General features: G+C 31.4%; 1 protein-coding gene and 1 long non-coding RNA gene across 2 annotated transcripts; both read left to right on the top strand.

The window, feature by feature from the left end:
- The first annotated feature begins 8,153 nt into the window (after nucleotides 1–8,153).
- LOC134705368 (uncharacterized) lies at nucleotides 8,154–11,428 on the top strand. The gene is made up of 4 exons (XR_010105543.1): nucleotides 8,154–8,269; nucleotides 9,652–9,710; nucleotides 10,671–10,689; nucleotides 11,362–11,428. It is a non-coding gene; the product is annotated as an uncharacterized LOC134705368 (long non-coding RNA).
- A 1,291-nt stretch (nucleotides 11,429–12,719) lies between these two features.
- LOC134705367 (neuroendocrine convertase 2-like) lies at nucleotides 12,720–51,641 on the top strand. The gene is made up of 19 exons (XM_063564112.1): nucleotides 12,720–12,839; nucleotides 14,965–15,020; nucleotides 15,280–15,298; nucleotides 15,910–15,962; nucleotides 18,374–18,459; nucleotides 19,670–19,842; nucleotides 22,756–22,885; nucleotides 25,409–25,518; nucleotides 25,953–26,056; nucleotides 27,933–28,045; nucleotides 28,463–28,580; nucleotides 29,221–29,501; nucleotides 31,017–31,100; nucleotides 37,425–37,595; nucleotides 38,472–38,612; nucleotides 40,303–40,449; nucleotides 40,915–41,034; nucleotides 42,562–42,676; nucleotides 51,313–51,641. Exons 1-19 carry the CDS (start codon nucleotides 12,741–12,743, stop codon nucleotides 51,470–51,472), a joined length of 2,280 nt encoding a protein of 759 aa, XP_063420182.1. The 5' UTR covers nucleotides 12,720–12,740; the 3' UTR covers nucleotides 51,473–51,641.
- The last annotated feature ends 433 nt before the right edge of the window (nucleotides 51,642–52,074 follow it).

Here is a 52,074-nt window from a genome sequence, read left to right as displayed (position 1 = left end):
TGAAAATATGCACGAATCAGATGGACTAAAAAGAGTAGAATCAATAAGCAATAAGACTTTGTGTAAGAAAATATGCAATCAACCATGAAGCATGTTGGGATTCTTATGCTAATACATACATTCTCGCTTTTATTTTGTTATAAAGAGAATAAGGAAATACAACGGACGGGTCTTTTTTTTAACTACAGTATTCATTCTTCATGAAATTTCACTTGCCGTTTTGCATTTTGTTTTAAATCTTTTATTTTTCCTGAATAAGACAACCACATTTTTCTACGTTTTAGGTTTCAATAGAAAATATCATAACACAACTGTTCGAAAAAAAACCACAGCCACATAAAATACCTTTTTAGGTTGGAAATATAATTTAGACAATTGAAACTTAGTTAAAATATAAGAGGAGGTGCATGCAAATAGTTAAAACTTTGCTATGTGTGTTTACAGTAACAAACAACAAAGCACAAACGAGTTTAAGATGGATTTCTTTTATCATAGAACAGCTCTTGGGGATCATCAAGGTAGAACTTTTTGTTTCGTCGTATCGATAATTATCTCCCATGAACAGGAAAGGGACTGTTATGCTCGAAACATGAGCTCTAACCCCCCTGTTATGCGACTGGAACTATTTTCGTGGGATTGTTATATAGAGTTGCGACACAGCATTTTTCTATAGGGGACTCTAATTTTGGATAAAAAGGGGGTTCTTACCATATGTTTCGATTCGAAAGAATTTATCGTCAAAAAGGATGTTTTTCAACCTCCGGAACAGTCCGGAATCACTCACTGCGAGGTTGTACATTTAAAACACAAAGTTTATAAACAAATCTATTCCGTGTTAGGGATACAAAATGCGAAAGTGTATCAGACGAGAAGAAATCGTTAAAAAATCACAATCTATTTAAGTCTACAAGACAACAGTTTCGCATACAAAGTTGAAATCATGCTTACCGCATTTCCCGACGCTTTTAACAGTTTGTATAGTACCATTTGAACGATACGTTTGCTAATTTTTGTATACTAACTATTACATAAAAAGTACCCTGTTTCGCGGGGAAAGTGTATTTCTCCTGCTGATATTATGTTTGAACATGAATCTATTTTCACCATGTACACCTTCCACGTTTTCAGTCTTTATAAATCCTGGTTTTCTAATATTTGGACCTGAGTGTGAATCCAGCAAAGCGTCTCGGACACATGACATTTCAACGTGTTCATTTTTTTTAAAGAAGACACCAGTTAATTTTTGTTGTTGTTGCTATTCGTCTGTTTTGTTTTGTTTTATTTTGAGATGACCCTTTGTTTTTGTCACCTGTAATCGTAAGTATAAAGTTTAATCCTACGTAAAGACTTAGTTTCCGCAAATGCTTATTAAGATGAATGAAGGACTCACTTCTGACACTAATTTGAAAATATATCTCTCGATGGTCTTGCTAAACGTAATATAAGAATTATGATTTAAATTCAACTCATATTACTTTAAAATGTGTTTTGAACTTTATGCCACTGCTGGTGGACGTTTCATCCCCGTGGATATCACCGGCCTTGTAGTTTTTGTTTCTTATAAATTTCCTGTTAAAAAAATTTGGATTTTTCAAAAAACCGAGGATTTTCTAATTCCAGGAATAGATTATCTTAGCCGTATTTTGCACAACGTTTTGGAACTTTGAGTCCTCAATGCTATTTAACTGAGAGCTTTAAAAATATTTTGATCTGAGCGTCACTGATTAGTCTACACGAGACGAAACGCGCATCTGGCGTATTAAATTATAATTCTGGTACCTATTCATATAATGTAGCGGGTTTTATCAAATTAATGTTTGTTAGACGGAAATATACAGTTATTGTAATCCGTTTTTCTTTTAAGTATTTCTTTTTAAGACGGGCATACACTGTTGTTGTTATTCATTTCTGTAAAATACATTTAAATCATACAACTTATAAGTTATTTATAAATCTATACGATGTTATCTTAATTTCAGATTATGAAGAATCTATAATAATCATAATAATTGTAATTAACAGCATTGAAATAATTCATATTAGTTTATAACATTTGAATATATTTATTAAAACTCAGTTTGTAAACATAATTTGATTGAATGACTGCATCTCAGTAACATATATATTATAGATAATCTCATACTATTTCATGCTGTAATTGTGCATGTAGTCTAGACAAAAATCCATGGGATATCGCATTATATAATTTTTTCAAGAACCTACCCTTTCCCATGTAAAGTAAATTTAACAAAACTTTTTTACTTTGCTTTTATTGTTTACGAAATCAAATTTACCAGGAATCAATTTTATCAAGTGTGCCTACTTCATAAAAACCAAAACGATCGACGTTCGGAAATGTGTTTATCCCGCTGACGTCCGCCTCTTAATACTAGAGGATTGACATGTTTAACCCTCCCATTTAAACTTATTTACGTGTCTGATAAAAATCACCAGGCTGTTATAAACTGGTTGTCGTTTGTTGCTGCATAATTTTTTTGTTTATTGTTTTTTTGTGCATTAATCAGACAATTAGTTCTCGGAAATTTTTTGTTTTTGTTTTCCAATTTGTCAGGTTGTGGACTTTTGTTGATTGGAATTCGGTTATTTATTTTGTGACTGAAAAACGTTCATTGACCTGTAGTTACTCATATCTGTATTCGTCATTTAGTTGCTGATAGATAGTTGTTCCTATGGCAATCAGACTACACCTTCTTATTTCAGGTCATGACATAAATGTTTGTATAAGACATTTAAAGACAAAATGGCTGGTTGTACCAGGTTTTTGGCTAGCCAGAACTGCCGCTTTGATTGCAATGTTAAATATAACAATAAAATGAAAACATTGGATGACAGGACTACAAAACAAATAAAAGAAAGAACATACAGGACAAAGAAACACACAAATAAACAATTCATTAGAACATTATGACAAGCTAATAATTGTTTAAGTTACAAGTTATAATTTAATACGCCAGAAACGTGTATCGTCTACATAAGACTCATCAGTGAGTCATAATATATTGGTCTACCAATAGTGCTGTAGATTTCAAAACTGAAAATTGATATGTACGAATAATGACCTTTAAGCTAGCAATAGTTAAATTTTTTATGAATACTTTTTTTCAAACCAGTTTTTATTTAATTTCTTTTCAGGAAAACATTGTAATAGTGATATATGTTTTCGACAAGTTACATATTCTTAAGTAAGACATCATAGTACTCGGTCAAGTAAGAACATCCAAACAGAAGTAGAACCACGCATCTAATTTTAGCGAATCATTTACGTTTTCCAAATAGTTTTGTGAACAATTCAAAACAAAATACAAAAACAAAACACAACAACAAAAAAGACCGCACAAAAAACACCATCAATTGATTGAGATTAATTACTGTTACGATACCATTTAACTAGTATTTGGCCTGGGGTCAACCACTATATAGACTTGACATTGTTTGTCAACTTCTCCTAGGCTTTTGAATCTCTCAACACAATTGTATTAGTTATAACTTTAATGTAAGTTTTATACCAAATGTAATGAAATGGAAATGTAACGTACTACAAGATACACTATTCTAAAGAATACAATGCAAATTTATGTTATATATACATTGACTTTGCTTTGTTTCAAAATATGATAAGTCATTATTTTATTAGTAAAAATTAGGTCCTATGTCGAAAGTTAATGGATGTTAATACCTAAGATTAATTCCCAATTTCAAAATAAATTGCTTTCTGAGTATAATCTTGATCTCGCTATCCCATCGAATTTGGAAAAGTAACATGTTCTTTTATTTTATCATACTGTGACATTCAATTTCAACCTTTGTTTTAAATTCAGATTTGTATTTCCCTGAAAATTGAGGAAATAAAATAGAATCTACCTGTTTATGTTCCGCACATGTGGATAACGTTAAAAACTTAGAGTTGAATTATATGGTTTTCACTTATTCATAGAGATCGGAGAGTTAGAGTGTTCAGCTCTTTGCGTCTATATTATGCTTTGACTGATCTGATAATTTTTGTTGTTGTCTTTGTTTTTAGCTTGTTAGTTTTGCACTAGTGGTGGACGAACCCTTTGCTTCTAACCTTTTTATGATAAAAGCACTGTAAGCACTGTAGGCAGTTAACCAAAAAAACAAGGCAAAACAAATTATGAAAATTTGCAATGATTGAAGTTCTTCTAGTTGATAGTAATTGTTCGTTTTAGTTTACTGTTAGTAGTTCAAATTGACTTTAGTACGAGCTTGTAAAAGTATGAATGGTCTTGCTTTCCTGGAAAGAAAACTGAGTTTGTGTTGTACAGTACAAAAGTTATGAGACACAAATCAGACAAATGTTTACTACAACAGGAATCAATGGTGAGGTCTAACTGACCTGTCCATAGTAACTGTAAATGACTCCCACCTTCACCCCAAGTACATGATGTCTATGTTTGGAATAAAATGACAGGTGTTATGATTTGTTATATTGTCCCATACATGAATATATATGCTTGACCGTTACCAAGTTCTCAAACAGGAGGGGTGGGGTGACCCCATGGAGTCCCCCTACGTTTCATTTGATTTATATAGTCCCATACATGAATGACCATAGGGACCCCCTTATTATTCCTTTGATTTGTAATATTGTCCCATACATGAATATATATGGTTTACGTTTGAGGATCTCAACCGTTCATAAATTCTTAATGGTGAGGTCTGACTGACCTGTTCATAGTAAATGTAAATGACTCCCACCTATACCCCAAGTACATGATGTCTAAGTTTGGAATAAAATGACAGGTGTTAAGGTCTAACAAAGTGATATGCATATGAGTCGCCTATGAGATTGACCTTGTATGTCATTCAATCTTTTTTGAAATGACAAACAGGAATGAATATGGTTTAGGCGTTAGTATCTCAATCTTTTACAAGTTCCCAAAGCACACACAAGAGGGTGTGGGTGACCCTAGGGACTCCCCCTTTTTTCATTTGATTTTTTATATTGTCCCATACATGAATATATATATGGTTTATGGGTTGGGATCCCGACCGGTATCAAGTTTTCAAACAGGAGGGGGTGGGGGACCCCAGTGACTTCTGCTATATTTCATTTGATATGTTATATTGTCCAATACATGCATATATATGGTTGAGGGGTGGGGATCTCATCTGTTACTATTTTATCAAACAGGAGTGGGTAGAGGGTGACCCTAAGGACTCTCCCTATATTTCATTTGATTAGTTCTCATACATGAATATATATGGTTTAATTTAAAGGTGGGGATCTCGACTGTTTCCAATTTCTCAATCAGGAGGGGTGGGGAGACTATATGGACTCCCCCTATATTTCATTTCATTTACAGTTTGGGATCCTAACTGTTTCTACGTTCTTAAACATGAGGAGTAGGGTGACCACAGGGACTTCCCCTATATTTCGTTTGATTTGTTATATAGTCTTATACATGTCAAAAAAAAACATGGATTTATTTTCCCGTTTCATTTTTAGAAGTTTCAACTGATTTTAAGAACACTTGACAGATAATCCATTTGAAGTATTCGTAGTATAATTCATTCAATCGTATTGGCCCTTAAGAAGACTTAAAACATTTCCGATCTCTCGATTGGAATGTTAAACTTAATATTCAGTAGTTGTTGTATATCACATCATAAGGGAGGGAGCTTAAACAACACCGAGTATCGAACTTTAGGAATGAAAAGGGGGCCTTAGTGAATTAAAACAATTTTATATACTATCTTCATACCAATATTTGTATTGATATTTATAGGCATATAGGAACACATTGCCTTTTCCCGTTTAACAGTTGCAAAGACCAGTGGAAATGTCCTAAAAATATGATATATTGATTTAAATAGCAATTTTTATGGTGTTATTTGATTCCTCAATGAAGAGAATATTATAATCATACAAAAGGTTGCAACTACCGAACTGAAAGAATATGATTTATTGATTTTAGTAGCAATTCATATGGCGTAATTTGACTCGTCAAGAAGAGAATATTATAATCATACAAAGGTGTATCATTTACATTAAGCAGTAGAGAATTATAAGTGTAAATAACAAGTAGTGTGAAACAATTTATAAAAAAGTCAATTTGTATGTATACTCCATATATTAGAAGTTTGATTTAATAATTATAATAAAGTAATAGATAATTTTATACCGTTTTGGTCTGCAATAGTGACACATAATTCAAACTAACGACAAGATGGGATCGAACAAATTATTCTCTTCCACGAACTAACCGTACTACGTGTACATTTAAAATATTAAAGTCAAAATAGAAAGAAAGATATATGACGCAATGTTTTAGTTATTCATGAAAATCAAACTTCATACCAGGAATCATTTTGTGAAGTGTGCCCAAGGACAAATTTATCCTGTAAACTTCCGTTTCTACCATATCTACGACAAAAAGATACTCCTCTTCATAATACTAGTCATAAGATATTAGACATGGTATTTATTCAATGTAAAACTTGAATTATTTCTTTCTTTCATTTGAACATCACCGAACAATAATGCACATAAATACATCGTTCACAATGAATTGTTTTCAACTGGTACAATTACATCTTATATTTTTTCTTCATAAACGATTATTCATGAACATGAAAATAAAACAATCTTGATTTTGTTCAAGATACGTTTACATTGTCAGGGAAAGCAAGGACCACTTACGATCAACTGACGTTACGGTAGATGTTAGCAACAATGTGTATGGCACGGAATCCAGATATAAGAACAAAATTCATACTGCACAAAAGCTGCATCTTCGCTATCCAAGGATTTTGATCTACTCCTCTCCCATCCATCTCTGGCGAATTGAGATAGAATTTCGGAGACACAAGTAATGATTTTCATTGCTTGCAGTCTTAACAGATTGCATCCAATCAAAATGATTACGTGCGAATGTAGAAAATATAGGAAAACAATTGCCACGTGCTAATTGTGCAACAAGTCTTTACACCCCAAGACATACGACAATGTTAAGCGACAGTTTAAATGTTTTTTTAATCAACTAATATAAGTTTCTGTGTATGTTCCTTGCACAAATGTTGGAATGTCAATGTTTTTTTTCCATATCTGCCTCCTCAAGTTTGTAAATTGAAAACGCCACCGTGTTTGCACCTTCACATTGAAGAGCGTTCAAGTGCTACCATTGGTCAAGCATAATTTATTTCTGAATGAGCGTGACTTTAATCAACCGAAAGATCGCACAACATTGTTGTCACAAATGTTTGCTACATCTGCCAGGGATGGAAAGTAGGGGAGTGGATGTAACATTAGTAAAAAAAAACCAGTCTGGTTAATGTAAATCAAATAAATCAAAACCCACAGTATTGGCTCCTGACAATGCATGCAGATGCATAACCATCCATGGCACCTTGCACTGTAGTGAAACAGTTCAACATAAGAACAAACAGTAAGAAACCAATTAAAACGGGCACTTAACATCGATTCAAAGGACAAACACATATAGTACAACAACAGTTTAACACAGTGTGACTTATATCTTGACACTATTTCGTCGACTTATAGTGTTTTATTGTCCTCTTGGTTTACCATGTTGGATTTTTTGTCGTGATAATTTATGAAACAATTTCATTTTAACTTCGTTAAATGGTTTAACTAATTTCAATGTGGAGAGCTATGATTTCGCGGTTCAGAATGTTGTCTATCGACACTTTTGAAATGTATGAATTGATTTATATTGCAACACAAAAGCCAACGTTCTATGGAAATAGAAAAAAGCTGTAGACATCTCTCATAGAGATCCCTAATTTGATCTTTCTTTTGAACCGATTCAATAATGTTTTAAAACGTACCTTTAACTGTTACATGTTAATTGTTTTTTACCGATGACATTTATCAGAACTTATAAATAAAACTTATTTGTATTTCCTAAAAAAAAATAGCAAACGATATTACATGTATTAAGAAAACATTTTGAAACCAAATTGTTTAAAAAAATGATAATTCATTTGATAATTTCTCAACGATCTTATCCCAATCTACAATAATTCTAAAATTTAAAACAAATTACACAATATTCTTAAGGTATTTTTTAGGTTAAACATATTATTAAAGGAAGCAAATGGGATTGATCAAAAGTAATAACAGTATTATAAAATTCACTTGATAACTTAATTTTGTTTATAATGTTGAAGTAGTTAAAGCGAAATAGATCATTTTATTCCCGGAACACTTATGGTGTGATACAAAATCAGTATCGTAAATTTGTTTATTTGAACTGTCTGCTGATAAGTAAGTACGTTTATCATTAACTATTTAACTTTACTTTCTATGCACTAATTGTATTTAATTATTGAATTCTACAAATTGTTTTATCTCATATCATATCACATTCTTTACTATGATTTTTTTTTAAATGTATGCCTTGTCATCGTAACACCGTAATCATGGTAATCACATGTTATACTAATCAGAGTCAGGACATAACAGTTGTAATTCATTCGTTTGAGGTGTTTGAGTTTATTATTTTTTCATTCAATTACTTTCTTTCCGTTTTGAATTTTCTTCGTAGTTCGATATTTTATGTTATTTTGTTGATGTTTTATGAAAGAGTATGTCACTCGTTTAAGATGACACCTCAATTATACATCAACCAGAATAATACTTGTATGAGCTATTACTTTTCTATCTCAGCTTTCAGATTAGTGTTTTATACCACAATCACAACAGTTGTCCGCTGGACTACGATTGGTTATATACACCAACTAATAGTTGAACTCATAAAACGTGAATCAATGACTTTTGTCAAAACATATACATATGAAGTGATGCACCTGTCTCATGGACATTGAGCTTTTTTCCTTTGTATCTAACGCGTTTGGTCGCTGGTGTTGTGTTTATTTTAGTATTTTGTTTTATGTAGAGAAGTTTAAACTCTAGAACTATGTCGTTTTACATTTTTCATTTCTCAAACAGAAAGGGTTAGAAAAATGTCATGATTTTCATTCGTTTTGTATAAATGTGTTCAACCGAACCGTTATACTATAGTGTTTATCATAGCAAAGTTCTAAACAGGGGGTATAATTAACATTTCTTATACCAGTAAGATACTGATCACGTTTTTCGTGAAAAAAACATTAACTTATGGTTTGGTGGATAATATTATGTTTTAACCAACTGGTTTTTGTTTCTTTGCTTGCATAACATATCAACACCACGTCAGCATTTAATTGACTCTACATGAAATAAAACATGAAATGATCATTAAAAAGGAATTATTTTAATCTGGAATAATGTTAAATTCTGTAAAATTCATGAAAAATTCATTATGTAAACTGACCGAACTAAATAGGATTAGCAATGCATGCATGGCTTAGTGGGGTTAGAAAGTTCAGCATGCAATGCTAGTTAAAGTAAAAATAACCATAGCCATAGTATATTTTTATCATTCATTTCTAATAAATGTTCCAGAATTTAAAATATTTCAGATTCAAATAATTCCTTGTTATCATACAATATTATAGAAATGTTATAAAAGAAGCAGAAGATCGGAAAAGATAATTAACTTCCTAATATTGTCCAATAAAAAATCTAAATCTAAACCCATTAAGGATCTATGCAAACAAAAATCAAACATTTAACCATAGTATATAAATGATCCTTGTTACTTTTAGATACTGTTCCTTTCTTTAACAATGAACTGCAAACAATTGTTTGGAATCACTTTGATTTGGTAAGTTTTGGAAATAGTTATTTGTGCTGGTATCAAACAAACTACCAAAATATATTACAGACACAAGGCTTAAAAATTCAGAACGCCATAGAGCATTTTTCTACACAAGACACATCAGTGGCGCACAAATCTAAACTAATCGAGAGGATAGTTGTAGAGCTGTAAAAAACAAAAAAAATAATAAAGCGTTTACTCATATAACATTAACCTGTTTATGCATGAAGATATGACATTCTTTGAAAGGCTGGTGAAGAAACAAAAAACACGAGGGAACTATAAACCCGATTTATGTGATCTCATTTGCATTCATACCACATCTCCTTATATCCTTATAACACTAAAATGTAAAAGAAAACAAGATATGAAGGAAACGACCACCACTGAATAGCAGACTCTGAATCTAGACTGAACCTACAAAATTCCGCAGGATTTAATAAGTTTGCTGGCGCTCAACCATCCTCTTACCTGTGGCAGTGGTGTAAAGGCAAAACATGAGAACAAACTTATAAAAATCGGTAAAAAAAGTGGTTATTTCATCGGATAAGATCACAAAGACAAGAAAAGAAACAGTACAGATTTGAGAGAACTAGACTGTTAACACTGATGTCGGAATTTGGAATATCTGTAATATGTGATTTATGTGATACTCACTTTAAAACATATTTCTTGTTAATGTGTTTTTTTAAATCAAAAGTTTTCACGTGTTTGAAATTTTGATTTTATCGTTGCTAAATCGAAACGTTCGAATTTTTTTAACAATTAGTGATATTTTGGAAAGTAGTTTATCGGTTTAAAATGCATTTAAACGATGTCTCCGACGTGTAAAGAAGGCTTTTGGGTTGATTACTACTTTTATAATGCATTTGCTTACCATTTAACATGTTTAAAGTTCTAGTACTATTATTTTTCATAATAATATGGTTTTATTGTCGTAGTAGTATACTGTCAAATATTTTTCAGGGTCTTCAAGTTTGGGTCGGTAAGAAATTATAACACTTATACCAGATGAAACGGAATGCAAATTCAACCAAAAAAAGGTTTTGTACATGTTCGAATCTCATTATTAAACATTGGATACAAGAATTCGAGGATATTATGACGCCTCTTTCCAAACCCGAGTACTGTATCCTAACAATACATAAAACGTACACACAACAACACAAGACAGTTGTATGACACAGTTTTATGAATTCTTACTGATCTGCCAAAATCGATTGTTTGACGATTAATCAACACAACAGAGCGTAAGATAAATTCGATTTGCCATTTTTCATTCAAAACCTAGTAAATACTTTGATAGCTGCACACTCCTTATAGAACTAAAAAAAAATGTAAACCTAAAGTAATATTTGACTCTTAGAAATCAATGATTTCTATTTAAAAAAAAACATTAAAATGTATTATATGCAGTTTACATAAGGAAATAGGACAGTGTGTCTTAATGCGAACCAGTTTTATTGAATGTATCAATCCCTCCCCCCAATAAAAAAAAAAGAAAAACCTCTGGGCAATTATGTCGTCATTTTGATTTATATTATCAGATGTAATATATACATGATATAAGTCTCTTAGTTAAAAATCATATTAATTCTTCATTACACAAACTGTCAACTGCAGTTTGCATTACACATTTTTTGATTTTGTTTTTAAGTTTGCAGAATGTCAACACTGCACCTTCAACATTACCGATCCTGAATGGCAGAATATGTGGTATCTTGTAAGTAAAACAGAAAGAAAATCATCATTTGATAGAATGAATGAATTCTTTATTTGCAAAGCAGTAGTTACATGCTATAGCAACACAAACATATTTACATTGTGACACACAATAAACAACAGAGAACAATTTCATAAGATAGTACAATAGAAAAATGATCAACTTATTAAATGTGATCTAATCTGCCAGGCAGATTTCAAATAATTACATAATTTTCCAACTAAAGATCTAGATTAGGTTTGATACAAATACATAAGTTTTGTCACATTTGGCCATGAACAGTAATAATTTGGTAAAAACTGCAGTCGTTCATGCCTATACGCAGGACACACTAGAGTAAAATGGTACTCATCTTCAACACTTTTCATACTTTTTTTTATTATTTACAATGCTTAACTCAGTTGTTCTATGTTTGAAATTTAATACTTGACGAAATCCCTGAATTTATCAATTTAATATTATAACTTAAGGCGGTAGACCTAGGTTAAGGGAAATAACTCTTAAAATCATCAGTACGTTTGTGTCAACCATTTTCATAACTATATTCTTAGCTTCTAGGTTACATAGATTATTTCCAATCTGTTTCAGGTAAATGCTTAAAATACATTGATGATACTTGACGTTTACAAACGCATAACTGATTTAAAGAGTTATCTCCCTGAACCAAGGTCTACCCCCTTAAGCACAAACAAAAAGCTTCTCATTTTATCAAAATGTGTACGGTAGCTTTCATTTATTTTTATTGATGATATATGTGTAACAATTATCTTTAAACATACAGGTCTTTTTAAACATTATTTCTGAGGCATGAATTTGTTTTTGTCAATTGTGTAAGATTCTAAGATCATGTTTATAATTCAGGATTTTGGTCATTTCATACGATTCCTTGCCGCTCGATGTTTAAACATGCTTTTTCATATATCTTTTTTTTTAAATTTAAATTATATGTTAAGGCAATTGATTGTACAAAACGTAACACAAGCTTTACGGGTTGAAATGGAAATTCGATTATTGGTTCAAATTATGAAAAAAGCTTACAACATTTGAAGAATACAAATTGGTATATATCTTTTCATTCCTGATTGTTTTATTTCTTGACGACAGTGTCACTAAAACATAAATGGGGTACACATCAAACTTCGACTTAAACTAATAGATAATTTATATTTTGAAAAACTGTGTCATAATTTTTTAATTTCTAAATGTTTTGGCTTAAGCGTTAAAAGAAATTCAGAGGAATTTGTTACTTATATATGTCTTTCTAACGGCTTACCACTATCTTTTAGGACAATTCTTATACTAATAAATATGACATGAACGTATTAACAGCTTGGGAAAGCTGTGTAAACGGTACTGGCGTGACCGTGGGTGTAGTAGACAATGGTATACAGGACCACGCTGACCTTAATATTGTGAGTAGATTTACCTGTTATCGATTTACTGCTGAAGTTATTGTTTATGTCGTTTTATTAGTATGACATGAAATTATCATATCATTAAGAGCACATTTTGTCCTCTTTTTTGTAATTATTCCACAAATTTGAGATGCATAAAAAGTAAAATCGATAAAAAAAACTGAACTCAGAAGAAACATCAAACCGGAAAGTCTTTAATCAAATGTGAAAATCTAAAGATAAAACATATCAAACGAATGGTTAGCAACTGTCATATTTGTGAATTTGTACAGACATTCTTTTATGAAGAACATGATGGATTAAAACTTGTTTTAAAGTTAGCTAAACCTCTCACTTGTATGACTTGTCGCATCAAATTCCATTACATAAACAACGATGGGTAAACATAACAAACTGACAAATTAGGTAAAACTTCCAAATAAGGGTACAGCAGTCATAAGTAAAATCACAAAAATACTGAACTTAGAGGAAAATCAATTCGGAAAGTCCATAATCACATGGCTAAATCAAATTACTAAACGCATCAAAACGAATGGACAAGAACCGTCAAATTCCTGACTTCCTTTCAAATGTAGAACTATACCTGGTTCTATATCGTTAACCCTCTCACTTTAATGACAGTCTCACCAATTCCGTTATATTTACATTGATGCGTTAAATAAACAGACACAATGAATAAAATATTCAAAATACGGGTACATCAGTCATCATCGTATAACAATTTAAAAAGAGACATTTTAACAGAACACAAAAACATCTACTATCTACGAACACATTCATTGATTTGAGTGTCTGACGTCAGCAAATTTTATACGTCACATAAATTTGTCGTTCAATGTGCATACAAACAGTTTTAAAATTTACATAGGCAATGTTAGCATACAGGAGTAAAAAAGTCAAAAATATGTAAGAATAAATTTCAGAAATAGACCGAGATGGGAACTTGTCCAAAAGTTATATATAGAATTTATAACATTGTGTTATAATCTTAATCACTATAAAACAATCAAATATGTAAAAAAGAAGCACAAAATGTCATATAGACCAAACCTATTATCAACAATTAAAGACAAGAATACACATATTTACGATAGAACAATTACACATTGACAGGATGTATTCATTTACAATAGCACAAGAACGGCAAGTATAAGTACAAAGCCACATATGTATCGAAGTAACACCAAAGGCATATAGATAAACATGAAAGGAAAGAGTACGATAATATCATACACAATATTATAATGATAGGATGTACAAAAATAACAGGTTCCTAAATCACAGTAAAAAAACCACAAAGAAGCACAAAAGGTCACATTCAATAACCTCATTCAGTGCTTCCTTATTCTTCAATTGTATTTATGAATGTTATATCCATCCATAAACGATTGAGAGATTTTAAGTTCTGGGACCAAATGGTCAGACCAACACTGACTCTGACGCAAATCCGGGAGTTTGACGTCAGAATGTCAGAGGTGGAGATATAGAATAATTTTGTCGTTCAAAGTATAAAAGAATATAGTCTATAGTTCTTTTTAGGCTTTCCTTCTGCAGAATGTAGATTGAAGATTAGAAGTATACCTTTCCTACTTGCCGTTTTCTTTATGCTAATTGAGTATTTCTTAAAAAAAATAGTCACGTGATTATGTATAAAAGAAATACAAAAGGGCATATTGACAAAATCAGTGTCACTCTGTTGGTATTTTGAATAAAGCCGACACGTATATGTCTATTGATTCATTACCATTTGGGTAACAGCTAGAGCAAAATATATCATAGTCATTCAGAACGAGACTACAATTTTACAAATAATCTAATACTAAAGTTATCCGTAGCCAGTCGACTTTAATAATAACAGGGAGGTTGACATTTCCACGCGAAATTTAAAAAAAAATTGATATGTGTCACTGTGAAAGTCTTATTGATGGCAGTATACCTTGCCCAATAAAAGAAGCAGACACAACAATAATGGCATCTTATAACATATAGTAAATATATGAAGAATATACTATTTTGATCATAAGCATACTTTCTGAAGAATTATTCTTATATTATACCATCTGATACAATCTATATAGCTGGTTCCGTTTATATCACTTTCACACGATAATTCCTTTTTTAGGATAGGAATCTGGATGCTGGTTATACAAACAAAAGTAAACAAGGGAATCCAACTCGGTAAGTCAACAGGCATATCAGCTAGTTTAGACAGGATTGCTGCTACAGTCAAAACGGCGAATAGTTGATAAGAAAGTTCGTGACTACGTTTTATTTGTTTGAATAAGAAATAGTAAGATATGAGACGTTTGAAATTTTGTGAGTAAAACGATAAATATTAAAAGTAAATGGTACTGGTTTTAATATGATAAAAGGTAGATAACAAGTTAATAAAATGCGTCCTTTGTGACTAATCATAAGATGTTTGCATTTGTTTCAGGTCACGACAGTCATTTTGGGTAAGCATTCAAAGTTTATCTCAAGTAATTTAATTTGTTGAAGAATTTGAACGGTCTCATTAATATAACCTCTACCAATTCCATAAAAATCTTGAAACGTCTAATTAGTATCTAGAAAACATATATGTACATAAACATATATGTTCAAATTCACTGAAACAGATAAAACTGAAAAAAACAGATCAATATTGCATGCACCTCGTTTGGTTCCAACCTTTTTTCGAGTCAGACTAAAAAGTCTGCGATTAATTACAGTTTGCATTTATTTACGCACCATGATGGTATGATGGTGAGTTCTCAAATATCAAACTAATGTAGACAATGATACAATATATCTAGATGCAGTAGTTGTCAATCTGCAACTGATCATTTATTTTTTATTTCACTCTTTGTTTAACCGACTCTTCGTGTTGCTCATTCTTTCGTGGTCTGTGTTGTATTTTGTTTACTGTTGTTTGTCTGTTTGTCTTTTTCGTTTTTATCCATGGCGATGTCAATTTACTTTCGACTTTTGAGATTAAATATCCCTTTGTTATCTTTAGGCTCTCATATCCATGATAACTAATTGTCGTTTAGTTGAGTATCAATACATAATTATTTGCTTCTTTAAGACTAGACCAATGTCTGCTGCTACACGGAGAAGACAACATCAAGCATCACTTAAGTAAGTAAATACGTTATTTATATCATTTCGAACATACATTTTAGTTTGTTATATATTGTCACGTAGCTTTTGATTTTCAAAATTTATACAGCCAAAATATACCAGTGTTGAGTAATTATTTATTATACAATATCCAATTTGTTTTCTTCAAATTTGATACCAATATCTATCATATACCGCGTTATTAATTATAAAGGTATACTGTTTGTTTAAGATAACCAATGCCAATCGGGTTGTATCAGCTATCCATGATGATATCGATATCATTTACGGCCACAAAGGATTTACTAGACTTTTTAATATATATGGCGTCTTGCGATCGATATCAGCCACTGTTTATCAAACCTTTCATCTGCCTAACGTTCTATCACATAAATCATCTACTGAAATTTATACATCAGTGCATATGATATTTTTTTTTTTTAATATCACACATCCTCTCAATTAATATTGTTGTTATAGTCGATCGAGCAGAGCCTTTGGGATTATATTAGTGTGTTAGATTTATACGAATGTTATATTGAAAAAAGTCATTTGATAGTCTATAGGGAAAACGGTACTATTTATTCTGCCATAGGCGACAATAATAACATTTTCTAAATTTACCACTTTTTATAATAAAAACCTGGATAAAACAGTTATGCGTGGTGTTAGTACTTTATTATTCTATTTTAAAAATGGAAGCCATATAGTATCATGACCAATTTCCAACGGAGCTGGTTTATGTTAATCATGTCCACCGTCATTTTACCACAAATGTATGAAATTTTGGAAGCCTTTTCGAATATTCTCTAGAATATATTTCAATAGGTTTTAAAATTTATATTGTAAATCTACACACTGCAGTTATTCATAGATAAATAAAAAATATATTGTGCTCTTACATCCAATCACAGCGCTCTTAAGTTGACTTCCTACGCCCTATCTTGGGTACACAAAAGGCCAACTTAATTCTAAGTAAATGTTATACTACCGTTTTCCCTTTATTACGATATTATGATGTCTAACTTACCCTGATGGGAAACACTATCTTGCCACTATTAAACGTCCTTCATACTTTGTTTGTTACACTGATTTGACACCTGAATAGAATTTTGTTTTTGATCTGTAGACAACACACGTTATCTTACAGATATCATATAAAATTACAGTTACTGTAGATTTTAATCAAACTGAAAACAGTACAAAAGTTATTTGTACCTGCATCTTTTATAAACAGTTAACTTTAAAAATTATTTTGCTCATAGAAATTTACATCCAGTTAAATCCTGCTAATTTCCGATATTACATCTTTTTATCATCTAATTTCCGAATTTTTATAAAAGGAGACGCGAAACACAGAAAGAAGTCAGTCTGTCTGTTTAAAAAACGTCCCTATCAGATGTGTCTAAACTAACCAGTTGCTGAAATGTACATGCATATCAAATATATATTTAAATAATTATTAAAACTCTAAAACCAATTACATCAGAAACTACTAGTCTTGACATGCTTCCTACACTTATGCAAATGGTAACAGAAAACCTCACGAGGTATTTATCAAGAGGTTATCCTCTCCATATGGGCCAATAATATTTCTTTGAAATGTAAAAACAATATGGAAAAAGTAAACAGTATTACCTTCGAAAAAGATTTCGATTTAGTTTAAGTCAGAAAAGAGTTGAAATGCTGCACCGTGTGTAGATGTTCATTTTAGTTATAATGGTTTTGTAGCCCTGGAAAATAGAAATTAAATTAAACAAGCAAAATCTCATCGCTCTTGTTTGTAATTTAATTTCAAGAGATTCAGACCAAAAGTTACATGTCCAACTTTTTTGATTAGTCGAAAAACTGCTGATAGAAGGATTTTAGGTAGTCTGAATTGCATTGAAAATCATTTGAAGATATCTTCTGCTTACATTTTCCTTACACATCAGTAGTATTTATGTGGCAGGTTGACATTATCAGCAGCACAGAACAATTTTAAAGTCAAACTCGTAAATATAAAAAAGGTAGTACAGACTTGGAATTATTTTTTTTACAATACTTTATTCATGGTACATTGTTAAACAATTACATGGTTTTTAGGGATGATTTTGAATGTATCAAGCAATTTACTTCTATGTAAATGATTCCATAAACAGATATAATAAACCAATTGCTTTGGCACTGAAATTTTTTATCAAATATAAAAAAGAAGATGTGTTATGATTGCCAATGAGACAACCATCCACAAAATACCAAACAATGACACAAACATTACCAACTATAGGTCACCGTACGGCCTTTAACAATGAGCAAAGCCCATACCGTATAGTCAGCTATAAAAGGCCCCAATAAGACAATGTAAAACAATTCAAACGAGAAAACTAACGGCCTTATTTATGTAAAAAAATGAAACTAAGCTAACCTATTTCCGGTATTTTTTTAAGACATGGCACACGAGTAGCCGGCATTGTGGCAGCAAAGAAGAATGGCCAGGGCACTATTGGAATTGCATTTGGAGCTACACTTGTTGGCAAGTTGATGTTTTTTATTATTTTCTGGCATGAGAATCACATAGAGTGTCAAAATGTCGGACTACATATGTACAGTTTTTCAATTCTTACAAGATATTCCCGTCGTTTTAAATCCTTTTCGTGCCATCCTTTCAACATTTTGTCCTTAACCACTGTGATTTTATTCTTTAAAAGATGTAAATGTTACTGAATAATTAGAAAGATATACTTTTTAAGTTACATAAACTAATATACTTTATTCCATATTGATGAAATTTTAGTAGATTTTTCAATATGAATGGGATTTAGCGGAAAAAAGTATATTCACCGCGCAAATCGTCGCGTGCTTTTACGTGCATAATTTTGGTAAAAAAACCGTTGTACAATTAGTTGAGGTAAATAATTGCCATTACATACATTTCTTTCGGAATATGGAATAAAACAATGACTGTCTTTTGTTTCGGTCAATATGTGGTTTAATTGACTTTTGAAAAACTGATATTCACTTCGACCGTTGGCCTCGGTGGGATAGACCCGATCAACAGTCACCAAACTTTGCATTATCTAGTAAAATGACGGAATGTAAAGTTAAAGGATAATATTTGCTTCTTGAAGTATTTCTTTATGACATCAACAAATATGTTATCGATTAATCAATCAATCATAATGATATTCGTCTTTTATTCGTTTAATTTAATTAATACTTTTCAAATATCTGACTCATTTTGATTCGTAATAGCATTAGGGGAAGAGTAAAGAGGGTTAAAAATATATTCGGGTTTTAAAGTTTATTACGATTTAAAAATTATTTGAGGTAAAGAAAAATCGTTCAAGATAAAACCATCATATTTTACGAATCTATTTCCATTTTATTGCAAGCTAGCTATAAAACCAGGTTTTTAATCCCTCATATTGAAAATATGGAAATACCTGTAACCAAGTTATTAAAAGTACAGAAGCTTTCGTTTGATGTGCATGTTTGTGCTTTTAATTTTACCATTTGTTCAGATACATGTTCTTTCCATTTTGAATTTACCTTTGAGTTCGCTGTTTGTGGTTTTTTTTAATGCTCTCATGAAGACGGTAAGTGTGTCATCATGACAACAAAAAGCAAATGTTTAGCTACAACTTTATATCCGTACATTTTGTTTTCGTGGAACTATGGTACAGGTATAGTTTATGATACATAACCAAGAAGCTAATAATTTATGTTTTATTTATTTTTGATAGATGTAAGAATAGCATCAACCTCTGTTATTAAGACATTCAATGCGAGTCTGCTGAAACATAAATCTGATGTAATAGATGTATACAGCTGTAATTTGGCCAATTTCCATACTGGGAAAAAAACATATCCGTTGACAGCAAATCAAGAAAAAGCTTTCCAAGAAGGAACAACTTATGTAATTATGTAGTCACCTATCTTTTGATTGTTGTATATCACCATTCACTGTTTTCTGCAAGTGATTTTTTAAGCAACATTGAATAAAGTAGACGCAACAAAACAGTGTGTTTATGTGAGAATAGAGTTTCGCTGTTATTAAAATAAATTCAAGGTCATTATTTTTTTGATGAATCGCAGATTTTATTTCTTTTTATCAAACGGGTCACTCTGATTCAAACAAAAATTTCTCTGAAACTGATATTATCAAGACGCTTGATTTCTTGATTGACAACATATTTGTTACGTTCGGAGGACGTGTTTTTCAACAGACTGTCGGCATTCCGATGGGAACAAACTGTGCCCCTCTACTTGCCGACTTGTTTCTTTATTATTATGAGACTGAATTCATGCAGGAAATTTTTAGGAAGAAAAATAAGAAGTTAGCAATATCCTTTAACTCTACTAAACGCTATATAGATGATGTTCTTTCACTAAATAATTCAAAATTAAGTGACTATGCGAAACGCATCTATCCCATCGAACCAGAGATAAAGGATACTATCACCTGAGACCACCCCTAGTTTTTTTATTGGGTTCGTGTTGTTTATTCTTTAGTTTTTCTATGTTGTGTGATGTGTACTATTGTTTGTCTGTTTGTCTTTTTTTATTTTTAGCCTTGGCGTTGTCAGTTTATTTTAGATTTTTGAGTTTGATTGTCACCTTGGTATCTTTTGTCCCTCGTTTTTAGTTTTTACTTTATTTGTGTCACTCTTAGTAAAAATTCAAAATTGGAAAATGATACTAGTATACATCTTTAATTTGATGAAATTAAAATAGACAATTAAAAACAAAACAACTGTTGTGTTTATTTTTTGGCTAATAAGGGGGTATCATAATGCATTATTTTGATATTCTTTTATGAAAATAAACCGCTCTCACGCGTCCGGTGGTCTATATGTGCATTTTATCAAACCTTTGTAGGTCACTCAACAGACTTTGTACAATATAATTTGATAAATGTCATGAAAAAAAGGGATCTTATAAAAATCACAAAAACTGAAGATTATCTTTCTTATTCACATAAAGAATTCCTTTTCTTTTTGAAAAATTACAGACAAATACCATTGTCAACTGTCGATACAAAGCTAATTGCATAATCACGGAATTGAAATACTTTACCATTTATTGTATAGTACGGGTCGGAATGAACATATTGCAAATCGATATATTGGCTTTTTCTCAAGACAAATTCAGGATATCATAAATCATGCTGTATCGTTTAAAATAGCGGTATTCGGTCATTTTAGACTTCCCAAAAGTTTTCAAAATATTTGAATATAATTTTATGCACTATATTTTGAAACGGTTTTAAATAACAGATCAGACTTTTAACCTTCAATATACATATATTTAAGAGGCATAAGACACGAATGCCCGTACATATTTTTATTTATAGCTGTTGAAATATCGGCCTTAAAAATTGGACAAGATTTTTATATAAAAGGATTAAAAAAAGAAATTAAAAGTCCTATAGTAAAACATATTAACACAATAAGCGCTTGTTCAACCTTATTTTTCAAAAATAAAACTTTAAATTTGAATTGATAGTAAATAACAAATATAAAAAAAAAAGTAAAATCACAAAAATACTGAACTTCGAGGAAAATTCAAAAAGAAAAGTCCCTAACCAAATGACAAAATCAAAATCTCAAACACCTCAAACAGAAGGACAACAACTGTCATATTCCTGACTTGGTTCAGGCATTTTTTAAATGATATATGAGGCAATTTTGGAAGTATTAGAATAGGAACCTTACATATCTAAAATTTGGACTTAAATCAAAAATAATCCTAGAAACGAATTTTGTATCAAAAACGGGCAGGTTGAATAATAAAGCTCATATCTTTTCAAATTAATTATATTTCAGAAATAATAGAATAATTAGTTGACCAACTTCCCTATATTCCTTAGACATTGGGATAACATACCAAATGAACACAAATAACTTCTAGACCATCGTGCAGAATGACGATCTTGATGATGCTCGAAACGTTAAAAGAGGTGCAGTGATACAAACACCTTTTCCATCTTTTTTAAATGATGCCATATTAGAGTGCTTGATTAACAAATTTTCTTGTAGAACTTCTAGAAAAAGACATTTGGCGTTGAACGTCGTCGTCTATCGTCCATACAATTGTATAAAAAAGAAGATGTGGTATTATTGCCAATGAGACAACTATCCACAAAAAGAACAAAATTTCACAAACATTAACAACTATAGGAAACCGTATGGCCTTCAACAATGAACAAAGGTCATACCGCATAGTCAGCTATAAAAGGCCCCGATAAGACAATGTAAAACAATTCGAACGAGAAAACTAACGGCCTAATTTATGTAAAAAAATGAACGAAAAACAAATATGTAACACATAAACAAACGACAACCACTGAATTACAAGCTCATATAGACTTTTAACTTGTTTAACACACCTGGTTAATTTTTTGGGGTACTATATATGGAAGATTGGAAGTAAACATATTTGTTAAGATCTGCTACAGCAAGTTCTCGTCTTCCCGTCAGTTAACCACTACCCACCAAAAATTCTCTTCATATGATGCTGAAATCATATATAAAGATGTTGGAATCGCCATCATATATTTCCTGTTAGAAAATATTATAGTTAATTGTCTTATTTGGGGACCATCTACAATTGCAAGCTGTGTGGTAATTTTTATATATATTTTTTTTTAACTAAAAATAATCTATACTAGATACGAAAGCTTCTTTTAGATTATTTATTATATGTTTAAGATTTATTGATTACATGTTGGTTTAGGTATTGTCTTTGGTTTGTTTATTATCTATTATATTTTTCACATCAAGCTATTTTGGCGATTATTATCAATGCTTTACTTTATTTTTATTAACAGGGTAGGCAAGGTCGTGGTTCTGTGTATGTTTCTACTACAGGAAATAGTGGTGCAAAGAGAAAGAACCTTTTCCGTGATAGCTGTGCTTATGACAGATTAGTAACCAATAGATACGTTATTTCAGTGGCAGGTACTCGTTCATATAGTTTCTACATATATTGTTTCATCCATGTGATAGCTTAATAATATTCTACGAAAGGGAGAAACAAATTTGAATTTTATGCCCCACCTACAATAAAAGAGGGGCATTATGTTTTCTGGTATGTGCGTCCGTTCGTTCGTCGTACCGTCTGTTCGTTCGTTCGTTCATTCGTTCGTTCGTCCGTCCGTCCGTTCGTTCGTTCGTCTGTCCTGATTCAGGTCAAAGTTTTTGGTCGAGGTAGTTTTTGATGAAGTTGAAGCAAAGCAAAATATTGTCCTATGGAATATTGTACCACAAGACAATATTTACTACCTATGCATCATCAAATATTGTCCTCTTCTATGGAAAAATGTCCAGAGAAGGACAGATTTTCATAGAGAAATTTTGTCAGTATATCGATAATATTTCACAAATGAATACTATGGAATTTTGTCTTGTTAAAGGGAGGTTATAATTTGTGTGAATTGAGACAATATTTCACAGATGAATACTAGGAAATTTTGTCCTGTTAAAGGGAGGTAATATTTTAGATATATTTTTAAATTTCTGAGTATTGAGACAATATTTCATAGGTTTTCAAGGAATTTTGTCTCATGAAGTAGAGGTTATCAACTCAAATTCATGTTAGAGAATGTCTATAGGAATTCATGTGTATATATTTACAAAATAAGTCATTGTCAGTACATTACTTATATTTTTTACGGTATAATGAAAAACAATGAAACATACAATGGAGAGTTTTTTCATTGGCACTCATACCACGTCTTCCTATATCTATTTGACAATTCTTCACTCTGTAATAAACCTTTTGTAAAGTATCTATGCAAATTTGAATATTACTATTAATAATAATATAAATTCCTTACTATACAACGGCATTTTAGTTATTAATCTCGAAATTTGTATGATGCATGCCAGCTTGTGTACTATTTCTAATTGTGTAAAAAAAATCGATTAAGAAAGATTTTCAAAGCCAATATTCATCATGTTTATCAGTATTTCATAGTGAAATATTGTCATGAACAGAATTTCATAGTGAAATATTGCCATGAACAGAATTTCATAGTGAAATATTGTCCAGAAGGAGGTGACAAAATTTCATGGACAAGGACATTATTTCATTATAAAATATTGTCAATGGCAATATTTCATTATGGAATACTGTCAGTGGACAATATTTCATTATAAATACTGTCAGCGGACAATATTTCATGGAGGACAATATTTTATTTTATGTTACACTGAAACTTAGTATATATGTTCCTTATGGTATGATCTTTCTAATTTTAATGCCAAATTAAAGTTATGACCCCAATTTCAAGGTTCACTGAACGAAGAAAAAGATAGTGGGAGTGGGGCATGCGTTTACTGGGGATACATCCTGTTTTTTTTGGGTGGGGGAAAGCTATAGTGTAATATTTTGTTCTGGATTTTTTTTATTGCAATCTCTGTCCTGCCTTTTTTTACTAGTTTATTCTGCATTTTTTTAAGATAGTGCTCATCCTGCCCTTATTATAAATCAAAACTTCTGTACTGCCATTTTTTAAATTTTATCCTAGCTCCCCTCCCCTTCCAAATACCAATCAAATAGTAGCTTCCTAAGGGAGATAAAATGCTACATCCTATTCATATGATATACAACTTCACACTGAGTAAAAAGTATACAGTATGCCGGTAATTTTACATAAAATCATACAAATGGCTTCTTCCGGTTTTTAATTGAATGTTTAATACAAAATAAATTCGAAATGAATCATTTTTTATTTAGCAAAGGTTAAATATCTAGAACGTCCTGTTTAGGTAGCAATACACAGTTAGGAAAAAAAACTTAAAATTGACACTCATAATTTTTAAACACCCTCTTCCTCCTTCTGTCTTACAAATAAGGCTTTATATGTGTATTATGCATGTATTAACCTATAGAAAGAGAATCTTCCATAGATTTGATTTCGAATGGTCATAAGGGTGCAATATAATCCCTTTTGGGTGTAACCATGGCAACAATCTGCATTTCTTAGATACCAAATATAGCAAAAAAGGGGGTGAACATGTCACAAAAGTCTCCAAAATTTGTTCTAAAGGAAAATTGATATCTTTCCTGAATCCATAGGTTTATATCTATCAAGTGGTCCAAAAAAAGCATATGCATTTTTGCTCGTTTTCTTTAAAATTGAACTGAAAAGATCGAGCGGAAAATATTTGTTGATAAACACTTAAATAATGTATGAACCTATGGACGGTACGGGTAGGAAAATACGGACTGTCAATCATATAAATGGCCTATAAATCATGTTAAAACAATCTAAATGTTCATATAAACCCAATAAGAAGGTTATATCTGTCTTCGATTATCTAAAAATCTATTTTATTGTACAAAAACATTCATATTTAAAAAATTCATAGGGGCCATAATGCGAAACTTAACATCTAGCTGTGTGTTGCTACCTTAAGTATTGATTTGAACTGAACGTATGTCTTGAGAACAGAAACTTTGATATCTATATTTGGTAGGTATTCAGCACAATCTTAGAAAAGTTCCTAACGGAAAAGCTTGCAGTGCTATGATGGTTGCAGCTTTTACCACAAAACCAGGTGTAAAGAAAAATCCTAGAGTTAAAGTGGTTCGTAACTTTTAAAATCCCTTATGCTTGGTAAATTATCGATGAAGTAATAATTTGTATATTTGGTTTTCAGTATAGATATAAAGTTTAGGATAAATAAACTCTTGTTGGTTTTACCTTGACTTTTACTATATAGGTGCTTAACCTGGTGATAAAAACTTAAGCAAAAGTCTACTTAAGATAAAGCATATGTCAGTTAAAATAGTCCTATTTTTTTAATGAAATTGTGTCTTCAAAACGGAAATTGAATTTTATCCACACTGTTGTTTTTCTTAGAAAGAAATGCTGCACGATTGTCGTTAGTTGGTTAGAAAATAAATTTTGATTTAATAAACACGACTAACAAAGAACTAGCTTCTAAACATCAAAATCTACCTGAGCAATCATACCTTTAAAGAAATTGAATTCATTGTCATAGAAATTGTATTTTTCAGATAACAACAACAGATATTGTCAACAAAACGACAAGGCATTTTAACCAGAATTCCGCAGCAGCACCTATGGTATCCGGTGCAGTAGCTCTTGCTCTAAGTGCAAAGTAATAAGTTAATAACAAAAGGTCTTTTCTATGTACAACGAGTACCACGTTCACATCTTAAGCATTGTAAACTAATATAGTGTTGATAATACACAAGGGCAAGAAGTTTTTTCATATATCAATCCAATTTGAACTGATACAGTCAAACAATTGATTTTAACAGTTCTTGAACGAAACAGTAATGTATCATTTTTCATTATCGTAGGTATAGACAATTTTCTGAAGTATTCACTAGGTCAAAAAACAAATACAGTTGAAAATTGAGAAAGCATTTGCGGGCTTTTGATTTAGGTGTGTTATCAGACTGGCCATTAGTTTTTACTTGTATGTATTAACATTGACATTTTCTGAAAACCTACTGAACAATATAGGTACTAGTATTTACATAATGTGTATCGATTTATATGAATACATTATAAGTGATGTCCTAAAATACCGAAATAGAATCAATTTTAGAAGAAGGCTAAGAATACTAATAAATTTATCTATAGGACACTAGTTTGAAAACTAACATTAAAGATATTTTAAAAGGTAAAATACATGCATGAACCCTATTATATGTATACTGATTGAATATCTCACTGTTTATGCATTATGTTTAAGCTTGCATTTACCATCACGATAGAAATTATCAAATCAAGGTTTCTAAATGAAGTTGAAATTATTCTGTCGACGCCTCAAAGGGTTGTTTAAACGTTGGGAAATATCTGTTCCACACTTGACAACGGATATGCTCCGATGTAAAGATGATAACACAATCGATATAAAATCAGCGTCCACTAAATGAAACTTATTCTTACCAGTATACGACGATTGGTGTTAACGGGCCCGTTATAGATACGTTACGCTCGTGCATTTGTCTATTATAAGGACTTCAGAATTGAAATTAAACGACTGAAAATGACACTGCCCATGTTTAACGGTCAAAATAAAAAAAAAAGTTTACCGATACTGAACTCAACACGTTTTCGCGGAGATAGGACTTAATATACCCGTATAATTGTACTACTCTGAGCTGTTCCATCAATGATTATATCATTATATCCTATTCCCGACTTAGTTAAATTAACAAGGTTCATAAATCCCCAGCAAGAGTCGATCTCGAGTATATGCAAACAGCAGTGTTTGTATTTAACATTGATTAGTCTCTTAATGTATAGATTAGCAAAATTTGAACATCGATATAAAATAAATAAGCAAAAGCACTGAATTCCAATGAATATTCAACGTAAACATCCTAATTATCAAATGACATAATCAAAAGCTTAAACTACTATCGTTTTAATCTGTAAATTACCGTACCATTAATTTATCCGTCATTTTTTAAAAATTCATTTTCAAAACATGATATGATGTTTATTCTTTTCGTGTGAATAACTGATGAAAAATGGGCAAAGTATGATTAATGATTAGAACAAAATTTAACATTCAAAATACGCCCAAATGGAATAAATAACAGCGAAAAAAAGTGTTTCACACTGAAATACACCACATTTTTAATGTTATTTTGAATAGACATAAAAAAAAAAATTGACAGTCGTTCCTAATGATTTAATTCTAAATCCATTTACAGTTGGAGTAAATAATATAAAAACTATAATGACAAAATTATGTTTTTGAGCCAATAGACATAACACTCGCAGACAATCAAAACTTTAATAGTTAAGGTATTTTATTATTTATACTTGATAAGTGTTCAAAACCCTGAATTATTACCATTCGAAATCATGACAAAGCAAGTTTGAATAAATAAACAAATCGACGATCTTCAATAACAAATATTAAACCAGACCTACTAATATACTTCTGCCTTGTCATAATTATTTACATCTTAATTCATATTTGATTTAGATTAATTATATTATATTTTTTTCAGTTCATTTTTAACATATCGGGACATTATGCATTTGCTGGTAAACACTGCAAGAAGTGATCTCGTAAACAATAAAAACAAAAACAAGTTCCTTACAAATGCTGCTGGATTTAACGGTAAGCCTTAAGAAAATGAAAATAGTTGATAAACATAATGGATCAAAAATAAAAAATGAAATATAAGTGCATTTCATTTTATATCCAATACATTTGTGCCATTTTACAAGTGTTTATAACATGTGGAGCAGGATCTGATTCATTTCCGGAGCACCTGCAATAATCCTCAGTTATGATTGGTTTTGTGTTGCTTAGACCTTTTCTATTTTGTGTTTTATGTTTATCTTTTTGTTTAGGCATGGTGGTGTCAGTTTATTTCGATTTACGAGTTTGAATGTCCCTCTGGTATATTTGTCCCTCATTTGCAACGTAGAACATTTGAACAACAATTATTGATCAATATTGAAAATGTAACTTGTTACGGGCATAAACAAGTTGAAAGCTTTTAACATCAATTTAGAATGAATTTTTATTCAGTATCATCATACTTTGGATTTGGTTTACTTGATATTGGCGCCCTCGTCGAAAGAAGTAAAACCTGGGAACTAGTACCTGACAGACAAAGTTGTCATTCAACAGAAGTTGTTGACAATCCGTAAGTTACAGTATACATATTTAGAATATCTTACAATAATATAAATCAGAAAAGAACATAAAGGCAATGACAATACATTCGTCATCTTGTGTATAGACATATACCATTAACAAACTTCTGAATAACATTAAAGATCAGCTATAGCCATATAACGGGTATCAAAAATGAACAACAATACCACCGAGAACAAAAACTTTAATAAAAGTCATAATTCTTGTGAAAATGACAATCACATTTTATTATTATAAACTATACATAAGGAATTCCTTACATTTTATTTTCTCCTTTCTACCCTTATTGCGTTGTATGAGTGTAATGTAATATTATAAATGGCATATGTTTATCTGGGTAAATTGCCTAAAATTTAATGCATGTTTTTGTTTTATCAAAAACGTTCTCTGACAAAAAATCTGGTTTATGTTTTTTTTTATAAATCTACTATTTCAAGTAAAAAAAGCTTCAGTTTCAAGACAAAACATAACAAATCCATGCCGTTCAATCTGAATCAAGCCTAGACTCATTTATGTAAATGTGTATAGGTGTTATGTATGATGATCTATGCGAACTGAAAGTATATAAACATACACATGTAATTCAATTTGATGCAAATAGTGGTCAATATTTTTTTTTTCTCTTTTAGAATGAGCGACGACGACAATTATTTGGTGGTTAAGGTCAGTGGATGCAATGTTACTTATGTAGAACATGTTGAAGTATCATTAATTGTCACCCATCAACATGTAGGACATATACAGTGGACTCTGGTATCGCCGAATAGAACAAAATCAATTATCCTTCCGGGCAGATTTCTCGATCAGACGACAACAATGAACTTAACTGTTTTAACCGTTCAAATGTGGGGAGAAAATCCTGAAGGATACTGGAAATTAAAACCCAAACCTATGTTTGGTAAAACTCTAAGTAAATTTAAGCTATTTGAATAACAATATATAATGAATGTTTCGTCTGAAAGATCAATATCTTAAACTTATTTATTTTAAGATACTACAAAAAACGGGACAATTATGTATCCAAAACCAGAAATCTTTATGTATTGTCCAAAAATTTGGGTTACCAGTTCACCATTCACCAAATTGCTACGCACATTTCCTACCCCGAAAACAAATAATTATAGTTTCATTCTTACCAATACTGCTCAATATATCATTGTAATTTTTCACTTTATACTAATTGTTTGATCACGGAATTAGGAATTGACCACTTACTTGAAATCTTAACATATACCCTAAACGTCCTCTTTTTACTAATTTGAATTGCTGCATAAGAACTATCATTAGATATGCACTATATTTACACGTTATGTAATAATCATGGATTTTGATTGTTTGATAGCCAGTGTGTTTGTCACCAATTTACTGTTATCAAATTAATATCGTTCATTGTTTAACTCCGCCGGGGTATTTGCAAAAAGGGTATGCCTTTTTTACCCTCTCTGTCGTTGTACTTGCAAACAAATACGCTACCCGACTAGACGCTTGTAACGTCACAATCATCAATGCGTTTTTGAACCTTAACATTTGGTGTAATTAAACAGATATAGCATGTGCTTGAGGGGTATTTGCGAAAAATACCAGTCTTGATAATGAATTTCCTTGACTTACGGCTCGTGAAATTTTACATTCATCAATTTTATCAGTATTGTTTTGTTTATCTTTTTACAAAAAGTCTATATCGAGAACTCCTCTAGTTCATTCCTTTAGGAATATAATATTTTTTTTATTCCTATGATAAAGACATAATCTTTCAATGAGTTTAATTGAAGTCTAGAGCTGGCATGTCAGTTAACTGCTAGTAGTCTGTTGTTATTCATGTATTATTGTCGTTTTGTTTATTTTCTTCTGTTACATTCTCTGATATCAGACTTGGTCTTCTCGTGAACTGAATTTTAATGTGCGTATTGTTATGCGTTTACTTCTCTACATGTTTAACCCCGTCGTATGTTTGCGCCTGTCCTAAGTCAGAAGCCACTTGCCTTTGTTCTTCTTGTATTATTTTTAATTTTAGTTTCTTGTGTATGATTTAGTGTCTAGTATGGCGTGTATTATCACTGAACTAGTATGTATATTTGTTTATGATCCAGCTGAATGACGCCTCCGGGTTCGAGAACTTCGTGCTGCAATGAAGACCTATTGGTGACCCTCTGTTGTTGTCTGTTCTATGGTCGGGTTTTTGTCTTTTTGACACATTCCCCATTTCCATTCTCAATCGAATATAGTTACGAAACTGCAGTTAGTCAGAAAAAAAAACATTACAATAATGTTAAGAACACTTTCAAATTAATGTAAAATACTAAGTAAAATAATATCAATCGTTTTGCCAAACAATTGCAATGGTTTTCCAAATACACCTTCCTTCAAGTCAGTTCACTATAAATTATAGATTTTAGTACATTTTCTGATGTTTAATACATTTTAGATAAAGGTACTGTAAGATCAGTGAAACTTTTGATTCATGGATATAATTGTGGAAATAAATGCAAATTACAACCTGCACAACAAGGTAAAATATCTTTATTAACTTAGTTAATGGCAGCAGACATGTGTTTATGGTTTTGTTGTGAAGTTAATTAGAACCTGTGCAGATTGAGATAAAAGTCATTATATTAAGCTAAATCATACGTAAAGACTTTTTGCAACAGAATTATTAGCCAAAATGAAGATTTTACTATGCTTTTTTTAAACATATAATAAACAGTATGGGTCACCCTGCTATTTTTCAAGCTATGAGTCGTTGAAATTTGCCCAAATATGGTTAGTTTGTTCATGAAAAACCGATTATGTGTTCATTAAAACAATTGAGGTAGAATTTTGATATATATCATGAGAAGTAAGGTTTGGTTATATTTTTTAAGAAAACAAAAGAAAAATTGGTGTCATCGAACTTGTTTTCTTGCTACAAGTAAAAATAAAAAAATCCTTATAAGTCTAGTTTAATTTTTTAACTGAAAGAGTTATCTCCCCTTAAAAAAATTATTTCAGAAAATGATTCTTAAAACAAACAAAAAATAATATTTGTTTCAATATTATGTATAATACAATACATTACCAAGTTTTCTTCACAAAAATAAACAGTTAGCCATTAAATTGCAACTATATCTAATTTTGGCAAATAAATAGACCGATTTTGTACTGTTATTGAACAATCCAAGATGGCGGTATACCTTGAATCTACCTTAATAGTTCATTAATGTAAATAACAATTCATACATATTGTACGAATTGCAGTTCAGTTTTGTTAGTTTCACATTTTTGTTTATAATCAGATAACATTGTATATTAATTTTTTTATTATACTGAGCAACAAAAGAAAAGATAGACTTATTTATTATCATATTTTCAAGAATAAGGTTTTTACAATAAAACAAACAATAACAAATGTATGAATGACTAACGAGGAATTAAGCATACTAAAAAAAATGAAGTACAGTGTTGGCACAATGTATATATATACATGTATGAATAATTCTATGGAATTCAAAATAACTTTTGATATTTTAAAACTAGATCTAGCATGCATGCATTGTTTAGCTAACCAGGGCTTTCAATCATTGCAATTATGTTTTCTAACCTATCATAATACGGTACATTAGTCAATAGCTGAAAAAAAAATAGCAAAAAATTAAAAACTGCATTGATCTCTATCATATATAGAGACGCAAAGGTCATTATGTGAACCTATATTGTTTATTAGTTCTGTCAATTTATGTAAGCTAGAAACAATTTGCATACAAGTTAGTGTTTAAGGTAGATAGAATGTCATCCACCATCTTGGATTTGGAAATACCGGAAAACAAGGGCTATTTCTTCAATAAAATGTGCAAACTTTTAGAGTGGTGGATAATTCATGTGTAAGAACCTTTATTTCAATATAGAAAATGAAATGTTATATTATATTTATGGTTGTATTTTACAAAACACACAACACTATGGTTTGATTAATTTTTTTTCCAACTTTGCCATATGAGAGGAGGCAACTCAAATGCAAGGCCAGATAATTCTGATTAAGGTTCTTTTACAATAGAATATGTAGGGAATTTACCTATTTTATAATGTAGCAAGACAACAGGTCAGGTGACCCATTTTTTTTTCTTTTTCTAAACTGAAAGCATACATTAAAAGCTATATTCTCATATATGATCTCAAAATTTTATGGTAAAGTTTACGCTTTATTGCCGAAAAAATGGTTTTCCATGCATTACCTATACAAATTCTGTCAATTTGGAACACCGTGTAGCATAAAAATAAGCCCCGTTACCCATTCTTTTTATTTAGATTTTTAAAAGCATGATAAAAACTGCATTTAAGCTTATTATTAAAAAAATATATATTGATTATATATATGACACCCCATATACCTTTAGCTAGCTATATAACAAGGTTAAGCCCGTTCAGTTTGTTGATATGGACATTTTTTGTGGACCCTTTTTAATGTTTTATTTTGATTTATAAAATGCATTCTTATAAAATTCGGTTTCAACTAAATGTAGGTACAATTAGAATTCATACATATAGTCTCATTTTGATTCGATTCAAATTATTTGTAATTAAGATAAACGATCAAGTCTTTGGAAAAGGCAATAATTCTTTTAAAACAGTATCCAATTTGTCGAGTGTAAGATATACATTACGTTTCTATGTTTCACATTACAATCACAGGTAGAAACAACATAAACGGTATCAAATTTACTGCGTCAGATGCAGATGTCGACAATAAGTGATACCCAGTCCACAATATGTAGCTTCGTGTGAAACAAGAAAATTGTAATAATAAAATTTTATCTAAGGATTTTTTTATGCTATATATGAGCCGCGTCGGATAGAAATCGACCTTATGCAAAAAAAAATCTCAATTTGAGTTTTGTTCATATTAATTTTGCTGAAAGTCATACAATTTGAATACAAAAAACCGTTTTACTCTAACTTTCTTTTTTTTTAAAAATCGCCATTTCAAAGTTTTGACGGATACATATATTTAACATCAGATCTCACGACAACGTCATGAAATTAACGTTATCGTGCATTAATTTTTATTCTGTGTCGGTCCTTTTCTCTTATTAAAAAAGAGAGACATGAAAACATACATTTGTATACAATATTTAATTTAATTTATAAGATTGTTACAATGATTCTAAAGTTTTCAATCTAACTTTAACCAGTATATGTAAATTGTTACTCCGTCCGCGCAGACTGTATATGGCCAATTAATTTTTGAGTTGTCACTAATTTCGCGTTTTCTGAAATAGATCCGGAATATCCTCCCTAAACTGAAAGAACGTTTCACACAGATCCGTCTTCATAAATTAAATATGAGGGACACATGCATTCCAAACTTCTTTAAATACGGTTAGTTGAACATATTGTTGTTCTGAGTTAACGTATGAACTAACAAATTTGGAGTGTACATATTTCTTGCACTCGCTACAAAGTAGAAGAATGGGAGGGGTATTGTCGGTTGCCCGAGGCGCAGCCGGGAGAGGGAGACCAAATTCATCAGCACACAGCTTGATAAATTTTATCGTATTTTCAATCACTTCAAATGAATGTCCGTGATTCGATTTTCTTCCACTAAGATCGAGGGGTTACGCCATTTACATTTAAGTTTGTTTAAACTTTTAAATTCGCTCCTCCCAATGTTATAAATATTTCTCCATGTGAACTCGCATATTATAACTCAACTCCTTGAAAAGAATAACGGTATCGTTTTCGTTCTCTCCTTCTTCCTCTGAAAACCGAGCCTGTTATTTCTAAGTTTTCTAATTTTAAAAGCAAGTATATGTCACGCTCTGCTTTTGTAAATTCACAAACAGATAACGATACATCATAGGCCTGTTCTCTGAATGTGGAAAGCTTTCATTTTTTTATACAATAACAGTCGTAAGCAAATAGAGCATTTATTCGAAGTCGGGAAGGATCCTCTAATTCATCATTTTGATTAAGAGAACATGTATTTTCCGATTGATCTTAAATGACGGAAGTGGAATCAAATTCCCTGGCCTTAGCTTGAATTGTGTCACATGTATTTTCACTATAGGCAACTGTTCCATTTTCTAGATTTTCGCATCCTATGTTATTGAACCAGTCCATTTCAGAAATTTACTACAACATTAAAAAGGAATGAAATTAAAGACAAATTGAACCAGGAGAATTTTTCTATACGACTTGTTGTCGCGCTTTGCGACATTAGAGTTCACCAGTGATTTTTGACAGGTAGATCAAAATCTTAAATACTATCTATATAACATGTATAAATTATAGAAGTTCAAATTTCAAAATAAACGGGTTTTTTAGATGAAATTTTGGTTTATTATTTATTAATCCACCATCACAGTTTACATCTTTCAAAATTGTTACCCATCACGCAGACGGACGGACGGACGCAAAGTTGACAGACCCAAGGATGCATAGATTGGGAATTTTATTGCCCGAATACTAATTTTAAAGTTGTCGGGATATGAAAAAGGAGGTTTAAAAGGTTTTATTTTGAAAATTATTAGTTTTCGAAATACATGTATACATGTGTTATGCAAATGCTTCCCTCTTTCTTTCAATTTCTAAATAGAAATGTCATTGAACATAAACTACACGCAAAACATTTCTGAATTTTTGAATAGATAAGAACAGATAAATTGCACGCAAATAGTACAAAAAATCCACCTAGAGCACGTCTTGGTCTTTGTTTAATATTGTATATTTGTGTTGTTGTTTCTTTTTAGATTTTCCAAAATGCAACGGTACAATGATATGAATAACATTTGAGTTAATTTTTATTTCGCATGTATCACTGTATGTAGCAAAGTTTTGCAATACAGCACAAAATTTCGTTTTAAACTACCGGAAATATTTTTTCAGAATATTACTTTAGTAGTTTAGTACTTTGGTTAAGCTTAAGAATTGTATACAATTATTTTTTAAGACAGGTGTTATGCCACTGAACAAAATGAAAATAAAATAGATAGTACTTTCACTTTGTATAGAATAGAATATTTTTTTATTTTTTTTATTTCCCAAAATTACAGGGCCCATAAAGGGCATAAAATCTGTATAAAATGTAAAAATAGATCGTGAACGTAAAAATAGTTCAATATATAGAACGTATTAGGAAATACATACCTTAGCAAAAAAATGTATTCCTGTTAGCCAAAACTGATACTAAGGTTGAGAAATATGTTATTTAGAAAAGGAGAGGATTCAGGAACATTTTTTGATTAAAGCAGACGACACGCGACACGCAGGTGACGGTTCCCAGATAAGTAGTTTTTATAAAACTTGAAATTCACTTGATTTTTACTTCAGGGTATGAACTTTATATTTGAGTCTTTAATGATAACATATGAGCCGCGTCGGTATAGAAAAATTCTCTTGGTTCAAGTTTTTGGAAATGTTAATGTCGGACCGGATAAAGCGGTTTCCGTGAAAGATTATCGGCAGTTTTTTTACTAAACTTATCAGAAATAATATACTAGTTTTGTCCTATATGTATGGAATACGTTAGCTAAAGGCCCGATTAAATCAGATTAACATTGTATTGTTTCCCCGTTTATATTTTTTTACAAATTTCATATAAAACCCCACTAAAAAAAATTGCGAATGCATATTATGTTGGATTTTCACAAATACGGATTTCAAAGTCGCAGAATCGTCTAAAGTATACCTGTTTAGAATTTGTCATAGGTTTGTCGTCCATTACTTTTGTTTCTCATGATATGAACATGTATATAACAGTTTTTCTTTAAAATACATAAAATTACTAAAGAAAAACAATTCTGGTTATATTACCAAAAAAATAAAACGTTTTACAACAAAAATCTATTCAAAGAAACAAATATAACTGTGACAATTCTGCTTCTATTGGTACCTAGTACATTAAAATCCGACCAGAAATGTCCCCACAATATTTTTTTGAAAAAATGTAGTTTTGTAAGATAGCGACATGTTATCTTTTTTTAATAACGTCAGAAACTATCTGTATGAAAACTTGTGAAACTTTATCGTAACATTACTCGGTTTGACGTCGAGTTGCATAAGGTCAATTTCTATCCGACGCAGCTCATATATAGATTCTTACATTGATACCAGTGGATTATCGGATTTATTCAATCGAGATAGTTAAATTATCAATTTTAAAGTCCTCGCCGAGGCGGCTCGGACTTTAAAATTTATAATTTAACTATCGAGATAGGATAAATCCGATAATCCACGAGTAACTATGTAAGAATCTGTTTCTCTAATGATTAAAAAGACATTTTCTTTTTTTTTGTTAATCGAAAATCCCCTTCGAGTGCCTTTCACATTGCACGAAGTTGTCAATTTCATTAACACCTGTTATCGTATTTTGATTCATTCAGTTAGCTAAAAAGGTCATGACCCTCAAAATCATCCAATGATCTTTTGAGATCACCAGCAACCACACGTTGATTAAATTTTTTTATACAATGGGTTCGGAGAGGGATAAATTTCCATAGAGTTAGAGAAACATTATTTATCAGCTTAAATTTGATGCATTTATCTGCCATATACGTTACCTCAATGGTTAAATAATAATTTCACATGAATGTCATGATGAAAAGCAAAACACATTTTATTAGTAATTCGTTTAATTGAAATATCAAACATATTTGGACAAGACATATACGTTTGATATATAAAAAAAAAAAAAGAAGATGTGGTATGATTGCCAATGAGCTCTTCGGGATTCGTTATTTTACTTATTTGTACTTTGAATAACTTCAGTTTGTCAGCATTACGCCGACAAATCCTACAACGAAAATTTTCATTATCATGGATGGCAAGGCCAAAATATTTAGCTGGATGTTTCTGTTTTAAGATTTGGTAAATTGGAAAAAATGGTCCCGATTGTCAGAGTGTACAGTCTCATGTGGAAATAAAACAAGAAGTAGACATTGTAACGACAACAATAATCAAAAATATTGTTCTGGCAAAAATTTTGAGACAGTCCCATGCGACCAAAGTGAATGTAAAGATAAAGAAATATCTGGTAAGAATATAATATACGTATTGGTCCAGAATTAACACTGATATTGGCCATTTTGAGAAACCTGTTTTGTCATATAACTCATCATCTGTTTCGGATCTTTTACATTCTTGGCTTTCAAATATTAGACTTTTGGTCTTCCTGATGATTGCAATTTTTTGAAACACCAGCTGTCTTTTCTCAACCACTAACCATTTCGATTTCGATTGATTATTTGTCTAGTTTTTCACCTTCCTATTCAGATCAATAAGACACCGGTAAACGCCTTGTGCCTTTATTCATCAACCAAATTAAGTTATGACTTTTCAACAGCGATGTGCTACTGTTGCTTTTGTTCATAGGTTTGAAATATTAATACTAGTAAACTAATGTTTAAACTTCCTTAAGAAAATTTTTTCTAACTTGGATTTTGTTATTTGGTAACGTTATTTTTGGTCATATAGCTTCCCAATAGTTTCGGTTTTGATACATCCTCGGCTTTCAAATTATTGGCTGCGTTGAGGGTTAAGATGAAAGTAAAACCAGAAATTATAAAGACACGTAAGTTTTAACTCCCTCAGGCGAAGTTTGCCTTATTTGGTTATTTTTGGTCATTTAACATAATTGAATATTTGTTTCGGTTCTTATGCATACTTGACGTTGAAAGTTCCAGATGAAGGTAAATCCAGTAAATGCTTCGGATGCATGCAGTTTATATTATACGTGTTTTTATTTCATACGCTTTTTCCTTGTTATGCATTTTTTCTAAAACTAAGAGTAGAAAATTATTTCAATATTTTTGTAAATATCGACCAAATTCATAAACTTCAACGAAATTTAGTTGACGCAAGGTTGAGTGATATCATGTGTTACATTGATGTTGTATTTTGTTTGTTACAGAAGTTCAATCTGGCGAATGTCCATTGCCATCTCTATTAATAAGCAGATGTGTAGAACAATGTTCGGATGACAGTGATTGTTCTGTAAAACAAAAATGTTGTAACAATGGATGTGGGCATACATGTGAGACGTCATTAGCAAGTAAGTATATATTAAATATACAAACAACGAGTTGCGAAACAAAAGAAGGTACATTCGGTTTAGTCACATTTTTCGTTGAAGGTTACGTAGGTTTCTTCAAACTCATCCAATAAATCTGTGGTGTCTTTATACCTCTGACTATTATAAGGTAGATATCATGCTACATCCGGTTTACAAAAGTGGCACTTCCGTCTTATTTGACATCTTTACTCACTATGCTTACACAAACATGTTTTTATTAATTTTTGTCTGATATAAGCATGATATGGGAGATACTCAAAGGTACCAGAATTATAATTTAGTACGCCAGACGCGCGTTTCGTCTAAATAAGACGCATCAGTGCGCTCAGATAAAAAAAAATATAAAGCCAAAAAGTACAAGGCCAAAGAGCATTGAGGACCCAAAATTCCCAAAATTTATGCCAAATACGGCTAAGGTAGTCTATTCCTGGGATAAGAAAATCCTTAGTTTTTCAATAAAATTCAGAGTTTTCTGAATTATGTATAATTGTCAACTTCTGGTTTATACAATATATATTCAGGTGTCATATGATAGCTGCATTAAAAATGAATTAAACAAATATTTGGTTTCTATATAGAAAGTTATTTGATTAACCAATTAACCAGGGTCAAGTAAAAGTATTTTATTAACTATGGTCAATTGCAAACGCGCATACACTGTTCAATATCATATACCAAAAATCTAAGAGACAACTTATGAAACAAAAGAAGAAAAGAGAACAATCAAACAAAATAAGTAAAAACGTGGAGGGACATAAAAGATAGATAACTAAATATGTTGTTAAACCTGCCCCTCCTAATTATTGATAGTATAAAAAAGAAGATGTGGTATGATTGCCAATGAGACAACTATCCACAAAAGACCAAAAAGACACAAACATTAACAACTATAGGTCACAGCACGGCCTTTATGATAATTTCTCTAGTAAATTGTCGAAGGTAAACATTCAAAACTTATCCCACTTGTCAAAAAATGCTGCAGTTTAGAACAATCAATCCTTATGAGCGTAGAAGGGCTTCTCGCAAAATCTTTTCTCAAGGTATCACATTGGTATAATGTGTACCCCTGGCAGAGATTCCAAGAGACTTTAGAAATTGTGCCTCCATTTTCATTCGTTTAATTCCCCATATTTATCACAACAAACGACAGTTAACGGAGTACTTAGGCAGGTTCAGATATGCAATACGAATAGGTGATATCATTTGTGTGTAAATCTATGAAAAAATACAATATGGTTATATTTGATTATCCGACTTTCATGTAGATAACCGTAAGGTTTTATTCAAAAAGTTTATATTGTTTAAGTTCATTTGAACACAAAAATCAATTATTGTGTCACCTTTTCATTTGCATGTAACGACCAAGTTCTTGCACTAAGATGATATTTGGAAATCGAAATAGTGCACATCATATAAAAATTACGTACACTGATATTTTCTGAAATTTGTCATTGCAGATTTCGATATTGTTCGAAAAATTGTTGACACAATTTCATGTGTTACATTGATGTTGTATTTTGTTTGTTACAGAAGTTTAATCTGGCAAATTTCCATTGCCATCTCTATTAATAAGCAGGTGTGTAGAACAATGTTCGGTTGACAGTGATTGTTCTGTACATAAAAAATGTTCGGAAGAAATAAGTTAATTTATCTATGAAATAATTTGTAGACATATGGAGTGATTGGTCACAATGGTCACAATGCACCGTTACTTGTGGATCTGGCAACAGTGTACGTCAAAGACAATGCAGCACTGGTACATGTAGTGGTGATACTAGTCAAACAGATCAATGTTTCACTAAGTGTCCACCAAACAGTAAGTGTCCGAAAACCATTTTTTGACTTTACACTTAGGCCAATAAAGCTTTGTGGTCGATTTTCGTCTTTTATTAAGATTTCAAAGAATATATGTATAAAACAATTAAAAATGTTCTTTTCAAGGTTATTTGTTCAACAAAACTGCTCTATGTCTAAGAAGATCAAATTTCGTCTGCTGCCAGATGTATTGATAACCAGTCATTTAATATGAATATATAAGGAAACAAATGTATTATTTTTTTTCCTTTTACATACACAATTAATTCAAGTAATGAGATTATTTACCTAATTAGGACAAACCTTGTTGAAATCTGTGTACTTGAAAGACATAAAGTAAATCTGTAGTTTGTTCAATGTGCTCCCTACCATCTACATTTAATAAAGATATTAATAAAATCACGATATATTGCAATGCATATTGTATGAAAAAAACAAGACAATTAATATATGAAATGTTTTGTAGACATCTGGGGCGAATGGTCACAATGGTCCGAATGCGTTCGTGAAAGACAATGCACTGGTACATGTAGTGGTACTAGATGTGAAATAAAGAACAACTGTTCCCCTAATTGTTCAGCTGACAGTAAGTGTTCATAAAACGCGTATTAATTTACAAATCGATCAATAAAGCGTGGTAGTCGATTCTTATCTTTAGTTCAGATTTCACAGAAAACATGTACAACACAAATTAAAAATGATTCAATAGTCTTTGTCATGTTGATTTTCATCTGATATCTCAGTAGTATGGGTTCGAATCCCGCCCAGAGAAGAACAAAACTTTGCTTCAGCAAATTTTCAGATCTAACATTGTTGGGTTGTTATTAGGTCGAATCATATTTAGAGAATGTGATTTCAGCATTGTATCACCATCACTGGTTTTCGATGGAGAAAATCTGTCGCACAGTTGAAACTGTTTCAACCGTACTTATGATATAATTATTACTGTGATTTTATCGTTCATGAACTAGTATTATCCTTTTTTATGCATTATTCAGCTGATCTCTGATTTCATCCATCGGATCACCAGTTATAGTGATACAAGACTGAACACAAATTCTGTTTATATAATTCGTCCAAACATCAGCCCGACTATGTTACATCTGTAAAGCAATATTATGTTTTGCCCTGGCCGGGATTCAAACTGATACTACTGAGATATCGTGGTACTAAAGCTCGCATTGCACTGTGCCCAACGTGTTAGAACACTTGAAAACCTAGGATATTTATATCTGAAGCGACGGACAACTCATACAAATTTGTTTTACATCGTACAATGTTTGATTTTTTATTTTTACTGTTGAAATGAGTTGTATGTTAGAATAGATAGTTAGTAACTTGAAGTTCGAGCAATGCATTATATATGACCATTTTAGATTCGTTTCTGCGAACCCGTCTTAAACTGAATGTAAGGTTTTTATTATTACTAAGCGGGACTCAAGGGATTCTTAACAGAACATAAATAGATGAACATTTTTCTGTCTTTCAAAGAACAACCAATATACAGAATTAATTGTAGGATAAATGCAATAACTGCTTAGTGTCTTAAAATTTCAGCTGTATGTGTACATATTTCGAGCCATAACGAGCTTTAATCCCTGTTTCGAGCGAAATACAAACACAGGTGATATGTAAAGACACTTAACAGTTATCGTCTACATATATGCAAGTGTATCCTACACACAACATAATATCAAAGAGAAAAACTAACTTCAAGTCTGATCAAAGTTATCTTATTGATAATAAAAAAGGTTCGGGTCTAACTGGATAGAAAAAAGTATAACAAGTTATTTAAGCATCGATCGATCGCATTTGCGCTGTTGTGCTGAATGACAACAACACCCTTTCGAGGGGGGGACAATCGTACGAAAGGTACGACACCTTTACATTATAAAAAAGACAAGAGAGAATAGTTTCACTCTAATTAAGTGCTTTCAATAGTATGAAATGATATTTTCTTTAAACGGAATGTGGAATTGACTCAAACATCTTACATATTAGATAAACCTTTTGTCATTAAAAGCTGGGACTATTATACTAGTCCCAGTTAAAAGTCATAAAATATCAATGATCTTTTAATTAAAAAATCATGTCAGTTCTTTTCTGATTTCAGGAAGACGGTTCAAAAGGTCATTAGGTATAGTTGAGTGCAACGGAGAACGCCCAAAAGTTGTCTTCGGTATTGATATCGGGGAATCATGTAACTATCTCAAGATGTGTGGACGCAGGTAGGTTAATTACTTTGTTAGCGCCAAATCGTCGAAAAATGTCAACCGGCGTAAGTTGTTTCCCTTTTTCTATTACTTAATGGCTGACGTTCGTCTCTCTCGATGAAAAAAATATCTGTACACGATTCCCCTCAACGCACTCGTGTTACAATGTGGCTAATAAGATGCCAATTATTATTATATTGACGTGCATGACAGAAAAACAATTCATTTGTGTTTTAAAACCTCATAATTATCAAATAGTCTTCAAATATCAGTCACGGAAGTTAGCTCCGCCCTCTTTTACCATATTTGGAAAATCGGTGTAATTTAGAAGCATGCATCCTGAACTAATTGTGCGAAGCATCTGTTCGCAAAAAATTCAGTATTTGGCGACGAAGTTCTCTTGTTGTATTATTTAGGCTGCAAAACGATCTTTGAGAAGTAGATTTGAAAGATTTGAATGGTTTCGACGTAGAGAAGTGTTTTTTATTGAAGGTAAAATACCAGTAAGGACAAAATAAAGTCTTGATACTGGTATTTGGTGGAAAGTTTTATAAATGACAACTATACCACGTCTTCCTATTTTCATGTTAGAACTGTCATCATTTCTAAAGCTGGTAAACTGAAAGGGGGCTGTAGTACCATGCAGTACACCTATACCCCCTTTTCTTTATTGGGCTATGATGTGTGGTTAACTGTATCATGTATTGAAGTATTAATATGATAAAGTTATGCGGTGTTAAAAACAGTTTGCATAGACTTCCCACCCCCTAATTTATTGGAAATAAATCTACTGTAAATTCAGAAATTATTGCGTGTTTTTATAACAGCGATTTTGTTATTTTACTCTTAAATGCGATTTTAATTTTACCGATATTGTAAAAACTCCTTATCAATTCAAGTATTAAAGTTATCACCCTGTGTAATTTTTGGCAATATATAGCATCGCAAAAAAATCTGAAATTACAGAAAATAGTTATCAAAGGTACCAGGATTATAATTTAGTACACCAGACGCGCGTTTCGTCTTCATAAGACTAATCAGTGACGCTCATATCAAAATATTTATTTATTCAATTTCAACAACAGGACACATTATGATGGAAATAAATCCAAGCATTCGCAGCATACTAGATTAAGTTCAATACGTGCTAAACAATTTATGTACGAAATAAGTACCGTAACTCTAGAATTGACAAACTTGAGCTTATTTGATAAAATCTAGTAATGTAATTAGATTTCTAAAACAGGTATGTATCATAGCAAATTTGAGTTCTTGTACAAGATCCTAGTAAATGTCCTAACTTCCCATGAATAAATTCCAATAATTCTGATATGACAAAACTTGAATTTATCAAAAGCAAAGGAAAAATGTGTTTCATCAATCCAAAATATAAGTTAAAATTCTAAGTCCTCTAGAAAGACTTTTTTTATTTTCAAAGTTAAGTGTTGACCTCGATATCATAAGAAAATGTGCAACATAGACCAAACTCGCAAATATTACACTCTTGTGAAATAAAATAGAAACACTTGAGGCCAGATCAAAGACTCTTTTGAACAACTTTTTGATTTTGTTATGATTGTTATTTTTTGTCTTCTTCTGCGAAATCATTTTCTTGCGGTATAAGTGTCGATTAGATGTAATAGATATATTCTAGAACATTTTTTGCATTTTTAAATCTTAACCATTCTATCCAAAGACTTTTTAGTGTGATAGTTATCCCCCCATTCACATTTTTGATGAATATGTTTCATCCGTACTGTGTTACTGTGATGACGATATGTTTTCTTACAAATTTGTTCCTAATACGTTGGGTTTTGCATATGTAATTACCTCTTAATTCCCCATGCAAAAAAACGGTTTTTGGTTGTTGTGCCCTGATTCGAAATGATATGACGTCATTGCATCCTTAACGACAATTGATAGCACTTTTGTGATAAAAATAAAATAAGTATTTACCTGTCATGTTTCATTGAATTGTTATAAACGAACTTTGTGTTCGCTTTTATAGTCCATCAGCTAGTTCTCAAAAGCCCTCTAGTTAAGGAGTTTGTGTTACACCCCAGGGTACCGCGATTTTTTTTGATAGAATTCAACTTCATTATCTTATTGATAAAATACGAGGTGTTAGACTAAAAAAAAAGTGTCCAAAAGAGGTTTAAAAACGTCCCTTTCAATGGTCCCATCATTTAGCAATCACGACTAAGTAATTTTTAATTATTTTTTTTGATATAAAGCGACTAAAAAAAAATAAAGTATAGGTCTAAACAACTAAAACATATACAAAACTATCATATTTAATGTTACTCTGAAGATTTTTTGTTTAAAAAAAAAGATTCTTTTACATTTCAAACAATCCGATTTTTTGGGTTAAAATTAAGGCATATTTTTTCCTTTCATAAAGAAATTCGTTATACATTTACCCCTTTTAGTTAATTAAACTTTAGAATTAATAATTATACAATGTTTCAATCATTTGCAGTATTTATATATCGTCTAAAATATGAAATATTTGATAAAATATATGTACGTGCAAATACTCGTTAAATTACGGAAATCATCAAATTACCGTCTTTGATTCAGTATACAACATGTACAATGCATTCACACATAAGCATTATCAATTTGCAACTGAAAACACACATTTAAATGTCGATTTATGATGTTTTGGTGGGACAATTATTTTATAAAGTGAATGTGTAACAAAATATTACTGAAAAAGTACAAATTAAGGTGGGTTTTTTTTTTGCGTTCAGAAAAGGTGCACTCTATCGAACTCAATAAAAGTGTGCTTGATTACATTTTGTGTTTTAGCTATGTAGTGATTGAATTAAGATTATTAAGTCATTCAATCGACAAACATCGCTTTGAATGAACGTCAAATAGTCAGTTATGAGAATTGGCCATACATTTTACGTTCTTAGGATTCTAAGAGATAAAACAAAAATGGCTTTGTCGTTTTCAGATTAAATAAAGATTCTGATAAGCGTTGGTTGTTAAATGTACATGAAATTGTTATCAAAGGTACAAAAATTATAATTTAGTATGCCAGACGCGCGTTTCGTCTACATAAGACTTATCAGTGACGCTCATATCAAAATATTTGTGAAGCCAAACAAGTACAAAGTTGAAGAGCATTGAGAATCCAAAATTCCAAAAAGTTGTGCCAAATACGGCTAAGGTAGTCTATGTCTGGGATAAGAATATCCTTAGTTTTTCGAACAAATCAAAGTTTTATAAACAGGAAATTTATATAAATGACCACATTATTGATATTCATTTCAACACAGATTGTTGACTACTAGACTGGTGATACCCCCAAGGACGAAACGTCCACCAGCAGTGGAAAGAACTTCAATATCCTCAAAATTCGAGATTTGGTAGGAATGGGTAATCCTGAAACATCCGCACAAAAAGAACTTTAAAAACTCGAATGAAGCGAGACAAAACTTATGTTATGAAATTGTTTCAGACACTGCCAAGCTGGCCAAATCCATTCGAAACATCTGAGCAGTTATATGGCTTGTTTTCGGGTTCTGTTGCTTCTTCGAAATTAATGTGCAACCTTCTAAACGCGTATGAAAAGAGAAAATTTGCTTCAAAAATTTTCATTAATGAACGGCTTATACAAAAGTCAACCGATATCTTCAAAACAATTAAAAGATTATCATTGCTTATATTTTTAAAAAAGGAAATAAAAGACAAGCAGTTATTGCCTGATAAGAACAACAAAACATTGAGAGCAGATGAAAAAAAATGTCGCCTGCTTGTCATAGCCAAGACAAGATAGTTGGTTGCGCAAAAGGCTCTCCAGTTTGAATTAGGTCCTCTTTCATTGTATCTTGCAAACTTTGATGGTACACATGTAATGAAAATTAAAATCTGTCCTGGATGGTCTTTTAGAAAATGGTCATTCCTTAGGAAAGCATATAGATATTTGATGACATGGCAGTTATTCAACCCATTACTAGGATACCAAGCACTTTTTTTATTTGGCAATTGTTATTTTAAAAACCATCCTTTTAGTTTCGAAAAGAGGTCCCGCATTGATTTTGTCACTGATTAGTATCCCACAATATCCATAAAAATTAAAACAGCAGGTCATTGGGAGGGCAAATCATTACGATAAGTTCTAGACCATCACAATCGTGTTCTTGGGAATTGAAGAAATGTGTGTTAGTTGGGGAAAACAAAGTTGCTCTTGTTGAATTCTTTGGTTCGGAAAAGAGTAAATAATCCTACAGATTTACACTTGAATGTATTGATTTATTTGTATCACATGGAAGTATGTGCCACAAAATAAATGTTGGAAATGAAATAGCGTAGAATGGTTTTATCTTATAATCAAACAGGAAGAAGCCGATTACAAAATGTTTCTTAATCCAAAAATATGCAGCTGACAAAAGTTACGACTCCATTGTTATAAAACCTTCTGACATTGATGTGGAAGTATTGGCTTACTATTTTTACAGTTGCATATCAATTCTAACATTGTTAGATTGGTGAGAATGTTTGTAGACAACTACCAGGATTTCACGGCAGTACATGTTGTGATTTAGTAAATGTTTTGTCTGGTAAAGGAAAAACAGCAAAGTATTCGGCTTTTTGACACGTTATGTGTTTTCGGAAGGCCTTTTCCATCGTGGTGAAACCTTTGAAGAGGTTGACGAAGAGTTGGCAAAACACTCGAGTGGTTTTCGTGTTCTATATATGGCTACGAAATTAAAAATTTTGATTAATAAAGATCAAAATTGAGAATGGAAATGGGGAATGTGTCAAAGAGACAACAACCCGACCAAAATAAAAAATCACAACAGCAGAAGGTCACCAACAGGTCTTCAATGTAGCGAGAAATTCCCGCACCCGGAGGCGTCCTTCAGCTGGCCCCTAAACAAATATATACTAGTTCAGTGATAATGAACGCCATACTAATTTCCAAATTGTACACAAGAAACTAAAATTTAAATAATACAAGACTAACAAAGGCCAGAGGCTCCTGACTTGGGACAGGCGCAAAAATGCGGCGGGGTTAAACATGTTTGTGAGATCTCAACCCTCCCCCTATACCTCTAACCAGTGTAGAAAAGTAAAAGCATAACAATACGCACATTAAAATTCAGTTCAAGAGAAGTCCGAGTCTGATGTCAGAAGATGTAACCAAAGAAAATAAACAAAATGACAATAATACATAAATAACAACAGACTACTAGCAGTTAACTGACATGCCAGCTCCAGACTTCAATTAAACTGACTGAAAGATTATGATTTCATCATATGAACATCAGGCACAATCCTTCCCGTAAGGGGTTTAGTATCATATCATCATAACATATATGAGAAGAACATAACCCGTGTCATGCCAACAACTGTTTTTAGAATAAATGTGTTTAGTTCCGACGCAAAGACCTTATCAGTGACTCAATATTAACGCCAAAATATGCAATCTTTAATGACTTGACAACAGTATCGTAATTATATCCCTTCTTAATAAGTCTATTCAAAGGTTTTGTAAGTTTATGAGGTGAATACTGACACCTTTGTGCTTTATAAAGAATATTTCAATAAAAAATTGGATGTGAAATACCTGAACGTATAAAAAGTCTGCATGTTGAGCTATATTTACGAATGATGTCTTTATACCGATGATAAAATTTAGTAAATGTTTTGACTAGTTTGTGATATCGAAAACCCTGGTGTAATAATTTTTCAGTAATACATAAATTTCTCTCGTTAAAATCTAAAACATTGTTACATACACGAGCGAATCGTACAAGTTGAGATATATAAACACCGTAAGATGGTGACAAGGGAACGTCACCATCTAAAAACGGATAATTAACGATAGGAAATGAAAAATCATCCCTTTTATCATAAATTTTAGTATTCAGCTTTCCGTTAGTGATAAAGATATCAAGATCGAGGAAAGGGCAGTGGTCATTGTTAGTATTAGCTTTATTTAAAGTGAGTTCACCAGGATAAATTTCATTAATATACATACTGAAGTCGTCATTATTGAGAGCCAAAATATCATCCAAATATCTAAAAGTATTATTAAATTTGTTTATCAGATGTTGTTTTGATGGGTCTTTGCTTATTTTTGTCATAAATTGTAACTCGTAACAATACAAAAAGAGGTCCGCAATAAGTGGTGCACAGTTAGTCCCCATTGGAATTCCGATAATCTGACGATATACGGAATCCCCAAAGCGAACAAAAATGTTATCTAGTAAAAATTCAAGGGCATATATAGTTTCAAAGCATGTCCAATTAACATAGTTTTTTTGTTTATTGCTACTAAAAAATGACCTAAAAGAGTTTGAACATATATATTCACATTCTGATTTTTTGAATGCCCATTTAATTAGATGTGTGAATTTTTTCTTAATGAGAATGTGAGGCAATGTGAACGTTTTGAAATGCAACCAAAAAAAGATTTATTGTCATCTACTGCCCCCAACAAAAGATCCAATGTTAAAGCACATTTAACCATCCATCTTTCAGACGAAGATTTGGAAATCTGCTCTTAAACACAACACTGGTCTGTTGCTAAACCACTATAGTTGGATTGTTTAGAACGATTTGATCAGTATCAATTGGCTAGACCAACCACCAGCGTTAGATGCTTTAATAATTCTGAAGTGCTGTTCAGGTTTCATTTAAAGCTGGTTGTGCCAACAACAGATGTTCATGTGTTCAACAAGGTTTATCCTAAACAGATACCACATATGTTATGCTCGAAAGCTTGAAGATATAAGGATTATCAAAACGTTGATATTGCTAACGATGACGACGAATATGATGGAAATGATGATAATGGTAATTCGGTAGATGCAGGTGACCAAACTGATGATGATGCTATGGATTGACCTTAAAATGTAGTGATTTGGTTGTTAAAAAAAATTAAAAAGATAGAGATCTAAAAACCCTGATAGTTTTGTGTGTTTCAATATGTAAGTTATTTCATGAATATGATGTATAAATTTGTGACAGAATCGTGCATTTCTAGTTGTCTATGTTTGTGTCTGTCGTTGATTCTATGTTTTTGTTTCTTACCTTTAAATGGTTTTTTTCAACAGCCTTTACATTGTAGTTACATTTTGCTCTATGTTTCAATATACAAAATATACCATTTTATCAAGACAATTAGTACTTTTGCTTCTTTTCATTCAAAATCATGAATTTTGGAAATTACCCTCCCCCTTTTTTCTTGGTCCTCTACGATTTAAAAATTAATTGAAAATAAGCCTGAGTTTTAATAAGATATGATTTGTTCCATTTAATAAAAAGAATAGTACTTAATTATTGGTTATTTTTACATTTTTCTGTAAATATGTGGAAAACAAAATTTTTGATATACACTTAAATAAGTCCCCTTTTAACCCCTTTTGGACACTTTTTCAAAAGTCTAACACCTCTTAAAATATTTTTCATATAGTACTCTTTTAATTTATATAAAAAAATTGCGATACCCTGGGGTGTAACACAGAATTGAAATTTTGCCCTACCAGCTGATGGACTATTATACAGAACTTAAATGTGTGTTCAATTAATTATAACATGTCTTTTCCATATTGACCCTGGTATCAACCATCGACCATTATAGACCTCGACTAAGTCCTCGGACCAATATGAGAGTCAAATGATGATACCACGGACAATATGGAAAATGGCATGTAATAATCTATACATAGTCGGATTGAAAAATTTAAATAATGCATAAAGACTTTATTGATTACCCCGGAAATGTTTCATTATGACTTCAATTTGATTCATATTAAATCTGATCCTTATAGACACCAGGATTACATTTTGTGTTAATGCCAAACGCGCGTTTCGTCAAGAAAAGACTGATCAGTGATGCTCGAAACCAAAAAGGTTAAAAAGGCTAAATAAAGCACGATGTTGAAGAGCATCAAACACCAAAATTCCTAAAAGTTAAAAGTTTTGCCAAATAAATTTATTCCTGAGGTAGAAAACCCTTAGTGTTCCAAAAATTAAAAAAATTGTAAACAGTTAATTCATGAATATGATCATATCAATAATAATTAATGTCAGCAGTGCTGCCTACTCGACTGGTGATACCCTCGGGGATTTTAAACTCCACCAGCAGTTGCTCCAGATGTGCGTGTCGTCTACAAAAGACTCATCCATGACGCTCGAATTCAATGCCATAGGGTCTTTTGCAAAATTTCAGGTGACATACGACCTTTTAAAAAGGTCAAGTGGATCTAGAACTTATATAGAAAATTACCTAGAAACTTTTTTTTAAACTGGCAAATATACACCTTTCATAATAAGACTAGAAATGTAACACCTTCAAAAAACAGGAAGTAGCCAATTATATCCTTTATTACAAGAAATTGTATATAGAAATTTTACTTTTTTTGAATTAGTATAAATGAAGCTATTGTATGAGACCAGAACTTACATTGTCTTGTGATAAGTTTTATCATTTGAAATGTGATGATATGTTCTAAGACAAGTTTCATATCTAATAAAAACAAATTTTCTCAAATTGATGCAATCTAGATCTTCTAGTAATGATTTATTCAGTTTCGTTTCATCATGAATTAGAATTCTCAGATTTCTTAATTTAATAGGAAAAACAATTATTTATATGGTATTCTAAATCATCTGAACATCATTTTTTGTAGTATTGAATATGTAAATGGATTGGCAGTACTAGCTGATTGTTGCAATGTGCAGATTACGTCGCCGCGTGTTTATCAGTGCATTTGCTGTCCCTGGGCGTCAGTCATCAATCTGAGTGGAACAGAATGCCATTGTACAAAACTTAGTTACGTTAGACAGTAAACGATATATGTGGAAGAATGTGTACATATACAAAAACGGAACGATACAATGTAAACGACTTGATAAAGTTATTTGGGTGAAATGACAGATACAAATACATGTATAACTATATTAAGTAAATGATGTTATGGTATGAACTTAAAAACTAAATATGAGAATGTTTCAACAAGCTCTGTTTTTGTTCTTTTAATTTTGTGATGTTAAGTGATCCAACTATGTATTAAAGGAATCACACTTGATTCAGTAAAAGTAAATTGTAGCACACTTTTGTGGCAATAGAAAAATGAGCTCATCATTGATACCCAGATTAAATTTTTAAATTTGCGCCAGACGTGTGTTTTGTCTACAAAAGGCTCATTAGTGACGCGCGAAAAATAAACGGTCATGTTAACGTCATATAAAGAACAAAGTTTGGGATTATTCAGGACCCAAAATTTGTAAACATTTTACAAAATAAAGCCAAGGTAATTTATTCCTGAGGTAGAAAAGCTTAATTGTTTCAAAAATTAACAGATTCGTAAACAGTTAATTCATAATTAAGACCATGGCAATGTTGCCGCATGCCTACACAGATGTGCTGACTACTGGACTGGTGATACATT

Source organism: Mytilus trossulus, chromosome 2, assembly GCF_036588685.1.
Source record: "Mytilus trossulus isolate FHL-02 chromosome 2, PNRI_Mtr1.1.1.hap1, whole genome shotgun sequence".
NCBI classification, from domain to species: Eukaryota; Metazoa; Mollusca; class Bivalvia; order Mytilida; family Mytilidae; genus Mytilus; species Mytilus trossulus.
The sequence above is the reverse complement of the archived record's forward strand: the minus strand, read 5'-3'. Positions and strand labels throughout refer to the sequence as shown.

What these genes read in the sequence shown, in the direction of transcription:
- LOC134705367 (XM_063564112.1), top strand. Translation starts at nt 12,741, where the DNA reads ATGAACGTATTAACAGCTTGGGAAAGCTGTGTAAACGGTACTGGCGTG. An exon ending in ACCACGCTGACCTTAATATT is followed by an intron (nt 12,840 to 14,964) that starts GTGAGTAGATTT and finishes TTCCTTTTTTAG; the next exon opens with GATAGGAATCTGGATGCTGG. An exon ending in ATTACAACCTGCACAACAAG is followed by an intron (nt 31,101 to 37,424) that starts GTAAAATATCTT and finishes TTCTGTTTTAAG; the next exon opens with ATTTGGTAAATTGGAAAAAA.